This window comes from Kogia breviceps, chromosome 11 (genome assembly GCF_026419965.1).
Source record: "Kogia breviceps isolate mKogBre1 chromosome 11, mKogBre1 haplotype 1, whole genome shotgun sequence".
NCBI classification, from domain to species: Eukaryota; Metazoa; Chordata; class Mammalia; order Artiodactyla; family Physeteridae; genus Kogia; species Kogia breviceps.
The window spans coordinates 64433271-64494392 of record NC_081320.1 but is presented as its reverse complement, the minus strand read 5'-3'; the positions used below and the strand labels follow the sequence as shown (position 1 = coordinate 64494392).

The following is a 61122-nucleotide window of genomic DNA, read 5'->3' as shown; positions in this document are numbered from 1 at the left end:
GGGCTCTGGAGTCAAATTCTCTGACACTTGCCAGATGACTGCTTTGGTTCCTGGTGCTGCAGGCCCTGGTGCCCACCAGTGTAGCTGGCAGAGCCCTGATGCAGAGGAGGGGCAGCTGGAGGGGGTACTGCGCTCTGCACCCTCGGGCTCTCTAAAAGGGGAAAAAAGATAAGAAACAATCCACACCAACAAAGAAAAATCTTGTCTGAGAAGACTCAGACATTCCTGGCTAATAACGAAAAGCATTCCTGTGGATGATGCTGGTGAAAGGAAGGAGCGTTGAGGAGATTCAGAGATGTGCCCTGAGCCTCAGAGATGAGCCAGCTGAAGCGGAGCTGGGCTCCTGCAGCCTGAGTGCTCCTGGCCCTGCAGGCCACTCCAGGCTTTCCCTCTTTAAAAAGAGTTGCCCTGTGTGCTGTGCTAAGTGGACTAACTCCAGGCTGAGAAAGGCCTGCTGAGCCCCTTTCCACTGCAATTCCCAAATCTCTGGGAAATGCCACAGTCCGCAAGTTGGTGCTATGTTTCATCCCATTGCATAATACTACGCCATTCTCTGTGTGTAGCGGCTGTACTATATATATACATCAGGAGGCAACATATGGCTCTCCCCATCCCCACCTGTCATAACTGTGACTATATCACTTCTGACGACCAGAAGGAAGCTGCTGGGCTGGGCCAGGATTCTAAATGCTGCGGAGGTAATTCAGAGCCATGAAAAGTTGCACCATATGCTGTGGGGTTGCCAGCTGCTTACGTGCATCGAGATGGGGTTTAGTGCCAGTCTGCAAAACCCAGGGGTGGCACTCTTCTCACTGCCGTGTGCACCGGGCGAGGGTCTGGGGTGCCACTTTTTCTCTCCCTGGAGGAGAATCTGCTGGGGACCACAGTTCTCCAAGAGGGAGCCCATAAGGAAAACAGGCTCTCCCAAAACCTGCCCTTGATAACATCAGGCCAAATAGTATTTCTTTAAAAAAAATTTTTTTTTTTGGTTTCATTTTATTGGATAAAGGTTAAGAAAGCGCCAGCGTCTGAGAGAAGGAAAGCAAACGCCGCCCGGCTGCACCCCAGCCTGGTGAGTGTCCGTGGCGCGGCGAGGCACGCGTCTACCTGGAGGCGCTGGTCTCGGCCAGGCGGTTGTTCATGATGCCCAGCGCGCCCACGCCGCCCGAGAAGCCGTTCTGGCGCGTGTTGATGCACACGCTGCGCGGGTAGCCGTTGGCCGTCTCGGACAGCTGCTTCTGCAGCAGCGCCAGCGACACCTTGTTGGAGGCCGTGAGGTCGCGCATGGAGATGAGCTCGCCCGACAGGCGGCGGCCCTCGGCGTCGCTGTCGCGGGCCGCGGGGTCGGCGCCGAGCGCGGCCAGGCGGCGGCGCAGCCGGGAGCCCGGGGTGATGGCGTTGCGCCGGGCCAGGGGCGCGCCGGGCGCCGGGCAGCAGCGCGCGCAGCAGCGGCAGCTCAGCTTGCGCAGCATCCAGTTGAGCACCTGCTTGATGAGGATGGAGATGACGTTGAAGAGCGAGTAGATGCAGCACACGCCGAGCAGGATGAAGAGGAAGTTGCCCAGGCGGTAGAGCCCCTGGTTCCGGTAGGCGGCGTGCTGGCTGCTCACCAGGTCCCCGAAGCCGATGGTGCTGAAGGTGACGAAGCAGAAGTAGAGCGAGTCCACGTAGTCCCAGCCCTCCACGCTGGTGTACATGGCCGAGGCGCAGCAAGACAGCAGCACGGCGAACAGACCCAGGATCAGCAGCACGTGGTACACCGAGGGCTTCCAGCCGGCCAGGCAGTCGGCTTCCGAGAGCGCCGAGCCGCGGCGGAAGGTGGCGGGCAGCAGGCCGCTGCGGCGCAGCTGGCGCTCCCGGCAGGCGCGCATGATGAAGGCCAGCAGCGAGATGATGCGCTCCAGGAAGAGGTTGAAGAACAGGATGGTGCCGGCACAGCCGAACAGCCCGTAGGCGATGAGGAAGGCCTTCCCGCCCACCGTTGCGGGGGTGGTCATGCCGAAACCTGTGGAGACCAGAGCAGGGGTCAGCGAGGTCCTGGCTGAGCAGGTGGTCCCCACCCTGCGCGGGGCAGGCATCTGCAGGTGCTGACATGGCTCTTATGCTGAGTGGCATCGCTCAAGTGGTATTTAGACATTTCTCTCCCTTGATATGGTTCCTAATCTGGGCAACCCCTAAAGTGATGGAGGAGACATGGCCTCTCGTCTGGCGGGGGGATCTATAAATCAACATGGGTGAGGCAAGATGGTCACTAGGAGGGACCCTTCAGGACACACAAAACAGAAACCACTGCACAGATGCAAACTGCTGTGATGCCCTCAAACCGAACAAGTGTCACCTGGTCTCCCATCCCTCAAATCGTTTTTTTAACGTATCAGTGGCACACCTGGGCCTTGTTAGGACAGACTTCCATAAAGGCTTCATTTTATGGCATTGCTGGGGACCAGGTAGGGTGTGTTCAGTCCAGGTAGCTATATTTGATGGTCTCTGAAAAGGGGTTTATGAAACTGACAAATGGATTGTTTGAGAATGAGTCCCCAACCTTCAGAGAGTAAGCGTGGCTCTGCCATTGGACATCAGCTCCTTCTCACCCAAGGACCACCATCACCCTTGCTCACACTTGTAGCCAAGGGAAAGGTTTTGGCCCCGCTGGGTCCTGGGCTGCCGTGTGTCTGGAGTGGCTTTTATCCTGACAGGTCTGCTCTGTTCCAGGGCAGCTGCTCAGTGCTTTGACTCTTTTTTTTTTTTTTTTTTTTTTTTTTTTTTTTTTTTTTGCGGTACACGGGCCTCTCTCTGTTGTGGCCTCTCCCGTTGCGGAGCACAGGCTCCGGACGCGCAGGCTCAGCAGCCATGGCTCACGGGCCCAGCCGCTCCGCGGCATGTGGGATCTTCCCGGACCGGGGCACAAACCTGTGTCCCCTGCATTGGCAGGCGGACTCTCAACCACTAAGCCACCAGGGAAGCCCCTGACTCTTGTAATTAAGTCTTAATTTACCCATTCGTTCAGAGCACAGTCTTTAAGGGAGCTTCTTTATCAACTAATTTCTGCAGAAGCCTTGGCTTCCCGCCAGGATGCTCGGCCCCCTGTCATCCAGGGCAGTGCAGAGTGGCAGCTCTGCACCTCCAGCCTGAGCTCTCAGCCAGCTGCCGGTTTTGATGTCCTTGTGGGACCCATGCTGCCTGCCTCTGGTTATGGGGGGGGGGATGTAATCCCTTAGCATGAAGATCCACTGCTTCCTGGAGTCTGAGCAGAAAATGCATCATCTGTCTGAGTGGCACAATAGCACCTGTCAACACCTCTGTAGCAGAAGTTCAGGGGCATCCCTCTTTAATGCATGCCCGATGTCAGGAGGTCTACCTGTGCACTCTTTTTTTTTTTTTTTTTTTTTTTTTTTGCGGTACGCGGGCCTCTCACTGTTGTGGCCTCTCCCGTTGCAGAGCACAGGCTCCGGACGCACAGGCTCAGCGGCCATGGCTCACGGGCCCAGCCGCTCTGCGGCATGTGGGATCTTCCCGGACCGGGGCATGAACCCGTGTCCCCTGCATCGGCAGGCGGACTCTCAACCACTGCGCCACCAGGGAAGCCCTACCTGTGCACTCTTATGGAGTGGCACCAGCTCTGGGAAAGGGGTGGCTTACCATTTCCCTAAAAAGGCCAGAGAAAGATTTTTTCAGAACGATCCCTTAAACTTGTATGCTAATCATTTTCTAGATTCCTTGGAGGAAATGCCCAGTTGCCCGACATTGTCTTCATCTTATGCTTACTGACTCAAGTTAAGAGAAAATCTTATCATGATACCTCTGTTGAGGAGGATGGATTATGTCCCTAGATTCAGAATTTGGTTGTAAGAGTGTGAAAAAAGCCAAACTAGCAGTGTAACCAGGAACTCAATACAGGGATTTTGCTACACTTTAAAGCCAAACTTAAGTTCTTGAATTCATGAAGAAATCAGCTCTGAATCGATATGACTGTACGTGGAGTGGGAGTGTTTGTATTTGTGTATATTTATAAAAAGTCCTAGGCTGATAACCCAAGTGTCCAACAGCCTAACTCATGGTCTGTTCATACAAGGAAATACTATACAGCAAAGAAAAAGCACAAACCACTGCTACTTGCAACAACATGAATGAATCTCACAAAAAGAATGTTAAACAAAAGAAACTGGACACAAAAGAAGTATTCCATTTGTATAAAATTCAAAACCAGGCAAAACCAAGCTACAGTATCTTTTTAGGGATGCATACTTGGCTGGCAAAATTATAAGGGAAATCGAGGAAGTAATTTTGATAAAAGTCAGAATTGGGGTTTCCTCTGGGGATGGCAGGGTGTGGTGACTAGAAGGGGACCCAGGGGGACTCTGGGGTGCTGGAAATCTGTTGATCTGGGTGGTGGTTACATGGGTGTTCGTTGTATAATAACTTTCAAATTGTGTGTTTTATGATTTTTTTGTACTGTCATGATAAGAAAAACTTCAAAATGCCTAGACTATTAGAACTGTGAGGGACCTTAATTCTGGCCTGCCCCTCGCTGTGTAGGTGAGGTAGCAGGGGCAGAGGGGACATGACCTAGAGCTTGTGGGGGACAGATGCCATACATGTGTCCTGGCTTCTAGCTTCGTGCTTAGACCATCATACACAGCACTGCTGCTACTCATGAAGGGAAAACAACACCTCTCATAGGGGAATCACTTGGCTAAATTCCTAAAGAAATGAAAAATCCTGAGCCTGGAATATTAATACTATGCCTAAGAGGACATTGAATGGGATTTTCCTATTTTTGAGAATTTTCAGCTAAAGTCTTTTTTTTTTTTTTTTTTTTTGCGGTATGCGGGCCTCTCACTGCTGTGGCCTCTCCCGTTGCGGAGCACAGGCTCCGGACGCGCAGGCCCAGCGGCCATGGCTCACGGGCTTAGCCGCTCCGCGGCATGTGGGATCCTCCCGGACCGGGGCACGAACCCATGTCCCCTGCATCGGCAGGCGGATTCTCAACCACTGCGCCACCAGGGAAGCCCTCAGCTAAAGTCTTAAAGCTAAGAGTGACATGTAATATGTTAGCCCTCATTCTAAAGAGAAGTTTTAGATACATCTATGTCATATCGATTAAAACAGCAAAATGGGTCTGGTGACTAGTAACCCCTACTACCCACTTCCAGGCTGTACAGAAAGGTTAGAAATTATCCAGGGATAATGGGAGACGGTCCTGAAGTAGGAGGGGTGCTGTGGCACCCACAGGTCTAGAGATGGTGGTGGTGGTGATGGTGAAGAGAACGTCAGGCTGCAGCAAGGGCAGCCTGGCAGCTCATTTCCCAGTGGATGCTGGCTGAGCTGCAGAGACTTGAAAGCTTACCCAGGAGCACTGGAGTGGAGCATGGTGAGGGTTTCGGGAGAGCCAGAGGTGTCTCCTGGAGTCTGACGCTGTGCTGGATAGTTCTCTGGGTCAGAGGCTGACCGGATCAGCCCACAGAGGCAGGGACAGGAAGAGGGCACCAGTGGGAGCAGTCTATACTCCCAGGGCACCTTGCACCAAGGATGGGGGAGAGTGACATGGGTCAAGAAGGCTCTGCAGATGTCAGCCACATCTGAAGAGACTCTGCCCGGGAGGGCTGCCTGCTGGATCAAGGGTGCCTGAGGGGTGGAGGGAAGGGGACAGACAGCATGCAACGTAGTCACAGGAAGCACCACCCGCTCAGGGAAAGGTGCAGGGCAGTGGTCCCTTTATTGGGGAGGAATCTCCAAAGACCCATGTGAGCTCCACGAAAGGGCATGTCTGTCCTAGCAGTGGGCATTGTGATGCCACCAGCAAAAGCTAAGAAAGGATGATAGTGGCACCAGTGATGTAAGACCAAGAGGAAACAAACCGATGACTCCTCCCACACTGCAGGTCCCTGAGCCGGGGGCCAGGCCCGACCTGGAGGGAGAGGCTGAGCTTTGATTAGAAGTGAATTTGAAGATGGGATTTAGATTGGGTTGCACATCTGAGAATGGGTCTCAATTTTAAAACTGGTGGTACTTAAAAAAAATTATTTGGAAAACTCTAGCATCTATCCAAGATGTTGTTAAGGAATCCAAAGGAGAATTCTTCATAATAGATGAAGACAAAGCCATTTCCCGTGCCAGCGCATTTAATAAACCGTTTCCAAAGGCCCACCACGCACAGTGCCAGCTCCGCAGGTCTCGTTTCGCTCCATCTCTACAACCTGTGAGGGAGGCACACCCCTGTTTAACAGATGAGGAGACCTCGGGTCAAGGGGCTAAGTAGTTGCCATGGCCACACAGCCCAGAGATGTTGGGGCTGAGCCTGAAACCCAGGTTGGCTGGTGTCTAACATCCACCTTCTCTCTGCCACCCTGGACTGTCATCCGAGGGCACCGCAGGGCCTCCATGCCTCTTAGAAAACCAAGAGGGCTGGCAGCGGGGAGAGCACTTTCACGTGGGCAGGGTGGCTGACCCTCAGTTGTAACTCCTGTCCCCAAGAGTCCACTCTCCTCTTGTGGCTCTCTCTCCGCTGACGGTTGCTGGGGAGAGGGGGCCACCGCTCGTCCCTTAACGTCTTCACCAAGGTGGACTCATCCCCCTTCCCGTGGCACAGCTAAGACAGCGGGGCAATTCAAACCAGACTCAACCCAGGGCTTGGGGACAGCAGAAGGAGTGAGGCACCGGAGGGACCACTGCTTCTGGCCCAAAATCCAGCCGGTTGCCCCCAGGCAGGGGACTCATCTGCCCCCCGGGCTCCTGACAGGACTGCCCCTGCCTGACCTACCCGAGTCAAAAGCCATCTCCACTCTCGGGGACCATCTTCAGATTCCTCCAAACTCCTCCATGATTGAGCTCCTGCCCCAGCACCCCCTTTAGAGTCTGGGTTTCTTGCTGAGGATCTGCCTCTTCCCCGGATGACAGAACCCAGAATGAGACTTGTTTTTCCACCCACGCTTCCGCTTCCCCACAGGGCTGTGGCCTTTGCCAGGGCCTCTACACAACAGCACCACCACATATGCACCTGGAGCCCCATCATCTACCTGCTCATTGCTTTTTCCAGCAAACGCTTACTGAACACCTGGTTTGGCAGGCCTCGGGCTGCACTCAGCGCTCTGGTGGAAAACCAGACAGACACCCGCACAGAGGATCCGGGCTGCCTTCTTAGAGGTTTTGCACAGCTCCCCACCCCTCTGCAGCCAGTGGCTCAGCCCTGGGCCAGGGTACAGCTTTACCCTGCTGCCCCCATGCAGAGGCTGGGCCAGACCTGTCCTGAGGTGTCCTCATGGCTGTAACTTCCAGGCCCCAAATGATGCCAAGCGCTTGACTGGCTGTGGCGCTCTCTGCCCAGAATGAAGGGGACAGGCAGGTCAGGAGGTTCTCTGTCTGGCACAGAGGGCACCCAACACAAGTGTCCCTCTCACTGCCCCGATTCCTGAGGTCTGGCTCCTGTGCCCACTTCACCTCCCTTTGCTTTCCTACAGACCCACGTCGGCTCAGCTCCAGAGGCAGGGCGGAGGGGGCACAGTCTACCTTCCTGCCCCATCAACGCCAAGAGGCTCAGAGCTCTGGGCTGCTGAGACCCCTGGGCCGGGCTTCTTGCCGAGGGCAGTAGGGTCCGTGCCCGCTGCTGCTGCCTAGCCAGATGCTTCCCAGGGTGGAAGAACAGTCCCCCAAGCTCTGGGGAGCCAGGCTGGCTCTGGAGAGGGGCCTTGAAGCTTCAGCCAGAGAAAAGACAAACCCAGCCACCCCGAAAATCCCCCTTTCCCCCACTCACACCCTGCGGAGGCAGGCGTAATCTGTCCCCGGGTTCGCACCAAGCCTCTATTTTGTTTATGCCACAATTGATCTGCCATCCCAGTTTGCAAAGAGCAGACACTTGGGGGCTTTATTATGCCACTTTTTTTTTTTTTTTTTTTTTTTTTTTTTTTGTGGTACGCGGGCCTCTCACTGTTGTGGCCTCTCCCGTTGCGGAGCACAGGCTCCGGACGCGCAGGCTCAGCGGCCATGGCTCACGGGCCCAGCCGCTTCGCGGCATGTGGGATCTTCCCGGACCGGGGCACGAACCCGTGTCCCCTGCATCTGCAGGCGGACTCTCAACAACTGCGCCACCAGGGAAGCCCTATTATGCCACTTTGACAAAAGTTGTGAAGCTCATTCCCACAGCCTGTCTGGTGCCGCCTTCGCAAATGGGGCCCTGGTGACAGGGCCTCTGGAGTTCAGCTCCGAGAGCCTGGAAGTGAGATGGAGAGACCAGCACTGGTCTGAATTGGGCCCTGGGTGGCAGCCTCTGTGCTGGACACTGGACGCATGTCCCCTCATCCAGTCCCTCCAACCACCCTGAGAGGGACGCATCATCAACCCCAACAATGCAGGCAAGGACGTGGGCCAAGGGAACTGAAGATACTCGGCCGAGTTACCGTTTCTAAGTGTCTGAGCTGACCCTGAAGCCCTTTCCACTGCGCCAGATGGGAAGCCTGAGCTCATCACCTTGGGGGCTTTTTCCCACTGGCTCTGCAGTATCAACATGGTGGAGGGGAAATATAATTTATAATCCAATCTGAGATACTTTTGAGAACAAATAATTACCCCAGGACAGCAGGTGTAAACCAGAGCTGATCCAAGCAACTGGGATGCATGATTAAAATGCAGATTCCAAGGCAGGTCCCACTCCAGAGGCTTATTTAGAGGGACCCAGGAATCTACATTTTAACAAGTGTCCTCTGATGATTCTAATGTGAATGTGCTAAAGCCCTTCCTTTAAGAAACAATATTATGCTGTATCCCTGATGACCCTACTGGTTGGAATCTGTCCAATTTCAAATATTTTGATTTAAATTTCTTAAAAAAAAAAAAAAATTTCAGGACTTCCCTGGTGGCGCAGTGGTTGAGAGTCCGCCTGCCGATTCAGGGAACACGGGTTCGTGCCCCGGTCCGGGAAGATCCCGCATGAGGCGGAGCGGCTGGGTCAGTGAGTCATGGCCGCTGGGCCTGCGCGTCCGGAGCCTGTGCTCCGCAACGGGAGAGGCCACAACAGTGAGAGGCCCGTGTACCGCAAAAAAAAAAAAATTTCAGCTTTATTGAGTTATAGTTGACATATAAAACTGTAAGATATTTAAAATATACATCATGATTTGTTGGCTTAAATTTCAAGTGACCTAAAACCCTTTTTGTGGACATTGCAGCTGTCTCCTTAACAACCATCAACCCACCCCTCAATCTAAGGTGTAGCAGCCAGGCCCCTTGGAGAACTGACCCAACTGCCAGGGGTGGGCGCCATTAGTCTAGGCCAATCAGGAAAATCCAGTCCCTTACCATGACTGGCTCAAGGATGGATAGGCCTAAGCCAATCAGTGCAGGCCATTTTCACGGCTACAGAGACTTTCTCAGGAATGGGCATGTGACCCCATTCAGGACAATCAGACGAGAGGAGAGTTTCTCTGATAGTTTCTGGGTTAAATACGTCTCACTTTAAAAAAAATATTTATTTTATTTATTCATTTTATTTTATTTATCTTTGGCTGCACTGGGTCTTAGTTGCGGCATGTGGGATGTTCATTGAGGCATGAGGGATCTTTCGTTGCGGCGCGTGGGCTTCTCCCTCTCTAGTTGTGGCATGCAGGGTTTTCTTTCTTTCTCTCTCTCTAGTTGAGGCCCGTGGGCTTAGTTGCCCTGTGGTGTGTGGGATCTTAGTTCCCCGACCAGGGATCGAACCCACGTCCCCTGCATTGGAAGGCAGATTCTTTACCACTGGACCACCAGGGAAGTCCTTAAATGCTTCTCACTTTTAAGAGCTTCCCTGGGTGTGGAGGGAGCAGGAGGTGGCCCCAGGAGTGGTTGGCGGCCACCTGTGGCCACGAGGAGCCAGCCTTAGATGAAGCTGACACTGCAGAAGGCTGCCGAAGTATCCTGAAAACCCTAATGAGCTGTCCAATCAAACTGGCCAGGCTGCCTGACCTACCCTTGGACTTCCAGTTACATGAGCCCATAAATCTCTTTTCCTGCCTAAGCCTCCTGTGACAGGCAACCAACCACACTCCAGCTGGTGCCGATGGTTAAGGGCCTGGTTAAACATCCCAGGGTCAAGGAAATGGTATCAGACTTGAACTCAAGGCTTTGACTGCTGTTGTAGCCTCTATCAGCCAAGTGATCGAAGCAAGTCACTGTAACTCCTCTGAGCCTCTATTTCTTCATCTGTAGAACGTCGACCTCCTGATGGGAGCCCTCTCTGTCTACTGTAATACAACCTGCCAATGGGTGTTCCTCAAGATGAGACAGTAGACTTAATGCAAGGTGGAGAGAATGCCCATGATTAAGAAAAAGAAATTTTAAGTAAAGTGAAACATGTTTATTTACTGCTGGACTTTTTAGAGCGCTCACCGTGTTAATGTGATTTATGAAACCACCAGGGCTATGCTAACACTATCCAGTGTTCCCCAAGCTAATTTGACCCCCAAATGTATTTAGTCACCTCAGGTGACTCTAGTATTTCAAAGAGTAATATTTGGGAAATGCCATACTCTATCCTCATGAAGAACTAAGGATGAGGCATTTAAAAACATTCTTGAGGATTTCCCACGTTTTAGAAAGTCACTGCAACACTGCAATGCCTTTTCAGTGCCTGGCATGTAGAAGGTGTTGGGCTACGTCTGCTGAGTGAATGAACAGACTGTCACTCTACTTGTTTGGAGCAGTGACTCTCAAACTCGATTATCTAGGACCCACTTGGGGATCTTGGTAGCTTCTGGGGTGGGGCTCGTAATTCAAAATTTCTAACCCAAGGGCTTCCCTGGTGGCGCAGTGGTTGAGAATCTGCCTGCCGATGCAGGAGACACGGGTTCGTGCCCTGGTCCGGGAGGATCCCACATGCCGCGGAGCAACTAAGCCCGTGAGCCATGGCCGCTAGGCCTGTGCGTCCGGAGCCTGTGCTCCGCAATGGGAGAGGCCACAACAGTGAGAGGCCCGCGTACCTCAAAAAAAAAAAAAAAAAAAAAAAAATTTCTAACCTGGTCCCAGGTGAGGCCACTGCAGCTGGTCAGTGAACCTTATTTTGAGCACAGATGACTTATAGTATTAATTACCTTCAGGGCCCTGTCTCCACAGTGAGATTGGGAAGCCCTTGGGAGTAGGGACCAAATTATATTGACTATTTGGAACTATAGGTTATATGGGCCGTTCAGGTTTGAATCCTAGCTCCACTACTCCCTAGCTGCGTGTCTTTGAGCAAATTAATTGACCTTTCTGTGCCTTATTTTTCTTATCTGTAAAGTGGAAATGATAATATTTGTATTTTTGTATTCAACTGAGTCAATATGTGCAAAACACTTAGAATAGTGTCTAGCACATTAGTAAGCCCTTAATAAAGTCTTCTTCTTTCTATTCTCCACAGTGAGCAAGGGAATCATGTATAAATTAGGCACTGATAGCTATTTGTTGACTGAATAACTGAAAATAAAAGTTTCAAGAACATCTCAAGGGTGAGAGTTAAATATCAGGGAGAGTGAGAAAGCTGAGGTGTGGGGTTGGTGGGCAAAGGAGGGGAAAGGCCCCATTAGGACTCATCAGATAAAATACAGGACTCCCAAATAAATATGAATTTCAGATAAACAAATCACTTTTTAATGTAAGTACATCCCAAACATTGCACGGGCCATATTTACACTAAAAAATGCTTTGTTGTTTTTCTGAAATTCATATTTGACTGGGAGTCCTGTATTTTCATCTGCTAAATCTGGCAGCCCTAGCCATGGCCCTACTTGTCTGCTGGGCACGCTACTTTGGGGAGTGTCTCCTAACATCCCCCTCTCCCGGGATCCTTCCTGACTGGCTGGAGGAGGGATAACGGGCTCACTTTAACAATCAAGGAGCCTAAAGGTCACACAGAACTGGGCCTTGCCCACCCAAGGCCAGGCCAGCAGCCTAGTCTTCCAGCGCCTCTCCCTCTCCAAACAGGGAACAGTGGGACATGTGGAGTGGGCTGTGGGCAGAGGGTGGGGCTGCCATCGGGCTACTCTGTGGTTGGAGCTGAGACACGGACTCTTGGGGAGAAGCAGGGAAGCTTCTGGCCACGTTCCATGGAGGAGGGCTGAACGCTTGAGAGGAGACACTTCCCTGGGACTGGAGCGCCAGGCCTGGAACCTCAAGGCTGCCCATGTCATCCTTCTCCAAGTCCTTCCCCTGAGGAGGACAACTGACCAGCCTGGCCAAACCTTTTGGGAGGGTTGGGAATGAAAGGAAGGCTGGTAGAACTTTAGTGACAAATGGAAATGCGGAGGGGATAATAATAGCTGAAATGTGTTGAGCCCTCACTATTTCCGGGCACTGTGCCAAAGTTTCGTGTGTATCGATGCATATTCCATCCTCACAGCTCTGTGAGGCACTGGGTAGCATTCATTCTAAGTCACAGCCTTTTTCCCCAAATTTTAACAGTCCTGAAATCAGGATGCATCTTACGATCAATGACTTGACATAGTTTATTTGGCAGCATTCTAAATTCTTAATGGTTCATGTTATTGGTACATGTATAATTGATGGTGTCTTAGATTTGATGAACTACAATGGGAACTATTATCATTCCCATTTGTGAGATTAGTAAACTGAGTCACACTTAATAAAGACACTTTAGCTTAAATAACTTGCCCAGATCCCAGAGCAAGCAAGTGGCAGAGCCCAGGTGTGAAACTAGAGGAGGGAGCTTGCGATGTGATAAGGGAGAAAGTTAAATGCACAAGAGTTTGGAAGAAAGAGACATAGTTTGCTTTTGGTTGGAGCAGCAGTTCTTAACTCTGGCTCCATAATGGAATTGCCTGGGAAATTTAAATTAGTCCCCAGACCAGCTTAGGTCAGAAGCAGGGCTGATGTTCTCCTGGTGCAGTGACTGGGAGAGTCTTATGGAGGAAGAGGTATCTGTGTTCAGTCTTTCAGGGTGGATGGGATGTCGAGAGGGAGGAAGTAGAGGCCTGGGCTTGAGAAAGGTGTGCCCTGCTGGGAGACCGCTGTGCACAGGGCCAGGGTAAGGGGCTGGGTTCAGCCTGGCTGGTTCCCACGTGCAGCCTGGCGTGTAGCCCACAGACAACGTTTAGTAACTCTTGCCGATGAAGTGGAGGAACCTGTGGCAGAAGGAGAAGGACAAGGCTGGGAGACCCTCCTATCCACGTTGTACTCAGGCTGAACTTGCAGGAGCACTGGGGCTGTGAGGGTGTCACCTGACACCGCAAGAAGCTTCTCCATCATCTGGGTCCGGCATCCAGCAACATGTCTGGCCTTGTAGAGACTTACAAACCCTGGAAACATCAAGCTGCAGAAGATAAACTCAAGGAGTCTCCCTTCCTGCAGGCTTGGGAAGGGCCAGCATCAGCTTTCTTGGAGAGTTGAGAGCAGAGGCTGTGGCGTCAGGCTCTGACGCCTCCACTTGCTGATGGGCCAATGGGGACACGTTATTTCTCCCCCTAAAAGTGGCCTGATGACCGCCTACTTAGTAAGGTTGCTGTGAGGAGTAAACGAGGAGGTGGCTCCCTGGTGCGCTCAAGAAGCAGCAAGCGTAGCTGGGAAACTCCCGGGCGAGGCCCCAGCCCTCACAGTGCAGCTGAAGAGCCGAAGGTGGAGCAAGGAACTGGCGAACCACGGACTAGGAGTTTCAGCGGAAAGGACAAGCACCCCCCCCACCCCGTACACACACCTAAGATGACTCTACTGCTAACTTGCTGTCCCTGCGTCTCACCGGGCCCCTGTGACCTCAGCGGTCCCCGGTGAGTTGCAGCGTCCCCTTTGGGCTGGCTTCAGGCTCTGGTCCCTGCGCCAGGGGTGGGGAGTGGGGGGATTGGGGGGGGTGGGGAGGCACCACCTTTTCCAATCCTGAAATCAAGGGTGGCAATGGGGGAGGGGGACGCCGGAGAGTGGCTCCGTGGTGGGAAAGCTGAGACCGTGGGCTGTGACGTTTGCTGCCGCTGGAGGGTTTGTCTAAATTGTAACCGAGATGGGCAGCTCCCTGAGGGCGCAGCGCTGGATTCCTTCCCACCACAGCCGGGCGCGGGGCTCGGCTCGTGCTGGATGCTCCCTGACTCAGGACAAAGAGGCAACACAGAAAAACACAAGTCACATGGAGAAAGCGGACCCTTCCATTCTCCTGTTCAGTTTTGCTTGTTCTCTGGGGGCCTTTGGGATGATCTTTGTTTGCTGAGAGCAGGGGGCGTGTGGGGATGGCTGAGAGGGCAGAGGGGCTAGGAAAAGAAGGCTGAACCCCGCAGGCTGCAGGTCGGGGATTTTTAACATCAGGAAAGTTTCGGTAATTTAGGAGTGATGGGCAAGTGACCCCAAGAATCAGCTTCGAACCTCGGCGCTGTTTTCCTCGCCAGTGGGGCTGATTGAACCTGCTCCCCCCCTGCACGCTTCATCTGTGGGATTAAGGTTTTCTCTCCTCACCAGAAATCATTCAGCAAAATGAGTTATTAAAAGCCAGTTAACTACTCCTGCCTCCAGGAAGCTCCCGCTTACCAATCTCTCCCGGGGCCCAAGCTGGAGCAGCTGTCAAGCTCGGGCCCTCGGAGCTGGAGGGAAGATGACTCATTTACATAGAGCCCGTCCTCCGTCCTGCCCCCCCCAGATCGGTCCCTGTCTCTCTGATGACTAATCCTTTCCAGGAATGAGCTCACCACCCCTCCTGCCCGCCACGAAAGGAGCAGAGCCTTAGCCTCAGCCCAGAATTTGGGGAGAAGACTGGCTCCAAGGCCAGGGAAGGCAGGGACGGTACCTAATGGGACAAAAGTCTGGCCATCAAGAGCCCGCACTGGGGCAGTGAGATGAGGAAAACCCTGAAGCCCACCCAGCCCTGGCCTTGCTCCCTTCACCTTAGGGTCCCCCCGCCGCCACAGGGCTGTGGTGAGGCACAGGCCACCTCTCAGAAGGGCAGACACACCTGCTGTGGGGAAAAAGCAGGTCCACCAACCTGGAAGTGTCAATATGATGTCAACTGAATCACATTTCATCTCAAATCCTAGATCAGAGAGGAGCAGATTTTTCAAAGGGAATCTGCGGTTGTTCCTGTCAAGCAAAGGCCCCTGCTCTCACGTGCACAGTTCCAACTCCTCTCAGTTCATTCAGTTTTTTTTTTTTTTTTTTTTGGTACGCGGGCCTCTCACTGTTGTGGCCTCTCCCATTGCGGAGCACAGGCTCCGGATGCGCAGGCTCAGCGGCCATGGCTCACGGGCCCAGCTGCTCCGCGGCACGTGGGATCTTCCCGGACCGGGGCACGAACCCGTGTCCCCTGCATCTGCAGGCGGATTCCCAACCGCTGCGCCACCAGGGAAGCCCAGTTCATTCAGTTTTTATCCACCTGGCGAAGCACGGGCTCATCGCTGCCCACGCAGCTGTGAACCACATTTGAAGGAGGGCCTCTGCGCCCAGGCTGAAGGGAGACGCGAAGAAAGGGGCCAGTGCCCTAGAGGCTCGTGCCTCGGGACCGCTCCTCAGGGCTCCGAGTCCATCCCACCGACTTGGCCTTGGTGCCTGGCCGCCTCGCCATAGAGGAGCAAGCAAGCCAAGAAGGCACGGTGAAAACAAACCGCACTTTAAGCTGCAGCCAGGGCAGCGCTGTGGAGGGTCCCGGGGAACCCTGGACGTGGCCTGCTGACGTGGCCCCTAGCCCCAGCGGCTGATAAGCCAGCATGAAGGGCTCCGTTAGGGCCTGGCTGGGTCAGGTCGGCCTAGATTTGTGCCCCTGGACTGAGGCTAAGGGCTGAGGGCACCTCCTTCTGCAAAGGGGGCGGCGGCTGTTCCTACGCACACGGTCTGCTCCCAGCCCCCCTGCAGGGAAGGGAGGTTGTTCACTGGCTTACAGGGAGGGAGGGGCGGAGGGGCTGGACGGCTAGAGCCTTAGGCTATGCTCCGCACTCTGCTACAGCGTTCACACAGGGATCCCCAGAGCTGCTCCCGGAGGCTGCGGCACTGTGTGGCTTCTGGTCACTATTGAGGAATGGAAACCGAGGCTCAGAGAAGTAAAATGACCAGTGAGAGAGAGAACACCACCAGCATTCAGGTCCCAAGCCCCACATTCACGGCTCTTTCCATTCCACGTCTTAAGGCCTGACTCAGCCTTTGGTTCAGAGATCGTGGCTGTGATTTTGTGATTTTTGTTGTTTTTTAAAATTAATTAATTAATTTATTTATGGCGGCGTTTGGTCTTCGTTGCTGCGCGTGGGCTTTCTCTAGTTGTGGAGAGCGGGGGCTACTCTTTTTTTGCGGTGCACGGGCTTCTCATTGCTGTGGCTTCTCGTGTTGCGGAGCACAGACTCTAGGTGCGTGGGCTTCAGTAGTTGTGGCACACAGGCTCAGTAGTTGTGGCGCACGGGCTTAGTTGCTCCACGGCATGTGGGATCTTCCCAGACCAGGGCTTGAAGCCGTGTCCCCTGCATTGGCAGGTGGATTCTCAACCACTGCGCCACCAGGGAAGACCCTGTGATTTTGTTTTGAAACATGCAAACAACTGTACCATGCAGGAGGACTTGCTGTGGCCAAAATGCCTGCCCTGGGCCTATGGCATGAGTCCGTACCAGATCCCAAGCAACAGGAGATGGAGGCTAGGGCTCAGAGGTGTTAAGGACCTTGTCCAAGGTCCCAGAAATTCCAACTCAGGTCTGCCGACTCCAAATCCCACATTCCTTCCACCTCATGGTGATGACCTTGCCTTTAATCCCCGCCCCCCATTTGCACAGAGAGGCCCAGATGACTTGGGACCCAGATTCCTGGTTTTCTGAAAACATTCTTTCTCCTTCTGGCCCATTCTGCACATTGTCCCAGATCGATTGCACTGAAGCACGGCTCTGCCCAGATCTCTCTCCTGCTCACTCCACAATGAGCTCCCAAGTGACAGGAAGATCTGGAATTTCTTAGACTGGGATTCAAGGCCCCAACTTTTCTAGCATCATCTCCTCTCTTTGAGCCTTCTTCTTCAGGGCCACGAGTCCCCTCACTGATCCACACGCACACATATTCATCCACCCGGTAGTTACTGAAAGCCTGCTCTGTGTCCGACACTGTAGGGATATGAGGTGAGCGGGACGGCCAGAATCCCAGCCTGAAAGAAGCTCGTGTCCAGCAAGCCTACCACGAACACTCCCTCCTCCGTGCCTTTGCACCCGCCATTCCCCATCTCTCAAAGTCTGCGACAACTTCTTTCCTTTTCTGTTCACCTACCTGAATTGCATTTGTCACCTGACAGCACTTCGAGTTCATCAGGCATTTAATTATGTGCTGCTCATAAGCGCCCCCGTACTACTGACTGTGACCCCACAGGATTATTTAACCTTGTGTGTTTCTGTGTGCCTTGCCGATGAGGACGTGACCCGTGTCTTAGGTTTCCTCTCACACTTTATAATGCAGGAGTTCAAGGAACAGCTGCTAACTTCCTGGCAGAACCAGCGGTTTGTCTAGTGACCACCAGCAGGTTCTGTACCAGCAATGTGGTTTCCGTCTTAGTTTTTTTTTTTTTTTCTGTGCTAGGCAGGCCTCTCACTGTTGTGGCCTCTCCCGTTGCGGAGCACAGGCTCCGGACGCTCAGGCTCAGTGGCCATGGCTCATGGGCCCAGCCGCTCCGCGGCATGTGGGATCCTCCCGGACCGGGGCACGAACCCGTGTCCCCTGCATTGGGAGGCGGATTCTCAACCACTGCGCCACCAGGGAAGCCCCCGTCTTAGTTTTAGTTAATTTATCTAACATGTTTTTGAGACCTACTGTGTGCCACGCATGGGAGAGGGGAGGAATACTCAGATGTACGATATTGTCCATACCCTGCTGCCAAAGGCCACCAGGTACACACCTGCAGTTGAACAAAATTGAGTCTACTGACTCACTTTAACAAGGGAGACTGTCCCCCATGGGGGCATCGCCATCAGCAGGTATCAGAAAGGACTCATTCAGGATTTGGGCTTGAGTAAGGTGAGTTGGGGAGGGCTCAAGAAAGCAGGGCTTTGCTCTGGATTGGATGCTACCAAAGCAGGGAGCAGGGGTAATTCTAGGATTGGGTATTTTAATAATTCTTACCTAGAAGGGGGAATGACGGGGAAAGGCCAAAGCTGGGATTGGTAAAGAAGCAGCAGTCACTCATGTTAACCAGATGGGGGTGTTTGGTCATTTTTGTGGTTTGGATGATTTCTTATTTGGTCTCCATTCAGACATGATTACCGGTGAGTGGTTTGGGTTTTATTCTCACTCCATCCTGGTCCCAAGGTGGCCTCACATGATGTAGATGTCCTGGGAAATTGCTTATGTTCAAGGTCAGAACCCCACCCCCACACTCCCTGTTGCCTAGCTGTGAGTGCTGGGCCAGCTCCTGGCTCTCAGAGGTTGCTTTTGTCTTTCTCAAGACAGTTCTGCACTTAGCGTTCTATAAGATGCTATTCACGATTTCTTCTTAAAGAAATTCCTTCCAAGTCTTCCAGTTTATTTGGCTATATATATGGGAGACATCACGGAATGCCAGGAAACAAGAGAAGAGGTCTGGGTGAGCTTCCTAGAGGAGGTGCCGCTGGCTGAATGGTAAAGATGCCTTGGGCTTCCCTGGTGGTGCAGTGGTTGAGAATCCGCCTGCCGATGCAGGGGACACGGGTTCGTGCCCTGGTCCGGGAAGATCCCGCGTGCCGCGGAGCGGCTGGGCCCGTGAGCCATGGCCACTGAGCCTGCGCGTCCGGAGCCTGTACTCCGCAACGGGAGAGGCCACAACAGTGAGAGGCCCGCGTACCGCAAAAATAAAAAATAAAAAAAAAAAAATAAATAAGATAAAGATGCCTTACCCAAGCAGCTGGAGGCAGTGGGAGAGAGTCTTGGGGGGTCTGGGCTGGAACTTGGGTTCAAGGGTCATGTGGATAAGACATCCCAGGAAGCATGTACAGTATGACAATGGGGGCCCCTGGGGAACCCCAGCATTTAAAGAGCAGAAGAGGAGCCTGTGAAGGAGGCTTTCATTCATTCAACAAATAGTTACTGAGGGCCCACTATCTACCAGGTCCTTGGGAGTCATGAGTGATCAAGACAAAGTTCTCTCACGAGGCTTACATTTCAGCACGGGAGATGGATAATAAACGACAAACATAATGTGCAAGTAAACTACGTGGCATATTGGAAAGTGGCAAGTGTTATGGATGAAGAAGGAGGAAAAGAAGGGGAAGAAGGAGAGGAAGAGGAAGGAGAAGGAGAACAAGAAGAGGAAGAGGAGGAAGAGGAAGAAGGAGAAGGAAGAGGAAGGAGGGTGAGGGGGGAGGAGGAGGAGGAGGCTTCTCTGGCGGCACAGTGGTTAAGAATCCGCCTGCCGGGCTTCCCTGGTGGCGTAGTGGTTGAGAGTCCACCTGCCAATGCAGGGGACACGGGTTTGAGCCCTGGTCCAGGAAGATCCCACATGCGGAGGAGCAGCTAAGCCCTTGGGCTACAACTACTGAGCTTGCACTCTAGAGCCCATGAGCCACAACTACTGAGCCTGTGAGCCACAACCTCTGAAGCCCAGGCTCCTAGAACCCATGCTCCGCAACAAAAGAAGCCACTGCAATGAGAAGCCTGTGCACAGCAACGAAGAGCAGCCCCTGCTCGCCACAACTAGAGAAAGCCCGCGCACAGCAACAAAGACACAGTGCAGTCAAAAATAAATAAATAAGTAAAAATTTTAAAAGAAGAAGAAGAAATAAAAAGAGTTGGCTGAGGGGGTGGGGAGAGCCTGGGGAAGGGAGGAGGCAGGTTGCAGTATTAAGTGAGTGCGTCAGGGCAGGCCTCGTTGAGGAAGTAACATCTGATGAAGGACTGGAAGGAGGTGACATCTAGGGGAAGGGTGTTCCAGGCCAATCAACAGCCAGAGCAAAAGCCCTGAGGCAGGGAGATGGAGGTGGGGGAGAAGAGAAGAGGGAAAAATAAAGGAAACACTGGACAAAGAGTTGGTCAACAGATCTCTAGTGGACACTCTCAGGGCAAAGTTTAAGTTATACAAATGCCCCAGAATATGAAAAAAAAAACTGAGGAAACTTCCACAAGCCTCTTAGATAGGCTCATCACGAGAGGGCAGACAGCAGAAGCAAGAAGAACTACAGTCCTGCAGCCCATGGAACAAAAACCACGTTCACAGAAAGATAGACAAGATGAAAAGGCAGAGGGCTATGTACCAGATGAAGGAACAAGATAAAACCCCAGAAAAACAACTAAATGAAATGGAGATGGGCAATTTTCCAGAAAAAGAATTCAGAATAATGATAGTGAAGATGATCCAGGACCTCGGAAAAAGAATGGAGGCAAAGATCAAGAAGATGCAAGAAATGTTTAACAAAGATCTAGAAGAATTAAAGAACAAACAAACAGAGATGAACAATACAATAACTGAAATGACAAATACACTAGAAGGAATAAATAGCAGAATAACTGAGGCAGAAGAACAGATAAGTGACCTGGAAGACAGAATGGTGGAATTCACTGCTGCAGAACAGAATAAAGAAAGAAGAATGAAAAGAAATGAAGACAGCCTAAGAGACCTCTGGGGCAACATTAAATGCAACAACATTCGCATTATAGGGGTCCCAGAAGGAGAAGAGAGAGAGAAAGGACCCGAGAAAATATTTGAAGAGATTACAGTTGAAAACTTCCCTGACGTGGGAAAGGAAATAGCCACCCAAGTCCAGGAGGCACAGAGAGTTCCATACAGGATAAACCCAAGGAGAAACACGCCAAGACACATAGTAATCAAGTTGGCAAAAATTAAAGACAAAAAAATTATTGAAAGCAGCAAGAAAAATGACAAATAACATACAAGGGAACTCCCATAAGGTTAACAGCTGATTTCTCAGCAGAAACTCTACAAGCCAGACGGGAGTGGCATGATATACTTAAAGTGGTGAAAGGGAAGAAGCTACAACCAAGATTACTCTACCTGGCAAGAATCTCCTTTAGATTCAATGGAGAAATCAAAAGCTTTACAGACAAGCAAAAGCTAAGAGAGTTCAGCACCACCAAACCAGCTCTACAACAAAGGCTAAAGGAACTTCTCTAAGTGGGAAACATGAGAGAAGAAAAGGACCTACAAAAACAAACCCATAACAATTAAGAAAATGGTAATAGGAACATACATATCGATAATTATCTTAAACGTGAATGGATTAAATGCTCCAACCAAAAGACACAAGCTTGCTGAATGGATACAAAAACAAGACCCATATATATGCTGTCTATAAGAGACTTCAGACCTAGGGACACATACAGACTGAAAGTGAGGGGATGGAAAAAAATATTCCATGCAAATGGAAATCAGAAGAAAGCTGTAGTAGCAATACTCATATCAGATAAAATCGACTTTAAAATAAGGAATGGTACAAGAGACAAGGAAGGACACTACATAATGATCAAGGGATCAATCCAAGAAGATATAACAATTATAAATATATATGCACCCAACATAGGACCACCTCAATACATAAGGCAACTGCTAACAGCTCTAAAAGAGGAAATCGACAGTAACACAATCATAGTGGGGGACTTTAACACCTCACTTACACCAACGGACAGATCATCCAAACAGAAAATTAATAAGGAAACACAAGCCTTAAATGACACAATAGAAAAGATAGATTTAATTGACATTTATAGGACATTCCATCCAAAACTAGCAGATTACAGTTTCTTCTCAAGTGCGCATGGGACATTCTCCAGGATAGATCACATCTTGGGTCACAAATCAAGCCTCAGTAAATTTAAGAAAATTGAAATCATATCAGGCATCTTTTCTGACCACATTGCTATGAGATTAGAAATCAATTACAGGAAAGAAAACATAAAAAACACAAACACATGGAGGCTAAACAATACATTACTAAATAACCAAGAGATCACTGAAGAAATCAAAGAGGAAATCAAAAAATACATAGAGACAAATGACAATGAAAACATGACAATCCAAAACCTATGGGATGCAGCAAAAGCAGATCTCAGAGGGAAGTTTATAGCCATACAAGCCTACCTCAAGAAACAAGAGAAATCTCAAATAAACAATCTAACATTACACCTAAAGGAACTAGAGAAAGAAGAACAAACAAAACCCAAAATTAGCAGAAGGAAAGAAATCATGAAGATTAGAGCAGAAATAAATGAACTAGAAACAAAGAAAACAATAGCAAAGATCAATAAAACTAAAAGCTGGTTCTTTCAGAAGATAAATAAAATTGATAAACCATTAGCCAGACTCAACAAGAAAAAGAGGGAGAGGACTCAAATCAATAAAATTAGAAATGAAAAAGAGAAGTTACAGCAGACACCGCAGAAATACAAAGCATCCTAAGAGACTACTACAAGCAACTCTATGCCAATAAAATGGACAACCTGGAAGAAATGGACAAATTCTTAGAAAGGTATAACCTTCCAAGACTGAACCAGGAAGAAATAGAAAGTATGAACTGATCAATCACAAGTAATGAAATTGAAACTGTGATTTAAAATCTTCCAACAAACAAAAGTCCAGGACCAGATGGCTTCACAGGTGAATTCTATCAAACATTTAGAGACGGGCTAACACCCATCCTTCTCAAATTCTTCCAAAAAGATTGCAGAGGAAAGAACACTCCCAAACTCATTCTATGAGGCCACCATCACCCTAATGCCAAAACCAGACAAAGATACTACAAAAAAAGAAAATTACAGACCAATATGACTGATGAATATAGATGCAAAAACACTCAACAAAATACTGGCAAACAGAATCCAACAACACATTAAAAGGATCATACCCCATGATCAAGTGAGATTTATCCCAGATGCAAGGATTCTTCAATATATGCAAATCAATCAATGTGATACACCATATTAACAAATTGAAGAATAAAAACCATATGATCATCTCAATAGATGCAGAAAAAGCTTTTGACAAAATTCAACACTGGTTTATGATAAACACTCTCCAGAAAGTGGGCATAGAGGGAACCTACTTCAACATAATAAAATCCATATATGACAAACCCACATCAAACATTATTCTCAATGGTGAAAAACTGAAAGCATTTCCTCTAAGATCAGGAACAAGACAAGGGTGTCCACTCTCGCCACTGTTATTCAACATAGTTTTGGAAGTCCTAGCCACGGCGATCAGAGAAGAAAAAGAAATAAAAGGAATACAAATTGGAAAAGAAGAAGTAAAACTGTCACTGTTTGCAGATGACGTGATACTACACATAGAGAATCCTAAAGATGCCACTAGAAAACTACTAGACCTAAGCAATGAATTTGGTAAAGTTGCAGGATACAAAATTAATGCACAGAAATCTCTTGCATTCCTATACACTAGTGATGAAAAATCTGAAAGAGAAATTAAGGAAACACTCCATTTACCACTGCAACAAAAAGAATAAAATACCTAGGAATAAACCTACCTAGGGAGACAAAAGACCTGTATGCAGAAAACTATAAGACACTGATGAAAGAAATTAAAGATGATACCAACAGATGGAGAGATATAGTATGTTCTTGGATTGGAAGAATCACTATTGTGAAAATGACTCTACTACCCAAAGCAATCTACAGATTCAATGCAATTCCTATCAAACTACCACTGGCATTTTTTACAGAACTAGAACAAAAAATCTTAAAATTTGTATGGAGACACAAAAGACCCCGAATAGCCAAAGCAGTCTTGAGGGAAGAAAACAGAGCTGGAGGAATCAGACTCCCTGACTTCAGACTATACTACAAAGGTACAGTAATCAAGACAATATGGTACTGGCACAAAAACAGAAATATAGATCAATGGAACAGGATAGAAAGCCCAGAGATAAACCCACGCACCTATGTTCAACTAATCTATGACAAAGGAGGCAAGGATATACGATGGAGAAAAGACAGTCTCTTCAATAAGTGGTGCTGGGAAAACTGGACAGCTACATGTAAAAGAATGAAATTAGAACACTCCCTAACACCATACACAAAAAGAAACTCAAAATGTATTAGAGACCTAAATATAAGACTGGGCACTATAAAACTCTTAGAGGAAATCATAGGAAGAACACTCTTTGACATAAATCACAGCAAGATCTTTTTTGATCCACCTCCTAGAGTAATGGAAATAAAAACAAAAATAAACAAATGGGACCTAAAGAAACTTAAAAGCTTTTGCACAGCAAAGGAAACTATTAACAAGACGAAAAGACAACCCTCAGAATGGGAGAAAACATTTGCAAATGAATCATCGGACAAAGGATTCATCTCCAAAATATATAAACAGCTCATGCAGCTCAATATTAAAAAAACAAACAACCCAATCCAAAAATGGGCAGAAGACCTAAATAGACATTTTTCCACAGAAGTCATACAGATGACCACGAAGCACATGAAATGCTGCTCAACATCACTAAGTATTAGAGAAATGCAAATCAAAACCACAGTGAGGTATCACCACACACCAGTTAGAATGGGCATCATCAGAAAATCTGCAAACAATAAATGCTGGAGAGGGTGTGGAGAAAAGGGAACCCTCTTGCACTGTTGGCGGGAATGTAAATTGCTATGGCCACTATGGAGAGCAGTATGGAGGTTCCTTAAAGAGCTAAAAGTAGAATTACCATGTGACCCAGCAATCCCACTACTGGGCATATACCCAGAGAAAACCGTAATTCAAAAAGACACATGCACCCCAATGTTCACTGCAGCACTGTTTACAATAGCCAGGTCATGGATGCAACCTAAATGCCCATTGACAGATGAATGGGTAAAGAAGATGTGGTACATATATACAATGGAATATTACTCAGCCATAAAAAGGAACGAAATTGAGTCATTTGTAGAGACATGGATGCATCTAGGACTGTCATACAGAGTGAAGTAAGTCAGAAAGAGAAAAACAGATATTGTATATTAACGCATATATGTGGAACCTAGAAAATGGTGCCGATGAACCGGTTTGAAGAGCAGAAATTGAGACACAGATGTAGAGAAAAAAACGTATGGACACCAAGGGGGGAAAGTGGCCGGGGGTGGGGGTTGTGATGGGATGAACTGGGAGATTGGGATTGATATATATACACTGATGTGTATAAAATGGATGACTATTAAGAATAAAATAAAAAATAATTTAAAAAAAAAAGAAAAGAAGAAAACCCAACACTCTCGTTTGATTTTAACATGAGGGACAAAAAGATAAACAAGTGGTTTTATAAAAAGAGGAAGAAATATAGTAAATATTAAAGTAGATTCGAAGGACAGCTGAGATGCTAAATGTAACTGTTTTTTTTCCTCTATGAGCAGAATCTCCTGCCAGTTTAGAAGGTATTAAGATGATAAGAATAACCATCAACAGTTTTTAATATCTCTGGACAATGAATAGAGCAAACTTTTGTGTCTTATCTCATTTGATCATCACCATAACCCAGGAAAAAGAATGTCATCATTGTCCCATTTTATAGATGAAAATATTGAATCCATGGGAGATAATGTGACATAAGTGGCATCTGACTTCCTCAAGTCTGAGCCCCTCTCCTCTCTCTCGACCTCATCTCTCAAGCCTATAATCTTTCAGTGATAACAAGGGAAATATTTGAGGGCATATCAGTCTGTATTTTGTATACAGTGTTAATATACACTCAATGTGTATCTACTAAAAATTTTACATGACGGTAATAAAAAAAAAAAAAAGGCCAGTCTCTCTGGTTGCTGTGCTGAGGACACCTGAAGGGGTGGGTCAGGGAGTCCAATTCAGAGGCTGTGGCATCAAAGAGGTGGGGTTGCCCAGGGCAGGGCATTAGCTGGAAGGGGACTGAGGAAGGGACACCAAAGGGAGGGCACAGACACAGGAAAGAATGAAGTCACTGATGCTAGAGGAGGAAGCAGGAATGGGGGGGGATCAGAAACTTCTAGAAGGGTCTAGTAAGATGGGACCCTAACTGTTCCCCTGGGATTTGGGGAGGAAGCTGGCTGTAGACGTAAGGGGAGGGAGCACAGCCTCGTGGATGCCAGACTGCAGGGGGCTGCAGAGGTGCCGAAAGGGGAAGAAATGAATGGGTGTGGGGGACTGCCTTTGAAGCAGCTTATGGGGAAAGCTGGGACATCCACACCTGGGAAGGCCAGAGCCAAGACAGGCACTTCACTTACTTTACCTCAGGGAGTATTATGGACTGAATGTGTCCCTCCAAAATTCAGAGGTCAAAATTCTAACCTCCAATGTGATGGTACTAGGAGGTACAAGTGAGAGGTGATTAGATGAGGGTGGAGCCCTCATGCATGGGATTAGTGCCCTCGTAAAAGGGGCCCAGAGAGCTCCCTTTCTACTATGAGGACACAGCGAGAAGGCGGCCATCTGGAAACCAGGAAGCGGGCCCTCACCAGACACCAGATCTGCTAGCACCTTGATCTTGGACTTTCCAGCTTCCAGAACTGTGAGAAAGAAATAATGTTTAAACCACTTAATCTGTGGCATATTTGTCATAGCAGCCTGAACAGACTAACACAGGAAGGTTGAGTCAATTGCTGGAGTATCAGAGTACAGTGGTTAAAATCCCTGGCCCTGGAGTCAGAGATTTGGGTTGCATTCAGCCCCCAGCACTCACTCAGAGCTACTGGCCAAGCTTCATGTCCTCATCTATCAAATGGAGACAGTATTACCTCCCAGGATGGCTCCCAAGGTTACATGGGGTGGCTCCTGTGCTCGGCACAGCGTGGACACTCAGTAAACATGCTCCTCACTCAGGTTACACATCTTACAGAGGTCAGAGAAGGGAGAATGCCTAGCTGGGCAGACCTCTGTCTTGGAGAAAATACCTAACATTTCATAACTGCATATCAAGTGTCAGATCTTGCTTGGAAGGCATTCACTTCCTGTCTTAGTCCATTTGGGCTGCTGTAACACAATTCCACAGACTAGATAGCTTATAAACACAGAAATTTATATCTGACAGTTCTGGAGGCTGGAAGTCCAAGATCCAATCACCGGCAGATTCAACGTCTGTGAGAGCCCTCTTCCTAGTTCACTGACAGCACATTTTCAGAGTCCTCACTGAGTCCTGGAGGAAAGGGCAAGGTAGCTCTCTCAGGTTTCTAATTTTAAAAATATTTTTATTTGAATTTTTGAATTGTATTTTATTTATTTTTTATACAGCAGGTTATTAGTTATCTATTTTATACATATTGGTGTATATGTGTCAATCCCAATCTCCCAATTCATCATACCACCACCTCCACCCCCCACCACTTTCCCCCCTTGGTGTCCATACGTTTGTTCTCTCCATCTGTGTCTCTATTTCTGCCCTGCAAACCGGTTCATCTGTACCATTTTTCTAGGTTCCACATATATGTGTTAATATACAATATTTGTTTTTCTCCTTCTGACTTGCTTCACTCTGTATGACAGTCTCTAGGTCCATCCACGTCTCTACAAAGGACCCAATTTCGTTCCTTTTTATGGCTGAGTAATATTCCATTGTATACATGTACCAACTTGGGTTTCTTTTATAAAGGCACTAATCCGAGTCATAATGGCCCTGCCCTCATGACCTGATCACTTACCAAAGTCCCCACCTCCTAATAACAACATTGTGGGGGTTAGGTTTCAACATATGAATTTTGGGGGGACACAAATATTTAGACCATAGCATTCCCTCACATGTGCACTCACCTGTTCACTCACTTTTGTAGCATCATGAAGTGCCTACCGTGTGCCAGCCATGAGGTGTGTCTGCTGTACCAAGGGGCTTAGCGTCTGGCCTGGGAAGTGGGAGGGCACAGGCTCAGCCCATTAGGGGCTTGAACGAGCCCAGAGACCCTAAGCAGTAAGTCCCCTCTTGTGGGAACTCCAAATGCCATCTCTGCATTACGTCAGGTCATCAGAAAATAGCAACCATGGACCATATTACCTGCTCCCCAGAGAAATGCCTTCACTGTGATTTAATGTTTTACCTCATGCCTTTAGGAAGGGGTGGTAGAAACATCCATTTGAAGGCCACGTCTGTATCTTTTGCAAAACCAAAGAAAAAATATCATTGCCCATGCCCCTTATTTAAGACTTGTGAGATTTGTTTCTCCTTGAATTCAGGATCCAAAGTGCTGGTTTCCTAGGGGCACTTGTTCACTAGCTCCCTTTTAGTGAATGCCGAGCGCTCATCTGCCGGCTCAGTAGAAGCTCAGAGCCAGTGCAGTGATCAGTTGCTGTAGGACGGTGTCTAGCACGTGGCACATCTCTCATCAATTCTTAATTATTTTCAGCTCCCTTCCTCCCTCCCCTGTCCTCTTCCTCATGTCCACAAGATCTGTTGAGCACCTGCTAGGGGCAAGCACCGTGCTAGGATACAGTCCTGCCCTCTTAGAACATACAGTTCAGCTTATTTTAGTTTTATCACCTAAATTTGTTCAAATCCTTTGTGGAAGTAAGCTTGCTTTTAGTCATGTATAATAAGCAACAGCAATTTCCAGAATTCTCCAAATCATAGTAGTCCCACCAAATACATGGACCCTCTTTCTCTAAGGTGTTCTTTAAAATGCAGACTGACTCTCTGTCACCTAGGGGGGTCCTGACATGTTTCAGTTTGAAGGCAGGGGAATGGCCTCAATGACCTCTTGTCTCCCCAAAATTCATATATTGAAGCCTCTAGTATCTCTGGATGTGACTGTATTTGTAGATAGGGTCTTCAGAGAGGTAATTAAGGTAAAATGAGGTCATATAAGTAGGCCCTAATCCAATATGACTGATGTCCTTATAAGAGATTAGGACCCAGACACAAACCAAGGGAAGACCATGTGAGGGCACAGTGAAAAGGCAGCCATCTACATGCCAAGGAGAGAGGTTTCAAAAGAAACTAACCCTTCTGATGACCTTGATCTTGGACCTCTGGCCTCCAGAATTGTAAGAAAAGTAATTTCTGCTGGTTAAGACACCCATCCTGTGATACTTTGTTTCCACAGCCCAAGCCCCTGTTTCCTGGGCTGCAGAAGCCCTGCATTGCTGCACCCTTGCTCGTTCTGCTTCTGTAGCAGCCGAGGCTGCAGGGAGCTCAGATGCAAAGCTCAGTTTCTAAGCCCTGATCAGGAAGGAGGCTGTGTTTATATTTATCCTGCTAACTGCAGGGGACTGTTTCTACCCAGAGCAATAACCTGCTGTGGGAGATGGGGGCATCCAAGGAAACAGCTGCCTCTGTCGGCCGGCTGGGCTCCTCTAGCAGGGCCCACACTCTCAGGCCCCACGCTTCCCAGCTTCCTCCTCCCTTCCAGCTCTCTTTGATGCCTGGCTCTCCTAAACCCTACATGGGGCTCGGGCTCCCAGGCCAGAGTCTAGTCTACCTGGCACACACGGATTGTGAGGAGGATGACTGCTCTCACAACCTCTCCGGAACGTGCCCAGACCAAGGACTGGTGCTCATCTCACTTAACCCGTTTGACTACAGATCAGAAGGTTCTATCTGTTGCATCACTGGCCCCTCCGAAGATGCTAATCTCACTTAGATTCAGCACAATACCAGGTACTTAGTAGGTGCTCAAAAACCAGAATAAAAAGTGGGGTTTTGGGCTTCCCTGGTAGCGCAGTGGTTGAGAGTCCGCCTGCCGATGCAGGGGACACGGGTTCGTGCCCCGGTCCGGGAAGATCCCACATGCCGCGGAGCGGCTGGGCCCCTGAGCCATGGCCGCTGAGCCTGCGCGTCCGGAGCCTGTGCTCCGCAACGGGAGAGGCCACAACAGTGAGAGGCCCGCGTACGGCAAAAAAAAAAAAAAAAAGTGGGGTTTTGTTTTGTTTTAAAAATTTAGTCTAGATTCATACCTTTATAAACTGTAAAGAGCTTCTGCCACCTGTCCTCCTGGGAGCTCTGAGGGGATGGTTTCCTGGGAGTGGGTCCCAGCAACCCTGGGCTGTTTTGGGCTCCTGCAGCCAGCCAGGAGCCTACGGGAGGTTTCAGCTGGACCCTGGCCACATTGCATAGGTTCTTGTTTTATCAGAGAAATCGCTGCTGCACTGGGACCCTTGAGGTCCTCAGGGATAGCGTGAGGTGAGAGTACCAAAGCCAGGGGGAGGTGCCCAGGCTGCTGCTGCTGCTGCGAGCCCGAGCCTTCAGGAAGCCAGGACGCCGCAGGGTCAGGCCAGAAAAGGCAGGGAGAAGCTTATGGGTTTTCAGTGCTGGCTATGGAAACACTTTCTGCTCCTGGTGGATAAATACATGGGTCAGTCTATGTGCCGACATGTGAATGCGTGCTCTTTAAAGGATTAATTTGAGGTGGGAACTTTAATTTACTTGAGCAGGGGTGTCCATGGAACTATGAAAGAAAGATCCGCCAGGGCCTTACGTAGCAGACCCCATCACCACCACAAATAGCTACAACCCCACTATAACAGCATGCATGACAACCGTTTTTTTTTTTTTAGCTCTGATCACTGCACTGCATCACTTTCCTTATGAGGCTTCTATGGGGTTTATGGTTTTAGAGGTCATTTTCCCACAGTTTATGTACCTTTCCCTCAAGCATCTATGATGTGGCATATACATCATCTATACATGGCATATACAGGCATCTATAACACTCTCCTGTTTTCAGATGCACAATCTGAGGCTCAGAAAGCCATGGTCTAAGGCAAGTAAGTGGTGGAGGTGGTGTCAGAAATCTGGTCAGTGACCCCACGGTGGCTGGCCCTCCCCTTGTGGGTCTGTGACAACACTGGCTGGGGCTTTCAGAGCAGAAACCCGTGGGAAGCTCAGCTGTTCCGCTGGGTACTCCTCCCCACTGGCTGGACAGATATCCCAGAAGGCAATAGGGTGCATTCCCCCAGGCGTGTGCCCCATGGGCTCTTTGGGAGAAAGGATGGTCAGGAGGTCCTGGACGCTGCTCCTGGACTGGTCTTCCGGGATCTGGGCCAGCAAACTGGGCTGGGGAATGGCTCGTCCCTCCTCTCCCCCAGCCGCTGTGATTCTGTTAATCTGGAGAAGGATGTTCCACATTTTTAAAGTCTCTATTTCCCATCCCTCTGCCAAGGAGTGAGGCATGGTACACCGGCTTCAGTTCTCATAGCTATTCTGCCACTAATGGGAGGAGGGCAGAGATTCTTTCCACCAAGGAGCCAGGAGGATGCTCCATCACTGCTCCTGGGAGCAGGCTCCCCCAGATGTGGTGCTGAGTCCCCAGGGCCTGCCCTCCCTCGGTTCTTGGTGGCAGCAAAAGGCCAAGTAACATTCTTGAAACCTCCAATTTCACCTCTTTTTTTCAAACTGACTCCACTGTCTCAGAGGAAACCGACCTTGACCCTGACTCTGGAGGCACAGACATGCCCGAACCCCTCGCTTTGCTGCCCCATCCCCTACCTCCCCCTTGACATATACACATGGTGTCTCAGGGATAAAACAGACCAAAGGAGTTCTCATCGTATCAGTTCTTAGCGCAGTCTCAGCCTGTCTCTCAAGGCCTCATAGCTCAGGGGAGCCCCGCATCTCTCTGTGTGGAGTGCTCGCCATGTCAGCTCCAAAGGACAGGGCTTGCTTCCTGACAGCAGCACCTAGGAAAGCCTCTCTCTTTCAAACCCTACCTTCCTAGGCCTTCAGGATGGCTAGCACCATTGTTCTCCATGTTCTTACTGAAATACATCACCCCTGTGTGCTTTCCTGTCTGAGTAACTCATAGGTTGCAAAAACTGTAATTTCCTGGGATCTGGTTTAAATGCCCTTTGCTGGCAGATGTGGGCTCAGCAGGAGTTCTCTGTAATTTTCCAGCCTCCTAAATGGCCCCCCTGTAGCTAACATGTACCACCACGCACCGAACATAACTCACCCGCTTTCTATCCCGCCCCAGACGACCCAATTACTCACTCACAGAGTCTTCAGCAGGGCCCTCCTGGGGGTCCCTGGCTAGGTCCTGGGCGGGGGTGGGTGGATGCAGTCATGCTTCTGACAAACTACAGCACATCCTCTCCAAGAAACACTACGTATCCAACAACAGGGATGCTTGAAAAGTTTATTTCTACATCATATATCAGTATATAAAAAGCAGGACTCCAAATTTTTGCCTAGAAAAAGGCTTGTAGTGATTCTATTTTAGTGGTGAAAATGTGGGGATTTTTTTTTCCCCTTTCACTTCTTTTTCAAGAATTCTAATGAGCATGTATTATTTTAATGAATTACAGACAGCTCATTTTGTCATTATTTTTTAAAGTCAGGGTCTGACAGCACGGTGGGGCGGGAAGTCACACACCTGTGAGAGGATAAGGCAGTGAGGGGCCGGGTGGGTGCTCAGATGATCATAAGCAGAAGTGAAGTGAAGAAAGAGGGTTGGTGAAGGCTGCATTATCAGGGTGGGCTCTGCAGAGGAAGTGGCCCTTGGATAGCACGTGGACTTGGGGAAAGTGCAGGGGGATGGGTGGGAGAGGGTATTCTGGGCAGAGGTAACTTTGTAATGAAGACCCGGAGGTATGCGGTACCTGGTCTAGCTCGGCTACAGCTAGTGCAGCAAGGGGAACATTAACTCCCTTGGGCTTGGAGGGGTTGGGCCAGTTTGGAGAACCTTGAACTGTAAAGGAGGTTTCCCTGGAGGAAACCAGGGAGGCTGCTGCCAGAGGATAGACCCTTTGGGAGGTCTGGATACAGGCCAATGTCTTTCCCCAATTCAGTCCTTTTTTTTTTTTTTTTTGCCACGCCGCACAGCTTGCAGGATCTTAGTTCCCCCACCAGGGATTGAACCCGGGTTCCGGTAGTGAAAGCACCAAGTCCTAACGACTGGACCATCAGGGAAGTCCCTCAGTCATTTATTAAGTACCTTTCATGTCTCTTAATTCCTCATCATTCAAGCAGCACCAACTTTGCCGCGCAGGGCAGGGTGGGATGGCAGAGGTGGTAGGGCCACCTGGGTTAGGATCTCCGTTTGGTCACTTGCCAGCTCTTTGATCTGAGAAAGCCATTTGACTTCTCTTTGCCTCGGTTTCCTCATCTGTAAAGTGTGGGTATGAATGGTACCTGCTTCCACAGGAGGTGATGAGGATTGCAGGAGATAAAGTGTGAAAAGCACTTAGCATGGGCCTTAGAAATGTTGACCATTTGTGCTGTTAGAGAACAAGGAACAGAGCTTCTAAAGATAGGGTGTAAGGAAGAATAGAGAAGAGGAAGGTGGGGAAATGAGTACAACCCCAGACTGAATTTAACTAAGCTCCTTTTGTTCTCTTTGGGGAATTAATTTGTTCAGGAGGCCAGCTGGCATTACCTGTGTGCTCTTTTGGGGAAGAATCCACCCCCACCTTAATCTCCCAGAGAAAGAGACAACTAGAGACCAGACCAGATGGGGAAAAGCTGTAAAGGAAGTAGCACTTAAGGGCCCCCGGAACAGCCCCTCCCCCATTCAAAAACTTCCAGTGGCTTCCCAGGGCCTAGAGCCATGGGTCCCAGCCATCTGACTTGGATGCCTATGACTCTGCAATTATGGCAAAGGCGTCTGGATCGATTTGTTCAAGTGAGTCTTGTTCTCAGCTGTCATAACTTTCTCCTACATCCTTGTGCTATTGGTGTCCAAACATATGTAAATGGTTTTACGATGACGAAAAGATGCATTTAAAACTGGTATTGAATTAGTTCAGAGGAATTTGTGTGTCAATATATATTTTCCCTATTAATGAATGGATACTGGAAGTATATGTGACTCCTGTCAGACAGGTTCTGTAAAAATATCTCTAGCTTTTAAAGGGATCCTCACACTTAAAAAGGCTGGGAGACTTCTGATTTTAAATGATCATCTAATCACCTGATCGTCTCCCTCCCAAGAATCTAAGAAAATGATGGTAAAGGGATGTAAAGGCTCAAACACTGAGAAGCGGGAGGGAGATTTCCAGTGGATGAGGAATTTAAACAGACTTTGTTCGGGAAGGTGCACAGCAGGTGAGAGTGGTGACTGGTGAAGGTGACTGCAGCTCAGAGAGGACAATAGCCAAGGAGGGGAGGGAGATGAACTGTCCCAAAGAGCCCTGGGCAGACTTGGGTCTGGGCAACACCACACAGATAATGGCTGGCTGCTCACCCACTGACCTATAGAGAGGCTGGAGTCTACAAGCCCCACCTGTGTGCAATGAGTTTCCAGTCAGAGTTTCGATTCTAATTCTTAAATGTGGGTGGGCAGCCACAGTTCCGACATCTGAGGAAAGCCTGGGACCTCTCCCTCTAGCTCAGTCCTTCCTTCATCTTCAAGACCAGTAAGCCTCCATCTTCTCTTCTGGGTCCCACGAGCATGCCCTAAGACTCCATGGTTCCAACCCTGGCTGTATATTGGAGTTACCTGAGGAGTTTAACAAAATATGAATTCCTAAGCCCCACCCCTGGAGAGTATGATGCAGTTGAATTGGCGGGGTGTGTGTGTGGGGGTGATCAAGCCTTTTAAAAGCTCCCCAGGTAATTTTAATATGCAGCCAGGGTTGAGAACACTGTCCTAGCTGATATTTGGTAGGGCTTTAAATAACACTTAGAAGAGTGGTTCTCATCCCTGCCTGTACATTAGAATCACCTGAAGAACTTTTAAAAATATCAATTCCCAGGCCTGACCCCAGAGATTCTGATTGAATTGGCCTAAGGTCAGGTCTGAACATTGATTTCTTTTTTTTTTTTTAGTTTCTTAAGTGACTTTAATATTGCTGCAGCCAGCGTTAAGAACCAGTGGTCCATAGACTCACAAATCCTAAATCTGCATCTCAGTCCCAACTGCCTAACTGACATCCAATTTAAAGTCTGAGAGACATCTCAAAAGAAATATTTTAAAAACTGAGCTCTTCTCATCTCCCTCCCAGCCACCCCCTCCTTAGTTCTATTAAAGCTTCCCTTATCTCAGCAAATGACAAGTCCATCCTTCCAGTTGTTAAGGTCAAAAATCTTAGAGTCCTTTTTGCTTCTTTTCTTTATCTCATACTCTACCTCTGATCCATTAGCAAATCCTGCTGCTCTACCTTCAAAATATGTCCAGAATCTAACCACTGGTTTTTGCCTCAGGCCATGAGGGAATAACTGGATCCAGATTTCTTTCTCAACATAAACAACTAGGAAACTGGACAAAATTTACGACATAATTATTTTCAGACACTGGAAAAGAGGTAGTACAAGGTTATGGTTCCTGAGAGAGGGAAACAAACAAGGTGAGACCTTTGATTGCCCTGGTTTTCTGCCTGGAGGCGATTTTCAGACAACAGTAGAGAGAGGGGAGATCCAGAACCCAGCAGTCTCATGCAATTGAGGAAACAGAGATTTGAGTTCAAGGAGGACAAAGCAGCTTCAAAAAATGCAGACTTGCAGGGTAGCCTACAGGAGCGGGAGTGGAAGGAACTACCAAGAGAAAGAGCTCCAGAAATCTGTTCAGGCGTTCCCCTGAGTATTTGGCTGAATAACAGTATGTGCACGTATAGTGTGAAACCAAGGGAGAAAAAAAGAAACAACTTCCAGGAAAGAACAATTGCTAAAGAGCTGTAAGCCAGATAATTCCCAGAATTCTCATAGAGCCAGGAATCACCTGAGTTCCCATCAGCCAGGGTGGAGAGGTTTCAGTGAATACACAAAGCATTCCAGAGAGCCCCGGAAAGGTTATGCCTAATACTGTGGCTAAATTAGTCCCAGAGAAAAGGCTCTTTTAGACCTGACTTTAAAAATCTTAAAAACAAGTCTGGAAAAGATCACACTTATCTATAAGAAGCTTAACTGTCTACCATAACAGAGTCCAGCCCTGTTTAAAGGAAGACAACATAATCAAGCATCAGAAACGTAAAACTCGGGCTTCCCTGGTGACGCAATGGTTGCGAGTCCGCCTGCTGATGCAGGGGACACGGGTTTGTGCCCCGGTCCAGGAAGATCCCACATGCCGCGAAGTGGCTAGGCCCATGAGCCATGGCCGCTGAGCCTGCGCGTCCGGAGCCTGTGCTCCGCAACGGGAGAGGCCACAACAGCGAGAGGCCCGCGTACCGCAAAAAAAAAAAAAAAAAAAAAAGTAAAACTCACAATGTTCTGGTCTCTAATAAAAAAGTATCAGACATGCAAAAAAGACGGAACATGTAATCCACAAACAAGAGAAAAATCTGTCAACAGAAACAGAACCAGGAATGGCAGAGATTAGGGAATGAGCAAGACATTTAAATAGCTGTTATAAATATATTAACTATGCTCAAGGATTTGAAGAAAAAGATGAACATAACGAGGAGAGAAATGGAAAAAAGGTTTAAAAGAACTAAGTGGAACTTCTAGAGATAAAGAATATAATATGTGAAATAAAAATTTCACTGGATAGGATTTACAGTAGATTAGACACTGCAGAAAAAAAAGATTGAACTTGAAGACTTAGCAATAAAAACTATTCAAAATGAAGCACAGTGAGGGGAAAAAAGACTGAAAAACAAAAAAGAAATCAAATTAGAGCCTCAGTTACCTGTGAAACAATATCGGTGGTCTAACATATGTGTAATTGGAGTCCGAACAAGAGATGGTGAGGGGTAAAAAAAAGACTATTTGAAGAAATAATGGTCAAAATTTTTTCAAAGTAAATAAAATTTATAAACACACAGCTCCAAGAAGTTCAATAAGCCCCAAGTAGGATAAACAACGCACAAAAACTATACTGAGGCACATCAAAATCAAACTGCGGAGGGAACTACCTGGAGGTCCAGTGATTAGGACTCCACTCTTCCACTGCAGGGGGATGCAGGTTTGATCACTGGTTGGGGAACTAAGATCCCACAAGCCATGCTGCATGGCTAAATAAATATTTTAAAAAGCAAAAAATAAACAAACAAAAAAACCTAACCAAATTGCTGAAAATCAGGGAATGAAGAGAAAATCTTAAAAGCAGCCAGAAGAAAAAAGCATGTTACTTACACATAAACAAAGATAAAAATCACAGACTTCTTGTCAGAAACTGTGCAAGCCAGGAAACAACCTCCTAAATGCTGAAATTAAAACAAAAAAACAAGGGACATCCCTGGCAGTCCAGTGGTTAAGACTCCACGCTTTCACTGCAGGGGGCATGGTTTGATCCCTGCTCGGGGAACTAAGATCCCGCATGCCATGCAGCACAGCCAAAAAAACCCCAAAACAAAACAAAACAAAAAACAAAACAGCTCTTCAACCTAGATTTCTATACCCAGTGAATATATGTTTTCTGAAAGATATTCTGAAAGATCGAATCACTTTTCTCTGACACTGATCATCACACTCTTGTCCAAGTCACCATGATGTCTCACCTGAAATATTTCAAAAGCCTCCTAACTTGTTTGCATGCTTGTATACTTGCTCCCCTACACATATAAGGTCATCTCACTCCTCTTCTCACAACCTTCTAATGGCTCCCGTTTTACTCAGAGTAAAATCTGAAGGCCTGGCTATGGACCACAGATCCTACATGATGTAGTCCTTGGCTATTGTTCTGACTTCACATTCTAACACTTTCCCACTTGACCTTCCTTCAAACACTACTCCAGCCACACTGGCCTCCTTGCTGCTCCTCCAGTAAACCATGCAAGCTCCTACTTAAGGACCTTGCACTTTCTGGAATACTCTTCCTCCAAGTAGCCACATGGCTTGCTCCCTTGCTTCACTCCATGTCTTTGCTCAAGAGTCATGTCATCAGAGACCCTTTTAGATTACCCTATCAAAAAAAGCACCCCCTTTTCCATCACTCTTCATTCTGTTACCTTTTTCTTTCAGTAGCGTTTATCACTGTCTGACACTTACTTATTTGTTGACTGACTGCCATCCCCAACTAGAATGTTAGCCTCATATAGCAGGGATCATATAGCAGGGAGTTTGTCTACTTATTCACTTTTGTACACAAAATGTGAAATCAGTGACACACACATCTACACACAGGCACTGCATCCATACCTCAAGTTTGTTCTAGACTCCTTGATGCATAAAAACATTTTGGTGCCAGTTCAGGGGAAGGCAAGCCATTGGTTGAAAGTTCAACTCTAACCACAGGCTGCCCTGCACATAGCTCAAAGGGGCTGGGAGGAGCTCTAAATGACATGTGTGTCACTTCAGTAGCACCATTCTGTGGCTGGAAACCCTGGAAAAATTACAAGGGAGAACAGCCAGGGCCTTGCAGATGCTGGCTCATTCATTCACACAGAGAATTGGGCCTCTCTCTGCTGGGTCTGCATCAGCTCTTTCCTCTCTGCTCAGCCCTGGGGAGAGGGGAGGGTCAGGAGCTGGGATAGAATTAATCAGAGTACTCAGCACCAAGTTGAAGCTGGAGTGCCCTTCAGCCATAAACAGCTTTAAAAGAAGAAAAAATTTTATGGAAAAACATTTTTAAAAATGTGAACCAGGGATTTAGAAGAAGGTGAAGGTGATTTCTAGGGACAAAGACGACGACATGAATTAAGGTCATTGCTACACCCCAACCTCCATTGCATTCAGGCCATCCTCCCCCAGTGTCTTTCTCACCTGCAGGGCATAGGAGGCTGCCCTCAGCAACCTCTGAGCAGGGATGGGAGGGCTGCCCTGCTGAACCCTGCATTGGAGGAGGGGCTTTCTCCCCCAGCCTCACCCTGACTTCACTTCCCACCTCCTGTGCACCTGCAGCATCCTCATCCCCCTCCTCCCATTATTAGATGTGCACATAAATCTCTGGATGCATCATAGAGATCCCCAGGCCCATGGTCAGCCCCTTTCCCTGGATCTTCATGTGTGATCTTGATGTCAAGAAATGGGGGAGGGTCCGCCTGCCGATGCAGGGAACACAGGTTCGTGCCCTGGTCCAGGAAGATCCCACATGCCATGGAGTGACTGGGCCCGTGAGCCATGGCCGCTGAGCCTGCGCATCTGGAGCCTGTGCTCCGCAAGGGAGAGGCCACAACAATGAGAGGCCCGCGTACCGCAAAAAAAAAAAAAAGAAATGGGGGAGGAACATAGAGTGAGAACCAAGATTAGTGGGAGTCATATTGAGTCATGTTGAGTGCTGGTCATTAGATCCTGCCATTTGGCTCCTGGGAACATCTCTCACACCTTCTCTTCTCCTTTCCAAAGGCCACAGGATCCCCGGCCCCTATCCCTAGCCCCCTCCACCCAAATCACTCTGCACACAAATATTCAGCATAAACACACATAAACAAAACAACAAACATTTACTGACCCTTGGCCTATTATGTGGGGTCTTCCCCACAACCCCATGAGGCAGACATCACTGTGAGAAAGATTTGTACACAGCTGCTAAGTCAAATGTGCCAAATTCTGCTCTTTGTTCAAAGTGTGTACACCACTGGCTATAAAATTAGAACTATCAAATATCATGAGCCACTTAGAGCTCATGAAGAAACAATATGCATTGGCAATCTTTTGAATGAGTTTGGAATCACACAGCAGTTCAGAGATGATATTACAAACTCAAGGATTTGCCACCAATAGAGATACATAAGCTCCCCATAAAATGAAGGGGACAGCTCGTAGTGGGCTGATTTAAATGTTCAAACTGAACAGCCAAAACAAGGGACTTCAAATTATCTGGCTGTTTCCAGGCAGTCTAGAGACCGCCAATTTACACTAACTAGACTGCCTGATTTAATGGCATAACTATACAGAGACTAATCAGCCAGAATCCTCTTCTCAAACACTTATCATCACTTTACACTCTTGCTCAAGAACATGTAATCGCTCCTTATTGCTCCCCATGCCAAGTCTAAGATGTTTCTGCCCAGCTTTCAAGACCCTCTGATATGACCTAAACCTATTAAAGTAGTTTTACCTGTTGTTGGTCCTCAACATGCCTAAGGTAGGCTGGTCCTGAACTCACTCACACTGCACCCCCAGGCCTACCCTGCAACCTGAGAGGTGGCATCAGACACGCTGGCATGAGCAAAGGATTTGTGGTCCAGCTTTACCACTCACTGTGTGATCTCAGCCAAATTACTAATAAAAACACTAGCTCATATTAGAGTGCTTATTAAATGCCATGGCCAGATGAAGCACCTACATTCATGGTCTCATACAACTCTCCCAACAACCGTGTGAGATAGGCACTCTTTTATTCCCATTCTGTTAAAATAGAAGCTTTGGAAGTTTGTTCATTTGTTCAACAAACACCAAGTGCTGTGCTGTGTGCTGGGAATATAACAGTGGCTGAGGAGACGAGACCCCTGTTCTGATGGGGCAGGGAGTGGCTAGAGGTCAGGCAACAAACAAGTAAATACAGGAACTGGATGATATAGGAAAGTGGTACATGCTCTAATAAGACCGTACTGTGATGGACAGCGGCTGGGGGTGAGTGGGGGAACACTATTATAGTCAAGTAGTTAAAGAAGGCTCCTCAAGGGGTGACATTTTAGTTTTAGATAGTGAGGCTTGAATGTGTTGAGAAGTCTGCCATGCCAACACCCAGGGAGCTGGACTCCCAGGAGCGGGAACAGCAAATGCAAATGCCCTGAGGTCTAATAAGTCCAGTCTGGACACCATAATGAGTTGAGCAAAGGGGAGAGCAGTACCAGTGAGGCTGAGAGGAGGCAGGGCCAGGTCACACAGGGCCTTGCATGTCATGGTGAGGAGTCATTTCCTGCAATGGGGAATCACTGGCGGGTTTCAAATAAGGGAAGAGCTTGACTGATGTATACTTTTAAAGACCTCTTTGGCTGCTGTGTGGAGAAGAGGTTGTTCAAGAAGCAGAAAGAAAGCTGGAGGACTGGTTAGGAGACTGATTTAGTTGCCCCAGCAACATACAGTGGTTGTGATCAGAGTAGACCAGTAGTGATGGGCACAGAGACAGGGGGTGAAATTGGAATGTATTTTACAGATTGAGCTGACAGGATTTGATGATGAATATGGAAAATTAGAGAGAAAGAGGAATCAGGACAGCTCTTCATGATGGTGCCATTTATTGAGATGAGGAAGACTGGAACAAAGCAGAAATCAACAGTTCTATTTTGGTCTTTTTAAGTTTTAATACATATTAGACATCCGTGTGGAAATGTCAAGTTGGCCCTTGGACCTATGGTCTTGAAGCATAGTGTGGAAGATTGGGGTTATTCTTCTGGAAGTCATCAGCAGATAGGTGGGCTTTAAAGCCATGGGGTGTGAAGGGGATCAGAGGATGTGACCCCAAAATATGCAACTTTGGCATAAGGATTATTTTGAGCTGGAGGCAATAGAGAAACAGCAGACTCAGGAAAAGCTCTCTACCCTTCCCCTATCTGCCCAAAGGTAGGGTATAAATTTTCCTTTGAGAAGGTGTTCCCCCCCTCTCCTCAACTATACCAGGAAAGAAGAACAACTCTTAATAACCAGAGACACTTCTCACCCCAAGACTGTACAAATTGGAGTCTGCGCAACAAACCTTACTAAAATAACCCTTACCTTCCTTTCCCTCATATGTTTACCTTCTCACAATTTACCACTCCTAGAAGCCCAAACCCTTTTGCCTTTGCCTTATCACTTCTCCACAATTTACTGCTCTTTGTTAAAATGGTATATAAGCCTCAGGCTTAACTGCTTCTTTGGATCGTCAGTTCTTTTCTGTGAAGCCCTCATATGCATACATAACAAGACTTTTCTCATGTTAATCTGTCTTTTGTCAGTTTAATTTGCAGTACTCCAGGTATAAAACCTAAGGGCACAGAGGAATAAAGTTTTCTTCCCCTACAGGTTAAGTGACATTGTCTGGAGAGAGAATCCAGGGAGAAAGGTCTAAGGACTGAATGTGGGGTCCTCTAACAATGAGAGATCACACAAAAGAGGGGATTCAGTGAAGGAGACAGGATAGCAACCAGTGAGGGTCAAGGAGAGCATAATGTCTCAGAAGCTGAGAGAAAAGAGGATTTGAAGGAGGAATGGCGAGTGGTGTCAAATATTGCTGAGTTGCTGAGTAAGATGAAGACAGGGAAGTCATCGCTGGATTAGCAGAAATGAGGCCATGGGGGATCTTCTAAGAGCAGACTCAGTGGAAATATGGGGTAGATTCTGGATTGATGTGGATCCAGGGGAGGAAGAGAGATGTTGACTACTCTTTGGAGAAGTTTTCCCATAAAAAGGAGCAGAGAAATGGGGAGGTAGCTGGAAGGTGGTGCAGGGGTCAAGGGAGGGGTCTATTACGAAGGAAGAAAAGACAGCATTTTTGCATGCCAATGGAGGACAGACTGACAATGTATGGGGCGGGTCATGGCAGAAGCAAGTCTTTGAGAAAGTTGGAGGGGATGAGACCCAGTGAAGCAGGCATTTGAAAGTGGACAATCTGTCTGCTATCGTAAGGAAGAAGCAGCTCCACACGATGAATGGATTTGCGGTTGTAAAGATGAGAGTCCCCGTCTGATGACTTTTATTTTCTCAGTGAAATATGAGCAGAGAGTGAGGGCTATGGGAGGCTGGAGGTGGGAAGAAGAAGGATAAGTTGTGAACTGACACAATAGGAAGTTAGTAGGAGGGTCTGCCAGCATATGGAGTGTCCGGCTGGTCCCCAGGGTCACGAATTTAAAGTTGGGGCTTCCCTGGTGGCGCAGTGGTTGAGAGTCCGCCTGCCGAGGCAGGGGACACGGGTTCGTGCCCCGGTCCGGGAAGATCCCACATGCCGCGGAGCGGCTGGGCCCGTGAGCCATGGCCACTGAGCCTGCGCGTCCGGAGCCTGTGCTCCGCAACGGGAGAGGCCACAACAGTGAGAGGCCCGCGTACCACAAATAATAATAATAATAATAAAGTTGAACCAGTCAGCATGTTTGCATGGTTTTCTCCAGCCATGTGTAGCAGCTTGGGTACAGGTAAGGAATAGGTGGAAAGCTGGCATTTTGATGGTACCAAGTTGGGGACAGGGACACAATGCAGGGAGAGGGGAGAGGCAAGGAAGTTAAGGGTCCTTGCAGAGGGAGTGAATCTAAGCTGGATTAGAAAAGAAATGAGGGCCCAGAAAAGACGATGGAAACATAGTAGGGGACTGCCCGTTTGGGGTCCAAGGAATACTATATCGGGACAACAGAGGATGAGAGCTGGAAGGATGGGAGGTGGTGATCAGAAGGTGAGCTTTGAAGGTAGTGCAGTTCACTGGTCATAGCAAGGACATGGGTAGAACGGAGTACCTGCCAGAGTGGGACAGAGAAAAACATTGCTGTAGGTGAGATAGTCAAGGAATGTGAGGCCTGGGTCTTGGATGGATCACGCCCGGGAGACTGGAGAGGGGTGAAGAGGAAGGCAGTGAGCCAGACTTCTTCGGTGAATGAGCAGGAGATGTTCCCCGGCAACCCCACCAGTGAATGACAGAGCTGAAATTCTAACCCAGGCCAGGGCCCTCAGCACCTGCTCCTAACTACTACACTGCACTGCAAACTGTCTCTTGGTGTTGCAGATTTCTCCATTCTTAGAATGGAGACACATACAATACCCACCAGCCTGGCTGAACAATGCATAACGAGGAGCTTTATAAGGCACTTTCCGTACATTGGGCATATGCTCCTTTGGCTGGACTGCTCCAGTGGACCTGGGCAGCTCGTCAGTACAAGACACACGACCCACATTAGCTCTTGAAATACTTCTGAATTGCCCACTGGGTCATGTGGATTGCTCACTAATTTGACCAGAAGCCCTTGACTTTAGGCACTGGGCTGCCTCAGGGATTTGGGGTTTGGCAATGGCAGTAAAGGGGACTTGATGTGGCTGCTGGGTTCCTGACGTACTGGCTGCACGCCACATCTCACTGTAAATGCGCTGGTGTGCCTGGCTACGTACAGAAGCCCCGGAGTGAATACCTTTGCAAATTGAAGCTTTCTTTTACAAAGTGAATCATCATCTGATTTGTAAGTGGAGATTTTCGTATTTTACTTTTTCTTAAACTGGTGCCTAGGTAGAGTTGAAAATCTTGGAAACGGCCAATTATTCAAATTTATGTTCTTTCCACAAATATTCATGGAGCCCCTCCCATGTGCCAAGCCTGGTTCCAGGCACTGGGAGATGGAGCAGAGAACAGGAGAGACAGGCTCCTGGGAGGATCAGGGCCCGCAGTCTCACTCAACGTGGGCAGAGTTTTGTGTTTTCCTTTCCCTCTCTGGCCTGGGCTGTCCCTGAAGCTTTTCTGGCAGGTCCTGGTGTGAGCAGCTCACCACGAGGTGCTCAGAATTCAGAACACTTGGCAGCAAGGGAATGAGGTTGTGGCCATTTGGAAAGAATTAGGGGAAAGTCACGCGGAGTGTGATTTGGGGCTTGTGTTTATCTCAACTGTAACTTTCCAGAAGGCTGGGACGCCCCATTCCAATAAAAGCTTCCCCAAGTATTTTTAGAGGCATTGTGATGGTGCTGGGCTGTGTGGATAGGGGTGGTTTTCTGGATTTGTGGAATTGCATTTAGTTACTGATAAAACTTCTGTCCAATTTGGGAGCCAACATCTGGTTTCTAAGGGGTGTGCCATGGGCTGGTGATGGAAAAAGTAGAACTATTGAGCCGAGAGGCAGAATTCAGCAGGGCTTCCTTGTGGCTGGAAGCTGCGGCCAAGGCCAGGGCTAGATGGGGCATCTGGGTTGGTGGGAGAGCTGGGGCCAGAAGCCTGGCCTCATTGTTCAGAACTGAACTTTTCCCACCACTCCTGGGGCTCTGGGGGCTGAGGCTCAGAATTGTCTGGTTTGGTGTCAATCCAATGATTCTGCCGGGTCCCAGGCAGGGTAGAACAAGGACCCAGCTGACTCAGAGAGCCACAGAGACGGCACTGTCCACCAGGGGGGCCCCAGCCAGAATGAGCTAGCTGTCTCCTGCACACCTGCCAGGTGGGGAGGGAGACGGGGGTGCTGGGAGGTCCCTAGAGCTCAGCCTGGGCCCAGGTTTTTCCACTCTCTTTTTATTATTTCTAGCAGTCCAAGGTTTTCAGTTACTCACACTCATTTATTCATTCCATCCATTCAACATTGATTAATCGCCTACTTTGTGCCAAGCATTTTTCTGCGCCATGATTTGCAGAAACTACCTCTTTGCTTTTCAATTATCCCCATCTCCAGACACGGTGCCCACTTTATAGTAGTCATTCAGTGCATGGCTGCTGCCATACGGCTACTATTGTCATTAACTGTAGCAGTGACAAGCACTACTAAGACAGAGCTCCTGACCTGGAGGAAGGAGAAAGGATACCTACAATGTTCTGGGTCTGGTGCCAGCCTTTACCATACCTTACCCCACCGAACAGAGGCTGGTATTATTTCCAGGGAAACTGCCATAGAAACAGGTAACGACCATGTGTCTGGGGGCAGTAAGAGGGGCTCCAAGAAGGTCTCGCTCTAGTGGCCTCGTTTGACCTGTGCCTTGAAGTCCAAGTTCACTTGGTGGAAAATGGAGAGAAAGGGAAGAACACTGCAGGTGGAGAAAACAGCCTGAGCAATGGCCTGGAGGCAGAATGTGCCTGGGGTTCAGGGGTGGGGTGCAGGAGGGATGGCCAGAAGTTAAGAGTGGCTAGAGCTGGGGGTGCACCAGCAGGTGCTTGGTTTCATGCCTTCCCTCAATGTCTGGGTGGGTTTGCCTCCAGGACATGACCTTGGACAGTCCTGAGCTGGCCGTGTGCCCAGACTTTCCTGGCTGATTTGCTCAAGTGCGGACCTTCTGGTTATTTGCTTTTCTGGTCCGGGTGCTCCGTGGCCATTGCTGCTATCCCAAGTGCAAGGCTGAGGGCCCTCAGCTCATGAGGTCCTTTCTCTGGGCAAGAGCTTGGTGCAATTGGCCCCCAAAGTTCCCATCAACGGCTCCCAGAGTTGTAGTGAGCTCTGCGTGAAGCACCATGCTTTGCCTGCCTGCAGCCTCCCTTTTTCAAAAAGGGCGCAGGGTTGTGTAGGATGGAAAGCTCAGTGTAGCCACTGGGGCTACAAGGAGCACAGCACAGCCAAATCCAAATCCCTAAACTGTGCTTGAGCCCTTGCTGACACCACCTCATATTCACCTCTTCTACCCCCACCCCCCAGCAGACCCCAGACTGGGCTGTGACTCTTCTCCCTCTGTGGTCGTGCATGGCTCAGGGTCAACAGAAAGAATGCTATACAGTCAGGAGCCCTGAGTCATCTATCCTGCCATTGACTCCCTGCTGTGTGAACCCAGGCAAATCACTTAACCTCTCTGAGCCTGTCTCTTCGTCTGTGAAATGGGATAATAGCATCCTCTTTGCTGTCCTAGGGTTTGGGGGAGGTTCCTGAATAAACATGGGTAAAAACACAGTAAACGGGCAAGCACGACGTGTGTGTGTGTGTGGGGGGGTGTCAATCAGTGAGACCAGAGATGTTTCGGTTACCCTCTTGCTTCCCGGAACAAAGGCCCTGGCTGCTGGCATGGTGGAGTCTGGAGAGGGAACATGCTGGCAGGCCCTGCAGCCTCCCCTGTCCTGCCCTAGGACAGGGAATGCTTTTTCTACCCAGCAGGGGAGCTGAGTAGCCCCAGGGTGAAGGGTACAGAGTAAGGTTTGGGCCTGGGGACCTGGAGCAGCACCCTGGCTCCCATCCAAAATGCAGCTATTCACCTCAGTGCCGTCCTGCAGCCTCCTCCACCCGCAGTCCCAACACCAGAGTCGCCTCAGAGAAGCGTAGGGAGGCCTGGCCTCAGCCCCACCTGGCCTCTCTGCTGGTCTCAGCTCCATGACCTCCCCCTAAGCCCAAGTACTGCCAAGAGGCCTCAGCCCACTAAACCAGGATGGTGAGCAGGGGTGTGGCTCCCCTGGGCTCTGCTCTGGGGGTGAGAAGCAGAGACGTACCGGGGACAATGGTCTAAACCACCGCTCAGTCACTTGTTCAGTTATTCACCAAACAGCTTCTTTAGAAAGATCAAAGAGCACGCACATGAGGAATTGTTAAGACATTCTAGTAGAGGAACCAAAGAAAATGCATTTTAAAAAGCGCCCTCCCAGGCCAGTTATGTAACAGCGTAGGACAGCATCATGCCCCAGAGACAGCGGCCGATGAGAGGGTGGCAGATGCCACAGTGCAGGGGTGGCTGAGACCCAGAGGGCTGTACGTAGAGTGGTGGGTCGGCGATGAACTGGGCCTCGGTTTCCCCCCGTGCAGGGTGGCAGCCCAGGGCTCACCCAGGAGGCTTGCCCAGTTCTGAGGAGCTGATGCTTTCCAGGGGTTTGCCAGGCACTGCACACGCGGCTTAGCTCCTTCAACCCTTGTTGGTGCCCGTGGGGTAGGAAGCATTGTTATCCTCACTTTACAGAGGAGGGAACTGAGGTAAGAAGAGGCACATCCTCTCACTGGGAGCACGTGGCTTCCCAGTGGCGGAATTGGGACTGGGAGCCAGTCTGCAGAGTTGGTGCATTTAGCCTGCACTAAACTGCACCAGAGGATGCGAGCGAATAGCCTTCCCAGATATGAGAACATCAGAGCTGGAGGGGACCCAAGTGACCCCGGCACTCCCTGCTTTTAGGAATGAAGACACTGAGGCCCTGCGTGGTGACGTGTCCTGCCCACAGCCGTGCAGCCAGTGTGGGGCAGAGCGGGTCCAAGCTGCCAGTTCCTGACTCACTGCTGCTCCTCTCTTCCCGTGCTGTGTCCAGGGCAGTCTGCGGACCAAGAATATGGGCGTCGCTGGGAGCTAATGAGGAATGCAGTCTCAGGTCCCACCCAGACCTACTGAACAGAAAGTGCTCTTGCACTTTGACAAGAGCCTGGTGATTTGCATGCACTTTACTGATTGAGAAGCACTGCTCTGTGCCTCCCTGCCTTCCTGGTTGGCAATATCTGTTACTGTGAGAATAATGACATTGTATCCAGACACTGTAAAACTTCAAATTACAAGATACTGGAAGCTCCATCCTGGAGTCACCTGGAATCTGGGGGAAGTGACAAGAGTGGGTCCCCCGGAGCTTAATCCTTCCCAGGGCCCTGCACACCCATCCTGCTAGCGAGCTTGGGAGCTTAGTCCTGAGCTGGGCTTGCCCAAGCCCAGGGAGGAGGTGACACTCACAGATGGTCCAGAACATCCTCACCAGAGCCACTGGCTGCTACGGTCCCTCAAGAATTAGAGCTGGCGGTTGGCTAGAGAATGGCCTGGTTTAGGACAGAACTTCCTGGGGCCAGAGCCTGACAGCCGTGGTGGCAGCTGCCAAGAGCCGGCTTGGGGTGAGCCAAGGGGCTTCGGTTCTCTCTCACTCTCTACCAGCACCTCTCCTGTACTGTCTCAGTCCCATGGAAAGTCCTTTGTCCTCAGAGCCTCAAGACCCTATGCCTCCCCAAACTTAACCTCATAGAAACCCCGCCACTGACCCCAGATGAGATCAGAGCCTGAGACCGCCCGGCATGCCCACCTCAGCCCCACATTCTGGTTGGCTGGCTGGCAGCCCCTGGCCAAGCCCTGGACCCTGGGAAGGTCAGTGGAGCTGGGCAGAAGCAAGGGAAGGGCTAGGAGACTCGGGAAGACCCTGGGCTGGGGCTGTGCAAGGAACACAATAGCTTTTTGCTCCATCTCACCTCCTCTGAATCTGAGGTCACCACGCAAGGGCACGGAGAGTCCCACTGTAGCTGACGGGGGTGGGAGCACTGAGCTCCGCCTTCGAACACAGACCTGAGGCTCCACCACAACCTTCCGATGGAGCAGGAGCTTCTCCCTGGACGACCCCTCCAAGGCACTCGACTTACTTTGCTTCTCCTCAATGCCCTACCCACCTCCCTCCAAGCTCTTCCCCTCTGTCTTTGATGTACTGTTTAACTTTCACCCCTTCTGGGAAGGCTGGTATCTGCTCAGAAGAGCCATGGCGGGATCTGGTTCTGTACTTGTCCCATCATTTGCAGGGTGTGTGTGTGTGTGAGGGAGAGAGAGAGAGAGAGAGACAGACAGACAGACAGACAGACAGACAGACAAAGAGATCTTCAGCAGTATTCAGGAAACTTTTCCAAGGCGGCAAGAGAGCTCAAGGACCTCAGTGTCCACATAGGCAGGTCCTGGGTCAGCACCAGCTCTCAGCAAATGCCCCTCTGACTTGCTGTGCAACCTTGAACAACCTCTCTCCTTCTCTGAACCTATGTAAAATGAGGAACAAGGCTAACTTAACCCTCTTCAGGTTGGTCTTGGAGGAGTACTAGGGCTCCTCAGAGAAGCTTTCAGGGAGTACATGGCATCTAAGGGGAGGCCTGATGCGTGCGGCTCCAGCTCCCATGTTTTCTGTAATAGGCTGCTTGTTGGCTTCTGTTGACAAAATGGTATAAATGCCCGGGGAAAGTTCTGGAGGATTTTTATGGTGCTTTCCAGCCGGGATACTCTAGAGGTAGGTGTGTGCTCCATGTGGCACAGTTCTGGGCCAGTCCAGGCTGGGGTCCTTGCGCACAGTCAGGACCAAAGGGAAGAACCCTCTCCCTCAACTGGCTTGGCCCAGGAGTGGTGGCAGACATCCCTGGGGATGCAGCGGACAGGAAGGAAGAAGGTCCAGGTACCCTGTCTCTGTCTTTGATGGCCGGGCAGCTGCTCCTGTTTTCCTTCCTGCCCTTCTCCACCCATCCAAAATTTCCCAGAGGAAGTGGCTCTCATTAAAGCAAGGGAGGCTGAAGATGCTTTAGTCACTGACTTGTTCAGGGGTCAGCTCAGCCCCTGGGAGTGAGTGCAATCCTGGAGAAAACCAAGTGAATCTGTGGCCTGTTTCCATGGAGCAATTTGCTGGGTAACTGTCCAGTCTGTTCTAGGCTTTGTAGAGGTTGTAGGCTCAGCTCAGGAGAGATGAGACAGTCCTTCACTCCAAAGGGACTGGCCCCAAGAGCCATGAAGATGGTAGTGTGCCCTGACTATCAATTTCACTGCTGGGAATTCAACTGAAGGAGATATTGCATAAAGAAAAGGCCATCTTCATAAAGATGATCACTGTGGCATTACTCACAACAGCCCCCAAATTGGGAACCACACCCAGCTACACAGCAATAGCGGTAGTAAATTACAGAACATCAGTTAGATAGAATATTATGCACCCATTAAAATTAGTCTGTGGAAACATGGAAACAACACTGATAAAAAAATGTTACCAAAAGCAGCTCAGCACTTGTCAAGTAGTTCCCTTTCTTTTTCCTACAAAAGGTGACAAAGAACTGCAGGGGAACTTGCAAAAATGAAAACAGTTATGTTAGGGCAGAGTATTATGAGTTATTATAATTATTGACTATTTACCATGTGCTGGGTTCAGTGCTGGGTGCTGAGGATGGAGCAGTGAATTAGAATGTATTTCGTTGCTCTCCGTCTACAGCTTCAAATCTAATGATGGATTTTTTTCCCCTAAATGTCCTTCAAAGTTGTCATAGCATCATCTTCCAATAAAAAATAGCTGATGAGAGGAATAAGCGAGGAAAGGTACTCCTCTCCTTCTGGGTAATGTATTTCATTCCCGGCATCAGAGCCGCCTCCAGCTGGATTACACACATGTCAGAAGAAAACCGAATGTAAATGTGGTAGTGACATTTCGGACTCATAATGTCTTAGTTTCCTTTGAAGCAAAAACATTTTAAAAACTCCATGTTAAAAAAGAAGTAAAAAGTTAGGACTTGTTACTAATCTTGCAGTTGAATAATTAAGTATGCCTAATTCTGAAAGTAGCAAGCTAAATTATGCAGTGCCAAAAGTGACATCTCTTATACCTACACCATCCCGGCTACAGCGGCATGGTTTTAGCTTTATAGTTAAAATATGCTGCCAGAAAACCTAATAAAAGGAAGCAAAAATATTTCTGTTTATATCAAGCTGCCATTTGAGAGAGACTTTTAAATATGTTCTTCCCTATGTGTAAATCTGACAGCAGTTGCATAATTAAAACCCCAGTGGAGAGTTTCCTTTTAATCTTTTCAAAGTAAACCAATAAAACATCCTTTAGGATGTGAAATGATGGATTAATACTCTTTGGATTGTCTGAATATCTTTGAGCTAGGCCTGACTCCAAGAATACTATTTAGTACTAAAAGAACACCAGCCAGTGTCTTTCTCTTTAGGAGTTCATGTAATCACGGGACATGCAGATAACATGCCAAAGGTGACACATGCATGGTTATGAGTTCTGCTTGTCTTGGATTTTGTTAAATGGAGGGATGAATAAATGGATGTATTTACATTAAAACAAACTTGATTTCAACACCCTGGGAATATGTCATATAGCATAAATGGCAGAAATAATAATTGCCCAGGATTTCAGTTCAGTGTAAGCAATCAATATGAATAATTTAGACCACAAAGTGGAGTTTCATTTTGCTTAAGCTATTCAGACTGACTTTCTATTTAGCCTCAACTACCACTGAACAATCACTGGCAAACCTTCCCACTGGGTCTATGTTGTGTGAACAGTTGCAAATTACCTAGCTCCGGATATGGGCCTTGTTCAAGCCAAATGTCAGGACAAATATTCTGCCTCGTCATGGTGTTTCATCTAACGTTAGTACACACAACCACACCTGAATTTTTCTTGTGTCTCCCTCTAGCTGAAGACCCATTCCTGCCCCTTCTTCCCCTCCCCTACACAAACACACCACACACACACACACACACACACACACATATACACACATGTGCAAAAGAAGGTAGAGAGAAAGTGGCTGCTGTCCTTGGACCAGAATTTACCCAAAAGTCTCCTACTTGCTAGCATTTCTGTCTCTAACCTTCTTGGTACTGGCTCTTGCCTTCCCAGCTGTCTAAGACTTACCAGATGCTTCTAGTCTATCTGACCTCTAAGATGTGTCTGATCCTTCAAGTTTTCTCTGGATTTAATCAACTGTTGGCCTGACCCACAGACCAGTCCTTTTGCTCAGCCCTGCTGTAGTGTCTGTCAGACACACACACAGATACACACACACACACACACACACACACACCCGTTATTAAATACTTTAGCCTCAAACAGGAATGTGCCCACCAATTATATAAATGAAACTGGTACAATAAACACTGCATAACTTGGATTCTGTACCCAGCTGAATACATAATTAACTGTGACCCGAGACACGTCCCTTAACACTTTGAGCCACATGGGATTGCACCAAAGGACCCCTCCTGTTCCAATCATCATTAGTGAGGCTAGCCAAGATGTGGCGCCCATGAACACTGCAATCAACTGCCCATGTTGGAATATGCTTCGACCTTTGTCTTGTAGAATAAGCTTTAACCTTTCAACATATTAGCGCTTGGGGCCTGATATACACAATATATCATATTTATGGGATGAATGAAGAAGGGTTTTCTACACCAAAGTCTAGATGAATCATTTAGTTGGGTCTATACAATACAAGAAAATGTCCACACTGCTGCATGGACCATACACACTGTGATATTCAAATAAAACTGAGTGCATGCTAATTTTCCTCTTCGCTGGATGAGGTGGCAGATAGAGAATACTGACTGCCCATTTTGGATTCAGCTTTGGCTCCCTGAGCTGCTGAATCCATAAAAGCACCAGTAATAATAATTGTCTCTGAAGACTCAGGGCATTTAAGGGAAAGGAACTACATAAACAGAAGTGAAACTGACGTATGTAGGTCTTTACTTAAATCTCATCCAAGTACATTTTGCAAGAGAAGCCTGAAATAAAAATCTTGCTACTTCAGGATTCAGCAGAACTTATCTGACAGAAGTGACCAATTTGAACCACTGCCCCAGACCACGTCAGCAGGTGGATAACTGACAGAGACCCTGCTACTTGTGTGGCTCTCTTGGCACCTCTGCAAAGGGGCTAGTTCAATGCTGAGCTGTCCACTGGATGGTTCTGGTCCTGAGTGCAGCTCTTCTCAGAGATAAATATCTCCCTGCAGCAGATTTTGGAAACAATGTGCCGGGTCATTTGTAACATAGCCACCAGCTTCAGCATAGCCTCCTACATGCTTGCCTACATCCCAAAACACAAATCAAGAAAGAGAACATAGTTTCTTTCTGCTTGACTAAAGAACAGCCAATCCTGCTCCTAGATTAAAGGCTGGGGCTTGGAACAATTTACCAACATGCTGACTTGATTTTGTGCAAAGAACTGAGAGAAGCTGCAGAAGCCATGGCTGGGCAGTGAATGAAGGCATTGATGGGAACTCATCAGAAAGGCACAGAGACCACAGGTCACTGGAATGAGGCCCCATTTGGATAGACTCATGGCCTGTAGGGGAAGGGGACACCGCTACCACCTTTCCCTTAACCTGTGGGTTCCATTAGGAAGCCAAGGTCAGAGCACACCGCTGGGAAAGAAAGGCTGTGGCTGCCCAATATGTGCACAGGTTGCCTCTAGGTGAAAGCAAAAGGGTGTGTTTACGAGAGGAAGAGCATAAATCAATAATGAGCTATGAACACATGATGTCATCCTCCAGAACTAAGCATCTTTAGTACTTTTAAAGCACTTTAAAAAAAAAAAGAAAAAAAAAACTCTCGTTGCTATAGCAACTTGATGCAGCTCTTAAAAGGGGATTTTTTTTAAGGGGGTCATTTTATATCTTCAATCACCATAACAACATGATATAGCTTTTAAATGGTATTTTTAGACAATTTGTGTGTACTTTGGACTTGGGCCACATTTGCCTTTTCTATTTAAAGTCATCAGATCAAACATGACACATGAAAATTCATTGAAAGGAAGCCCTTTCGTAGACTATACATATACACTCGGAGAGCCATCTCTAGCTGCTCATATTCTGCACATGGATGCAGTCTTTCTCTCTGCCTCCCAGCAGCCACCTACAATGGCTTACACTGGTCAGCTGGCATACCAATCCAGCCCAGAACCCACCCACAGAAGGCGTGCCGGTGCCATCCCTCACCTCTCAGCCCAGTGAATCCAGTCCCCTCCTCCAAAACTACCACCAGGGGATAGTGCTTTGGGGTGACTAGAGGCATGACCAGCCAAGTGCCTTCTTCCACCCTGGGACTCTGGAAGCAGGAGTAGATGAGACACAAAGTCTTGCCAAAGTGAAAATCTTGTATTTATTCTGCACTCTATACAGTAACGGGAAGAGGTCTGTTTCACGTGACACCCAGGGAAAGGGGGGAGGATGGGGATAGTGGGTGAGAGGAGAATAAAGAGAGGGACAGGGTGGAGTGGGAAGCAGTGATGGCTCCACAATCTCTACAAGAGAGGCTCAGAGGAGGGGCGAAAGAAATAGGGGGGGCTTCGAGGAATGGTTACACAGCATTTTCTGTACAGTTGCAAAATCATGAACTATTTTACCAAAAATAAGAGGAAGGGATGATGGAAAGTATAGAGAAACTACCCCCTGCACCCAAGCTACCCCCTTGGTGCCACTACTGGTTGGAAAAGATAGCAAGGTAACAAAGAAGAGAGGTCAAGAAATTGGAGGGGAAGTTGGAAGTGGGGAGGGGGGGAGTAAGAGGAGAAAACCAGAACCAGAGCGGCTGAAGTCCTATTCTCCAAGTCTAATGGGGTGGTGTAGACTGTAAAAAAAAAAAAAAAAAAAAAAAAAAAAAGGTTGCGAAGGAGATGTAGGGATTCGTCTGGGGAAATGGTCGCCTTCCCCAGGGTAAAAGGGCTGGAGGACTCCGAGGGAAAACGCGTGTAAAAGAAGAAAGGAGAAGAGAAAGGAGATAACAACGCTGTGAGTGGAGAGAGGAAGGGCTTTCCAAATCACCTGGATGAGGAAACCGAGGACTAGGGGGCGTGAGAAATAAGAAGGAAGCAGCAGGCCCCTGATACATGTTCTCCCAAGTCCTTTTTTAGAAGCCAAAACTGAGGCACAAGCGGTTAGGTCACGCAGTTGGCAAGTGCTGGAGCGCGGGCGGCCCCCGGTCTGCCCAGCGCCCGGGTGAGGGTTCTCCCCGTTTGGCCTCTTTGCCAGGCAGTCACCGCTGGGTGCGCGCCAGAGGTGGGCCTCTCAGGCCACCTCCCGCGCCGAAAGCCAGTAAAGAGGGAGACGGATTAGGAGGAGGGGGACGGATGGGGAGGAGAGGGCGAAATGAAAGTAGGCAACGGGGCTCAGGAGGGAAGACGGAGCCGAGGGACGCGGCTCGAGCCCCGGGCAGTGGAAAGGGCGGCAGGTGAAAGACGCGGAGAGGAAAGTCGCCCGCTGGGCGCGCCGCTCACCTATGGTCGACACCACGGTGCCCACGAAGTAGAAGGCGCCAGGAAAGTCCCAGCGCGGGCGCAGCGCGTCGGCTCGGACGCCGGCTGCCAGCGCGGCCTCGTAGTGCCGGAGGAAGGCGCGCAGCTCCGGCTCGGCCACTCCGTGCGCCGCGCTGAAGTTGCGCAGCGTGGCGCCCCAGCGCGCCCGCGCCTCCGCCTCGCCCGGGCTCTCGAGCGCCGAGAAGACTGTGGCGCCCGCCACCAGGTAGAGGCCGATGAGCGCCGCCAGCAGCACGAAGCGGCCCGTGTCCTCGTTGAGGTGCGAGCGGCGGCAGCAGCAGCAGCAGCAGGAGGGGCGCGGCAGGCGGCGGCGGCAGCGGCGGGGCGGGGGCCGGGGGCTGCGGGAGGACATGGTCCGGAGCTCAGCCCCGGGGCCGGGGCGGCGCTCGGGGCCCGGGCCGCGACATCCCCCCCGCGGGAGCAGAAACGTGAGGATGGTGACCAGGGGTCGGGGGCCGCCGCGGAGCCCCTCGCCGCCTCCTCCAGAGACCGGACGGCGGGGCGCCTCCGCCTCCTCCTCGGCGCTCAGGCCGCAAACGGGTCCCGCGGCCCTTCGGGCGCCGGAGCTGGGGCGCTCCTCTCTGCGCCCCGACGCCTGGCCGGCTGCCGCGGCTCCTCACCCACCGCCCTCGGGCGCGGGGGTCTCAAGGTAGGCCCCTGCCGCCTTGTGGCCGGCGTCCACGGGGCCCCGGGCCTCATACTCCTCTCCAGACAGGCCGCGGGCTGCGGGCGGGGCGGGCTGTAGAGCCCGGGCGCCTAGGACAGGGACGGGAGAGCAGGGCACGAAGAGAGACCCCGGGCGCGTCCCATGAGACGTTCCCGGCTCAGCGGCTCCCCGGCGCAGGCTCCGTGGGCAGTCCAGCTCCCGCCCCCGGGCTTGAGCTGGCGGCGTCGGCTTCGGAGCCTCGGAACCGAGCTGAGTCCGGGTAAGCGCTCCCTTTCCAGCTCCAGCCGGAGAGCCGCCCGGCACTGAGAGGCGGAGTCACCGGCGCCCGGGGCGGGGTGTTGGGGGGGTGGGGAGTAAGGAAGGGAGAGAAGGGGTGGGGAGTTGGGCTGCTGCGACGCCTCCCTGTCGTTCTGGCTGCACTAATGCGGGGCCCCGAAGCAGGTGTCCGGACTGCGGTGCTGGCTACCACGCCGCCAGGGAACACCGTCCAGTCCCTCCCTGCGCTTCGGCTCCGAATCCCTCCCTTCTGTCCAAGCTGCCGCCAAACTTTGCTCAACTTGATGTTGTCCTGCGGTCTCAGGTGCTGGAGGCCGAAAGACGCTAATGCCCTGACACCGGGCTCTCCAGCTCCAGTCCGAAGTTTAAGTTCCCTGTCGCTCGCGTCTTCTTCCTGCATCCATCCACAGCGCCAGGTCTCGGAGGGTTCCTTTGGGGCAAAGATCCCGCTTAGGAGCGGGGAAAGGGCCACTCGACTCGGGGCGACCGGAGAATGAGGGCGTCTCCTCCCCCTCCCGACCGAGCGGGCGGCGGCGTCAGCACCGCGGACAGCGCATCGGTGCCGCAGCCGCCGGGCGGGCGGCGCTGGGGCTGCGGGGACCCTGCTGCGCTGTGCTTCCCCCAAACCCCGGTTTCCCTTTCTACCTCCCTTGTGTCCCCTAAACCCCTAAGGCAGGTGCGGTCGCGGAAGCGGAGTGCTGACAGGGAGGGGACGCTGCGGAATAGAGACGGGGGGAGGAGTCAAGAGCGAGTAGAGGACCAAGGTGCCACGGGAGGAGGAACCGTTCGGGCCCACCGGCTGCTGGATCTCCGTTCGTCCCCCCAACCCTCTGACCCTCCGGTCCAGGGAGGGGAACGCTGGATAAGAACCTGGCTGCGGCAGGGTGGGTAGAGGAGGTGCAGGGAGAGCCCACTAGCCGGCTCCCCCGAGGCCGGCGGCGGGAAGGCTGGGTTCTTGAGCGCTGAGGAGGGTGTGTGTGTGTGTGGCGGGGGGTACATCGTCGCCCCCTCCGCCGCGTGGCAACAGGGAAACACGGCAGGGGGCTCGGTCCCAGCGCGGGAGCTTCTCCGCCCTCCGCGGGCCGCCTTTGCCGGGATCTCTAAGTTCTGTGTCGAGGAACGTCCTTGGTAGAGACAGAAAACCGTCCTCTTCTGGCAGCCAGCCCCTTCTCTGTCCGTCCCGCTTCCACAGGAGAGGGGGACCATGATGATGATGAGACGATACAGATAACAGAAAATGAAGATAATTATGGAGGCTGTGCTTAGCTACCCTAGCTGGGTGAACCGTGACTAAATACAGAACTAGCCCCCCACCCCAAGTCTCGGGCGGTCTGGTCTCCACAGCAGAAAACACTCAAGCTAAGGCCGACCCAAAGTAGTGGCATTGTCAGTCCCCTAAGCGTCAGGGGACTCAAAGTCATTCCTGAGCAAGCCTCCACCGTTCACTGAGCATTTGAAAGCCTGGAAACCAGGTCCTTCTGACCGCATATGCCCCGACATGGAGACTGGAGGGCAGGGGGTAGGGGTGGGGTTTGGGCAAGAGAGCTGTCCAGAAGCTGAAAGGCATCTGACTTCAGATGTTGCTTTACCCAAACCAGGGCACATCGGAGGCTTGGATCTTCCTAGAAGTTCTCCTCCAGTTTATGGACGGAGCCAACTATACTCCCCTTTGTGTTAGGGGAGGGACAAATGGGAGAGGATCCACCACTAGCATGGTCAGAACCAGCCTTACTGGTACTGGATGGCATGTGGTTAACTTCGCATTGGTCTTCTGAGAAAGGGGCAAGGGGAACCTTTGTGTGAGGGCGAGAACATCTCATCCACTGAGAATATAGAGCCCTCTCCTCCTTTTTCTGGAGCACAGTGGGAGCCTTATGTAAACACAAATGTTTGCCATTGCAGACTACTGTTACTATTGGCAAAATGCACTTCAACTACTCTCTTCAAGCCTTTGCCTCCCCTGGGCTCACCACTGGTGTCACCGGAGCCTGTTCCCCCATCTCTACCATGCCCCCATCTCTACAAGCTTCTGCAGGCAGGGAGGACAGCCTAGCCTTGGGCCTCCAGGGCTGGATTCCACTTGACTGGTCAGCTCTGACAGAAGTCCTAGAAGTGTCATTCCAGGAGTTGGCCCTGGAGTCTCCAGATACAGCTGAAGGGCATTGCCAGATCTGAGAGATTTTCTTTGCCCAGACTCCCAGGTCTGGGACAGAGTGCTTTGCTGCAGTGTTCTGTGCCTCTGGACCTGCTCCTTACCCAGCTGGCAAAGGGCCTGCCTTGTCCTCCAGCTTGTTATTCTAGCTTGTTTAGTAGCAAATCCCTGGCATCAATCTCAACTGTGAATGACCTAATCAATTTATATAATAGGGAAATGATGAGTTCCCTGAACATAGGCTCGGGTCCTTTGGGGAACCAGTGCCATGATGAATGCTGTTTTTTTGCCCACTGAATCCATATAAGTCACTGGCTTCCAGCTGGCTACCCTCAAAGCTTTTACCTCAGCCCTGAATTGCTGCAACAGCCTCCAAAGAATGGGGGCTTGCTATCACAGATGTGTCCGTGCTTCAGTCTATCCTGCCTGCACCTACCCATCATTGCCCTGATCATGCCCATTTGATCTGATCATGTGACTGATGTCCCTAGACGACAGTCTCCAATGGTTCCCTCAAAACTATAAAAATTTAGTCTCAAACACTTGTGGCTGCTATTCAAAGCCCTTGATGATGTGATTCCCAACAAATCATTCTAACCTCACCTTCTACTACTTGCTACTTATCCCCCAAGTACTCCATACTCAGCCCAGTCACGAGTACTTTGCTTATGCTATGGTCCTGCTGGAGTGTCTTCTTCCTTCTCTTCTTCTCCAGCTCTTCATACATGCAGCTCAACTCAGGTTAGACCTTTTTTCTTCCAGAAAACTTTTTCTTTGTAAGATATTTTGACCCAGTCACTTTGACTGCCATCATTTCAGCTGTAGATCATTTGATTCTGAATGTCCTCAAGAACTTCAGACAAGACACCAGAGCAGGTACAGCCTCTCTCTGTCTCTGCCTGTCTCTGTCTCTCTCTCTTTCTGTATTTTGTAAAAGAAAACGCAATGGCAGGAGTGTTAATCAGGAAAATTAGGTAAGGTCAAGTGCAATCAATTGACGATTCCACTCCTAGGTGTATGTCCAAGATAAATGAAAAGATACATTCATGCAAAAGCTTGTGTGTGTACGTTCATAGCAGCATTAATCATAAAAGCCAAAAAGTGGAAATAACCGCTATGTCCTTCAACTGATGAACAGTTCAGTACAATGTGTATAACCATACAATGAAATATTCAGCAATAAAAAGGAATGAAGTACTGATTCATGCTACAACATGAATGAATCTTGAAAGCATTATCCGAAGTGAAAGAGGCCAGTCACAAAAGATGACATAGTGTATGACTTCATTTGTATGAAATGTCCAGCATAGGAAAATCCATAAAGACATAGTAACTTAGTGGTTGCTTAGGGCTGGGGGATTAAAGAGGAATGGGAGTGACTGCTAATGAGTATGAGATTTCTTTTGAGAGTGATAAAAAATATTCTAAAATTGATTGTGATGATTGCACAGCTCTGTGAATATAGTAAAAAGCTTTAAATTGTACATTTTAAATGTGTGAATTGTAAAAAAGCAAATACAAATGCAACTAATCAAGCAAATCTTTATTGAAAAATATGGAAACAGAACTTATCCCAAGAAAAATAATTTCTTTAAAATAAAAAAATAGGAAAAATGAGAAACAGTTTAACAATATGTAATGTCTTTTTTTTTTTTGTCTCTTGTACCAACTTTTTATTTTAGTCTATTTTGTCTGATATTAGAATAGCCACTCCATCTTTCGTTTGGTTACTGTTTGCGTGGAATATCTTTTCCCATCCCTTCACTTTCAATGTATTTGTGTCTTTGGATGTTAAGTGAGTCTTTGGTAGACAAAACATAGTTGGATCATGAGACTCTCTGTCTTGCAACTGAACTTGTTAAGAATGCCTATGATTGTACATCTGCCTCCTGATATATTTTCAAATAATCAATGAATAGATATATTTATTGAGGACCTACCAGCTACAAAACAGTGTGCTATGAACTGTGTGTGTGTGCGCGTGCGTGTGTGTGTGTTTGTGTGTGTGTGTGAGATGAACTCTGCTGTTCCTGCAAGAGCTTAAAGCCTGGCTGGGGAGACAAGATATGCATATGGGAAGCAGTAAGGACTACACTACAGCAGATAGAGTTAGGAGCTGACTGTGTGGTACTGATCATGGGAGGTCAGAGAAAGGGGTCTGTGATGAGGGCTGCAAGAGTCCAAAGTTTTGGGTAGCAGGCAGTATGTGGGCTGGTTCTGAGGATGGGTAAGGTTCACATGTACTGGGAGAAAGGGAACATGCCAGCCAGGAGAACTGAGCTGGGTGCAAGAAAGTGAAGCAGGAAAGAGCATATTTTGTTCAAGGAACTGTGGCAAGCAGAGAGTAGATGTGGGTGAGAAGAAAGGGAAGAGTCTCTGTCTTTTATATTCCATGACCTCATTCTCTGGCCTCTCAGCCTCTCAATATGACATAAATGCATGTAATAACTGACACTGTGAAACTCAAAGATGAATGCTTTCCTTCCAGAGTGAGAATCAGGTATCTAATATAAATGGACTTGGGCTTAATGAAGACAATTTTACAGCAAACTTTTAGTTTCCCCACATATACCACTACATGGGGTTAGCTGTGGCTGCAGAGGAAAAGAGGGACTGATGTGGAACATATTGGGTATACAGTCAAGGGCTCTAGTTAAAACCTCCCTGGGCTCCAGTTTCCACAACTGTCTTTGCAAAGAATGCACTGTGTCATCTTTATATCAACATGATTCTTGAGGATTAATGAAGTCGCTAACGCCTGTCTGTTTATAAGGAGCTTGGAAATGAAGCCCAGAATCCTAGGGTGAGGAGTTGTTATGAGGCCACTGGAGACCACTCCTTGATTCCTAATTTTCTTGTCCAGAAAGCTGTGGGTTTCTTGTCTAAATGTCTCCGTGAGTCCTCTCTCACAATGCCAAATCACTTTTTATTAAGACGTGATTTTTAAATGTCTATTTCAATTCTTTCTTATTTTATTTTATTATTATTATTATTTTTTGTGGTATGCGGGCCTCTCACTGTTGTGGCCTCTTCCGTTGCGGAGCAGAGGCCCCGGACGTGCAGGCCCAGCGGCCACGGCCCATGGGCCCAGCCACTCCGCGACATGTGGGATCTTCCCAGACCGGGGCACGAACCCGTG

At 49.2% G+C, this 61122-nt stretch overlaps 1 protein-coding gene across 1 annotated transcript; it reads right to left on the bottom strand.

The window, feature by feature from the left end:
• Window positions 1-959: 959 nt before the first annotated feature.
• KCNK12 (potassium two pore domain channel subfamily K member 12) lies at window positions 960-56516 on the bottom strand. Its single transcript, XM_059078324.2, has 2 exons — window positions 54850-56516; window positions 960-2005 (listed from the first exon to the last, which is right to left on the bottom strand). Exons 1-2 carry the CDS (start codon window positions 55238-55240, stop codon window positions 1104-1106), a joined length of 1293 nt encoding a protein of 430 aa, XP_058934307.1. The 5' UTR covers window positions 55241-56516; the 3' UTR covers window positions 960-1103.
• Between the last annotated feature and the right edge of the window lie 4606 nt (window positions 56517-61122).

What these genes read in the sequence shown, in the direction of transcription:
- KCNK12 (XM_059078324.2), bottom strand. Translation starts at nt 55,240, where the DNA reads ATGTCCTCCCGCAGCCCCCGGCCCCCGCCCCGCCGCTGCCGCCGCCGC. An exon ending in CACCGTGGTGTCGACCATAG is followed by an intron (nt 2,006 to 54,849) that starts GTGAGCGGCGCG and finishes TGGTCTCCACAG; the next exon opens with GTTTCGGCATGACCACCCCC.